Source organism: Taudactylus pleione, unplaced genomic scaffold (genome assembly GCF_031769625.1).
Source record: "Taudactylus pleione unplaced genomic scaffold, aTauple2 ptg000092l, whole genome shotgun sequence".
Taxonomy (NCBI): Eukaryota; Metazoa; Chordata; class Amphibia; order Anura; family Myobatrachidae; genus Taudactylus; species Taudactylus pleione.
Window position 1 is genome coordinate 1,872,105 of NW_028284494.1, and position 72,089 is coordinate 1,944,193.

Consider the following 72,089-nt stretch of genomic DNA (forward strand, 5'->3'; position numbering starts at 1 on the left):
TTTAGAAAACCTTAATATGTTTTAATAATAATTTGCAGGACACCGGTTTCCCAGCCTCAAGAACACTGAGACTGATGTGGAGATATACTCAAATTTTGACCACATTCAGAAATTTTAGCCAAGCAAAATAAGTTACACTGGCCAGGATGTTGCAAATGGTGCACATCATGAGGCAATAGATTGCAAGCATGAATACACATCCTGGCCAGCTGTTTTATAATTCTTTGCATTTATTAGTAGGGCTAGGCCGCCCCTGTACCATCACAGCTCCTATTCAGGTTGTGTATTTTACATTTTCCTCCTTGCAGCACAAATATTGTTTACCCAGATGCACATTTTGTACCCTTACTGTAAATGAATCTCAGTGCATGTACAAAACATTTCCTTTTTCCACATACTGTTTCATAGATACATTTTACCATGCCCGTAACTAGAGATGTGAGAGTGGTGCTGCTGGGCAGAATGCAGTGGTGTAACTACCATAGGTACAGGGGGGGGGGGGCGCTGCTATGGGGCCCGGACCGATCCGGGGCCTGGCCGCTACAATGCCATGCCTCGGTCCACACCCCTCCTCCTCCGCACTCCCCCCTGCACCCTCCTCACTCCCCTCTCCTCGACTTACTTGCTCTGTGATCACAGCCACCCCTTCCGTGGTCGTGTCCTCCCTCTCCGTGGTCGCGTCCTTCCAGTTGGCTTCGGCTCTCCTCATTGAGTGATACTGGGAGGAGGTGGGGCCACCTCCTCCCAGCATCAGTCATTGAGGAGAGATGGAGCCGAACGGTCTAGTTACGCCCCTGGCACTGTGGATGACACTGCTGCTCACCGGCGGTTCCTGCATCTGTTTAGCAGAGTGCCTGGAATGGCATCCGGCAGCCAGAATCTCTGCAGCATTGGTGTCCAGTGTCCTTAGGCATTGCTGTAATTCTTGGCGTTTGCAGCCTCGCCGACTCCACATGACATCATACAGAGGGGGCATGGCCTGCACCGGGCGCCGTGAGCCATAGTTACGTCTCTGCATTCTACATATATATTTCTTCAGCTCAGAAAATGTCTGTCTCTGTTGTGTATAGGCACAATGTAATAAAAGATAACCCACTAAAGCTCCCCCCCCCCACTCTACTCTTTTCTGAGCAAGTCCCTTCTGTGGGCAGAGTGGTGTTCTGTGACTTAGGGGCTTCGCTGGGCAACTCTACAGTGTTCGAAGAGTATTCATTAGCGCAATTCAATCTTTGCTGCAATATAGTGCTCTATTCTCATTCAGCATTCTCATGGGAATCCATTGTATTTTATCTATCTTTAATACGTCTAAATGCTGTAGGCAATTTTATTTTTTAATTAGCGGCTATTTATCTAGCTCCACCGTAATACTCAGGCACTGTAGAAACTAACATAATGTATACTCTTATCAAAAAGTGTGTGTGTGTGTGTCCATTTGTGAACATTCATTTTTGGTCTGTCAGCATAAAAGCAATTTTAATTGGCTTTAAGGATGCGTATTTAAATACTTAAAATGAATGCCTGTGTGTACAAGGCCTTAGTGATTATAGCGAAGAGGGGTGTTGTCCTTATGTAATATAAGCAATGTTGAAATCTACAAATCCACACACTGATAATCCATGCAATTCAGATTTCTTCAAACATCACATATGTCGTCCTTTTTGTAGAAGCGCAGCAGGTTTTGGGAAAGGGGTGGTGAGGGACACCAAAATATCGGTGTGCTTAATGTAAGCCTCTCAAACCCACACCCGTGAGAACATATCAGGTGTCCATGTGATTATATATTTAACAATGTAATATACACATCAAGAACATGATTTTTTTCATCATTAGAATTTTTTACATTATTTATACTCTGTTATCAGTCAGTTTTTCTGCCGCACTGCTTTGTTGTATCATTGAATGTACAGTACACTGTCTAACAATTATCTCTTTACACAATAAAAGGATACAGTATGTACAGTAACATTCTGGGTTTACGGACAGAGCCAGATCTGAACTGTAGCCTGTTCCCAGTTGATTATGAACGTTTCTAGAAATGTTTTGTTGACTGATGAAAATAAATTGGATATGAATTAATTATTAATTGAGACATAAAACCGGCTAATATGAGAGATTGAGGAAAACATCATTGCAAGGCTGTAAACGTGTACAGAATGTATAGCTGGGATAGAGGATTCATTTCTGAACTTGAAAATGAAGCATTTTTGATGGGATAATACTAATGTGTTAGTACGTTTATAATTCACCTCAACACATTATCATCACATACAGTGCAGTTCAAAAATAAAAAAGTGAAATAATTTTTGTATCTGTTTGACACGAAGCTGATATCCATTTGTATAATATGATGATCAAATTTACTTCATGTACGGGAGTTAACTTGAGCCTCTAAATAGTTTCAGTTAGGGGATTAGCTGCAGGGAGCTCTAAGGTTAATAATATATGTTGTCATGTGGCCAATTACAGTTTACTAGGGACGTGTTTATGGGATGGAAGGTGTTTTTTAGGGACTGTTAGGCAGGGCTCTGCCTCTTTTTCCTTTAATCTCCCTCCGTCTCTCCCTCCCTGCCTCTTTTCGACCTTTTTGCGGGAAAGTACGGCAGTCCAGTGGCTAGCTTGCTGCAATACGATCTTGGTGCGCTTGCCTTAAGTGCATGATTTAGGATACTTTTAACCTACTGGGGATAGCTGCAACGGCCTTCTGGCCAGGCCAGTTTGTTGTTGTACTGAAAGAGGGGTTATACTTAGCACTTGCCATTGAGAAGTGCAATTGGCCCTGCAGGTTTTTCAATGACACCTTGTTGGCATAAGACGGGTTTGTCTCTGATCAGCTGCAGTACTTTCTTCCCACCACTAGTTTTTTATTTTGGAATTTTAAGTAAAAGGCTGAACTATTTTGAATCCCATATGGTTGTCAATGTGCTTATTTTTAATTAAGTAATATTAGTTGTTTAAGTTAACTGCATTCCTGGTTCTCAAATCAAATGTGCCAATAGGGCGATTATGTCGACCTATAACTCAGTCTCACCTTTGCAAAATCTCAATGCAGCTATTTGTGTATACAGTGTGTGTGTGTGTGTATCTATGCACAAATATAGAAGTGTTAATATTTTATTTTTATCAATTAACAAAATGCAAAGCGCCATGCAGCGCACTGTGGGCATGATTCAGAGCCGGACGCTATTTGCGCTCACTCGGTCAGAAAAAGGGGCCGGCTATTTAAATTGAGCGCTCGCTCTTTGCGGTCTGTTGACGCCTCTATGTCTGAGCGAGCGAATGAAACATGCGCTCACTATTTTGTAAAGACGCCCCCTGGCCGCTCGCATCCTACGTCATCTCCGCTATTTATTAGATTAATCAAGTACATCGAAAGGCATCTGAACTGCTTGCAGTGCTTGTGGTAGGTTTATCCTACCGCAATCATGCGAACAGTTCAGGCTAAGAGACAACCAAGTGACGTGGTCGATGACGCCTCTTTGTTAATTATGCACATCCTTAAAACGCCCGTTTTGACCGTTTGGCACGCCTGCGTTCGGATCTCCACTCCCCGTTTTCAAGCACCTTCCACTGTTACCACCCACAAACGCCTCATCCTGTCACTCAAATTAGCAGGCACTCGCTATTTGGCGAGCGCTCGATTTCCGATCGCACTGACTGGTTGGCGCATGCGCATTACGACCCATACGCATGTGCAGTTGTGCGTCGGAGCGAACGAGCGGCCGCTTACGGGCGGCTCTGAATCAGGCCCTGTGTTCACACCATGCAATGTTATGGAGTCGCGGTTGTGCACACAGCACGCGTACCCATTTGCAGGTACGCATCTCGTGTCATGCAATAAGACACTCCTTTACCAAACAGGTGATAATGATCATACTTTTTATATGTAGGTTGAAAAACAGTCATTAACTGACAGAAACAGCTGTATAGGAGGCTTAAAACTGGGTGAGAAACAGCCAAAATCTGCTGCAAAGGTGAGGTTGTTGAAGACAGTTTCATGTCACAGGTCATATACCATGGCAAGACTGAGCACAGCAACTAGACACAAGGCAGTTATACTGCATCAGCAAGGTCTCTCCCAGGCAAAGATTTCAAAGCAGACTGGGGTTTCAAGATGTGCTGTTTTAGCTCTTTTGAAGAAACACAAAGAAACGGGCAATGCTGAGGACCATAGACACAATGGTCGGCCAAGGAAACTTAGTGCATTAGATAAAAGGCACATCATGCTTACTTCCCTTCGAAATCAGAAGATGTCCAGCAGTGCCATCAGCTCAGAAATGGCAGAAACCAGTGGGACCCAGGTACACCCATCTACTGTTTGGAGAAGTCGTCTTCATGGAAGAATTTGCAGCCAAAAAGCCATACCTTCAATGTGGAAACAAGACCAAGCGACTCAACTATTCATGAAAACATAGGAACTAGGGATCAGAAAAATGGCAGCAGGTGCTCTGGTCTTATGAGTCAAAATTTTAAATATTTGGTGGAGGTTCCTCGCAAGTTTGGGACTGCATTTCAGCAAATGGAGTTGGGGATTTGGTCAGGATTAATGGTGTCCTCAATGCTGAGAAATAAATGCAGGTACTTATCCATCATGCAATACCATCAGGGAGGCGTTTGATTGGCTCCAAATTTATTCAGCAGCAGGACAACGACCCCAAACATACAGCCAATGTCATTAAGAACTCCAGCGTAAAGAGGAACAAGGAGTCCTGGAAGAGATTATATGGCCCCACAGAGCCCTGATCTCAACACCATCGAATCTGTCTGGGATTACATGAAGAGGCAGAAGAATTTGAGCAAGCCTACATCCACAGAAGATCTGTGGTTAGTTCTCCAAGATTTTACTTTGCGGCATTTTTTCCACACCTACTACATTTTAGGAAGAACCACATTTTAAGTGTTTTGGTTCGGTTTCCAGTCAAATTTCACCACTATTTGGAAAAAGCTGCAGCGAGCTGACTGGCTAAACTAAATGACAGAGCAGTGGCACAACACATGGTAGTGTAAACAGGTCCAGCTACAGGGCTAATAGCGCCCTGTGCCGGCCGAGTGCTCTGCGCTCATTATCACGCGTGGCTTGGTGGCGTGACCTAATTACCATAGGCCACGTCTCCCTATGTGACGCTATCTGAGGGGCGTGCCCGCATGGCACGCCTCCAAATCATGTCAGGCTGGGGGGAGCCTCACTAGCTGGGCTTCCCCCAGCCCTCTGACGGCACTGAATGGATGCCACTTCGGCCCACGGGTGGAATGGCGGGACTGTACTGTCCCGCTGAAATCGGGATGCTGGGGAAGGGTGCGCCCTCTATGGGTGGCGCCCCTGTTCGCCCGCTCAGGTCGAACACCCCTAGACCCGGCCCCAAGTGTAAATAATATAGCACAACTAGGAAAAACAATTCTAAGTAAGTGCCACTCACTTCAAGTTCACTTCTAACAAACATATACAAAAGCCTTTTTTCTCTGGGTTGCAGGTGCTAGTTAGTGTCTGACAAACAAACATACACCGTGACATCCTGCAGTCTTTTACAAGCTTCCCACCCACTTCATCTACCTACAACTTTTTCTAATAGCGACTATTATGTAGTACTGCAGCACAGTGACGTGCAGTGAGGTCAATGGCTGACGAGGCACACATGGAGATGAGTCTGAGTGCTGGGAACCTGTCTCACCCCCTACTCACTGTAACTCTTCCCTCACTACACTAAGCTTCAGTGTCCATTGATTCTCCTACCTGCATGACTGTGTTTTCTCTTGCTGCTGCTGACAGCTCTGATCTCTAAACACTGTAGTACACTTCCTGGTCACATGACACATCCAAGGTGTCCATCAGTGCTCAAGGCATGTCCCCAACATTCAGACTCATGCCTCTATTAGCTCTCTTTCTGTGCAGCTTACTGCCCGTGGTGTAGCCCCGCTCCCAGCTTTGCAAGCAGTGTCTGACTATACAGAAGTGAGGCTGAGCTGTTGCTGCCTCATCTCTTGTCTCTCTGCAGTCCTGGGAGCTCCACAAAGCTGGTGAGTGTTATCTATAAAAATGATTACAATAAACAAAGAAGATGTTTATAGGTTACAAAGAAGATATTTATATTATTCTAATAATTTTTTTTTCAAATCTCAGAGTATGAATGGGGAGGCTCTGCCTCCCCTGCCTACCCTGACTGCACATTCTTGTTGCAGTATGAACTACAGCCCACACCCTCTCCATATAATCTCCCGTGTAAAATGGCACATGACATCCTGAGGGACTTACATCCAATCCAAAGCACGTGAGATCCGGTTTTAGATCTGTGGAGCAGATTCAGACCTGCTCGCTAGAAAGCGATCGCTTGTAGCTGGCCGATTTTAGCAATCTGCGCATGCGCGAACCACTGCGAAAGATTGGGAAGTGCTCGCTTACCCAGCATAGACAGCCCAGTTGAATGAGTAACAGGAGAAGCCGTTTGTGTGTGGTAACAGGGGCAGGCCACTAGAAACGGGGGAGTGGAGGTACGAACGCAGGAGTGCCTGAGTGTTTCAACGCCGTTTCAGAGGCATGCATAATTAACAGGCAGTGTCCTAGTACACGTCACCTGGTTGTATTTCACACTGAAGTGATCACAGTGCTTGCGGAAAGGTATAGTCAACCTCAAGCGATGCGAGCACATCCGATGGTGCTCGATGTACCAATGTTTTCATGCACTTCCAGGAGATGATGTGCGCAAGTGGGCATCTTCGGAATGGCTGGTGGGCGTCTACATACACAAAGTGATCGCACGCCAAGACATAGTGGGCGTACTAATGCCTTGCCGTACAATTGCCTGCGTTGCTGGGCGTGCGTTAGATTTGCATACGCTGGGAGCAAGCGAATGCATCTAACGAGCAGGTCTGAATCAGCTCCTGAGTTCCTAACTTGGCCAGAGTCGGGACTTTGTTCTACTTGGAACCCCAAAGAGGTCCGAGCTGGGACTCGGATTTAACTCTGAACCCCATAGTCCAGGTGTGTTCAGTTTTCAGCAAAACTTAATACTGGAAGGTTGTCCACTACAAAACTAAACATGGTTGCAGTAGAGTCAATAAACTGATAATATTCAAAGCATGAAGAACAGTACTCCAAAATAAAGATATACACAAGGTGAAACAATGCCTCTTTTTACATGCAAATGAAGTGCCATAAAATAGCTCAGAATGACATCAGAGTTACATCGCAATGCAAATAACTCACAATAGCAGACATAAATAAGTGAACAAAAATAAGCATAATTACAGTGCAAAGTGCATAACAGACAATGACTGCACATTCATACAAGATTGCAACATGTAATACCTCCAACAATTTATGTAAAATAAATGGGAAAAAAATATGCGTGGGCGTCATAGAAAAAAAAAAACGTGTATTCGGATCAAAAATCATTTATAGATTTGTTGAATGCATAGAGGAATAGTACAAAATAGTAAATAAAATTGCTAACAGCATTACCTGCATATATACACAAATTGCACAAACAGATCAGCTAAATAAAAGAGTATAGAAACCAGAATAACAAGAGAAAACAAGTCAATCCAGAGGATCAAACCAATGGTTGTATGCAAGTTCATTGGGTTGAGCTGAGTTCATTTTTGTCTGTACTGTAATTTTTTGTGATACATTCACTAAAACGACTTATTAAAAAATATAAGTCACCCCTTCTGCATTTCTCGCATTTTATATTCTTATATCATGGAATCAAAATAGATTTATTTAGTGTGTTTACTGATGATCAATTCAATGAGAAATTAACAAAACTTCTGGAGGTTTATTTGCCAATCGGGTGCCTTACAAAAAGTCTGGGTTTTTTGCCTTTTTATGGTTATTTTGTTGTAGTATTTATAACTGTGTATTACCTTCATGAAAAAAAATCTGCTACAAATAAAAAATATACAATAACTATGTATGTCGTAATTTCAATTAGACCATACTTACCTACTTTTTGTGTTTCCTCTCCAGGAGAAGTCCAGGGAGGAGAAGCAGGTGGGCGGTGATGGGAGGCCAGGGTTGGACTTTTTGATTCATTACGCCGCACACACTCATTGCAAATTGCCGCAAATAGCACATATTTAAATATGGAGGAGGACCAAATGACGCAATTCTCATAGAATCGCGTCACTAATCTCCGCTCTCTACTCGCGGACCGCCGATCCCCAGGTAAATTTTCCCCATCATGCCCACTTCACTAGGAAGTGGGCAGGATGCGGGAGAACTGCCTACTCTTCCAGGTGTGTGGGGGGATTCCCGAAAAATTGTGAGCCTCCCGCAGGTTCCGGGAGAGTAGGCGAGTATGAATTAGACTCCTCTTGTGAGTAGAGGTGGTTGTATGCTGCACTTACAGCATATCCGTACTTGCTGATCTTTGTTCATAGCCCCATAGGGGGTATCATTGTTAAGTGGAAGTACTATAGGGCAATTCAGGGACTCCTCCACATTTTCACCATTTCAATTCTTAAAATTTGCTTCTTCTTCATCCTCCTTTTCCAAATATTTGCCCTCCCTTTAAATTCAATTTTGTGGGAATTGTAAATAGCTTTTCTGTGGGAGTGTTTTGGTGACATTGTGCTGAATATCATTGTCCTTTACATTACCATGGACATTAGGTTGTTGTGCAGACTGGCACATTTCTCCTGACCTATTTCATGCTCGTGCTGTATGAACGCCTGAATATTTTATGTCTGTGTTCCCTGGTAATGCACAATTGACTCGCTTTTATATCTGGCTCAGTATTGTTTTGTTTACAGCTTTTTAACATAAGCTGGTGAGAATTACAATGATTTCTATGTGTATCCCTACACTTAGATATCTAATGAAGATAATGACGAGTGTATTAAAAAATTGTGTGTACACATTTTGTTTTAAACATGGAAACAATGAAATAAGAAATTACGGGAAAATAGAAATCAGGTAGGTAATGGTGCAGTAAAGCTATGTAGCAGCTATGTAGATATGTTCCACTAATAGAGTCACAGAGGGAGCACCGTGAGTGTCAGAGGGGCTGTAAACTCTTTTTATGAAGCTGTAAACATGTGACATTTCTTGATTATCTTCTTTACATTCCTCAACCTGTGATTGGTCTGATTATTTTGTGACTTATTTTGGGCATATCAGGACTTGTCACGTTTCTGTTTGTTTGTAAACCCGGACTGGAGTCTCTGGCTGGAGCAGGATCTAGGTCGAGTGACAAAGCTGGTTGGCTTAATGTATATTCTGCGCATGGACTAGAGCATGGAATGGTGCAATGTATTGGGGAGAGCACTGTGTGTAACTGGTAGTCAAGATCTGGCTGCTGGGGAATGGAAGCACTGGTTGAACAGTTGGAGTCTTGGTTGGAACCAGAGTGGAGATACTTACTGATGCTCTCCATCTTTTCTACTGGTACAGGTAGACAAGATGAAGGGGAGCTTTGGTAACTTTAACCAGGCTAGAACCAGATCGGAGCTGGATCAATGGGCCCTGGCCTCTGTAGGGGCCCTCAAGTACAGGGGAGATGTAACCATGCCCCTCCCCATGTGACCACACCTGCACCAGTAGTAACATAGATATGTAGATAACAAGGGGGCGTGGCCATGACCTATCCAGTGGCTACGTCTCCCTCCAGCGACTAGGTCTGGCTGACATCTCAGTTCTGAGATACAGGCTCATTGACCAAAAAAGCCACAAATGTATTACTGTCACAACACACTGGACCAAAGCATCTGCTTACCGGGTCTGGTGGTGGGGCAGCGGGCAGGGGATTCTCTGTCTGCTCCCTGGTACTGCGCTTGGTGTTCCGGTTTGACCCTTGGCTATCCTCCATGACCTGCATACCATCTTGTCTGTTTGGTTCTGACCTGGCTTGTCGACTACCCTGTATAGTTTCATCATACTCTACTCCTGTCCAGAGAACACCAGCACCTGTATTAGGGAACCTAGTCTGAGGGCCGTGTCCTGCGTGTGAGACGCAGCTAAGTCCAAACCTCCTTGAGGGAGTCCCTGGTGAATACCGCCAGCATGTTAGACTCTGCACCTCAGTACTAGGTCTCGTCAATCCCAAAATACAGGTTAGCATCAATTTACATATCCGTGGTTGTGAACTTGTGACAATTAAATAGTGGCCAACTGTTACTGTGATTTGAAGTTACCCGTACATGAAGACCAATAGCATTCATATTCTGGTGGCATTTATCAACTTGTTCGTATCGGGCCACACGTGTTGCAATATAAAAGATAGGCAATTGATTACAATTTCTGATACTGGCAAAAACATTCTTGACTACAAACCTTCGCGAGAAATAAAGTGGAGAAGTTGCCCATAGCAACCAATCAGCTTCTGTCATTTTATAGACTGTAAACAAAAAAATGGCAGCTGCTCAGTCAATCTGGTAGTACTTTTTCAGGTGCATGAAAGGGAGGGGTCATACCAAGTAGAAAAAGAGAGGGGGGTTTAACCCCCTATTATTCCTCAGCACACTGAACCATACCAGCAACAATATATGAACACTATATGGTAATAGAATTTCAGAGATATTAGTTGCATGCATTTGCAAATACATGGGATGCTGCTAGGCCTCGTCAAGGCTTCTCTGTCACTAGCAGTCCCTACACTAGACGGTTCACGTCCGGGGCGCAGAGCACCCCAAATTAAGTCCAGCCCAGGACCCCCCCAGGGCATCACACGAAATATGGAAAAAGAGTGACAGTGCAGTGTAAAGTATAAAAGTGTGCAAGTAATTACTAAGTGTTAAGGGGTTAAAATATATGTGACAAATTACATGAATATTAAACAAACATAAAAAGGTGATGTGAAAAGTAATTATGTGTATTAAGTGGTGATGCCCTCAGGAGGCCCAGCCAGAGCAGCCTCGGGGGCCCTATGCCCAAACGCTCACCCCAAATGTAATGTATGCCAATGAAAGCCTCATAATAAAGGCACATATATATTTTTTGGCAAATGTAAGGCCTCATGATAAAGGCACATACATAAATGCATCCGAATTGAGAGCCAGCTTACCTGGGAGTCACCCCATGGAACTCCAACTAGCACTACTAGAACCAGCATGCCCTGCTAATGCTGGCTCATTCATGCATCTCATAACCACAAACCAAAAATGGCAGCTGCTCAACCAATCTGGTAGTACTTTTTCAGGTGCGTAAAGGGAGGGGTCATACCAAGTAGAAAAAGAGAGGGGGGTTTAACCCCCTATTATTCCTCAGCACACTGAACCATACCAGCAACAATATATGAACACTATATGGTAATAGAATTTCAGAGATATTAGTTGCATGCATTTGCAAATACATGGGATGCTGCTAGGCCTCGTCAAGGCTTCTCTGTCACTAGCAGTCCCTACACTAAACGGTTCACGTCCGGGGCGCAGAGCAACCCAAATTAAAAACATTCTTGACTACAAACCTTCGCGAGAAATAAAGTGGAGAAGTTGTCCATAGCAACCAATCAGCTTCTGTCATTTTATAGACTGTGCCAGAGAAATTATTTGGTACATCTCCCTTCAGTCCTGTCATAAAATGCTCCCGGGTCCCCCGCCGCAGGACTAGTTACCTGCCAGTCTGCTCTGGTCCTTGGGGCTTCAGCAGACTCTCGGCTCTCCCATGTGCCCTCCATTCATGCTGCAGCCTCTGCTCTGCTTTCCCGCAGCAGTCCCCATGCACCTGACGTTCACACGTTGCAATTCCCGACAGCGAAATCCCATGGTCGCCGCCATGACAGTCCGTGTCAGGTGACTTCCTCATTGCCAATGGGAGACCAGTATTCCACCAACTGATGCCTGCAGCCAATGCCTGTAGGACCAGGGGTATAAAAGGACTTACCTTTGAGATAACCAGGGACAGTGCAATGTTGTTCACAGCCCGGCTGTGACCTGCTTCCTGAGCTCCTGCAGACACAACCCTGTCTATTGGCCTAGAAATCCATACCGGTTTACCCCTTCCTCCTTTCGGTGCACTGAGAGCAAGCATCATGATCTACCCTTATGTGCAGTAATTTAATAGCTGCATGCACCTTCTTCGGTCACTGCATATTTAGGGGCTAATACAGATATTGCACGCAGGTCAATTTTACGGACGTATATTCGGTGTATTCACACGGTGCATATTTCTGCCACAAAAGTGCGTTCAAGTCTGCAGCAGCCCCATATTGTATCAAATGGTGACCATCAGCAGCGGCTCCTACCCTCTTACCTGAGGGGGGCTGCTGCTGCTGATAGACTGTCCATGGCCGGTCGGGTCCCAGCGCCTGCGCAATGAATCTGGCAGGCACCGTGCATGCGCATAACACAGGCTTCTGGGGACTGCATTGTTTGCAGCCCCGAGACGCCCTGTTAGCGGATTGGTCCAGATGTATGTTTATTGTGTCGTTGACTGGTTTATTGTATTTCCATCTCTATTGTGATAAATGTGGTCATATCAACATGGTGCAGATACATAGTGAAATTAAATGCAAGGAAATTGCAGTTTTGCTGCAGATAACGAATAAATACCCAGGCTGATCTTTCCAAATAATCTTAGTTTTCTTAATTGAATGCTAACATTATTCACCTACAACCCTTTCAGTAAAGAGTCCCTTTAGTTTAGGGAAAAACATAAAAACATAAAACGAAGTAGTTGTCAGTAACATCTGATCTTTATAATTAATTTTATTACAAAAATGTATCCTTTCCATTATTTAATGGTGATGTAACAATTTGATGTACTATACAGTAGTGTATATGAAATGTAAATGTACTCACTACTTTGGAATTTGTTTTTACATTTTATTATCATATACTGTACAGAATGGATTACGGCAGGAAATATTTCCACTGATCCACAGAAAATACTATGTAATGTCTAAAAAAAAAGAAAAAGGAAAAACTCTTAAGTGCCCCAATTTGACAATGAGACATTAGCACTCGATAAAGGGGTTATGTCCTCCTTTCTGTATTCAACAAATAGCAGTAAACTAAGATTACCGCTGTTTATGACTGTATCGCTTTCTCCATCTGTAGATGGCGAGAGCGATACAGTCCCTATAGCCAACAATGGGGACCCAGCAACAGCCTTTCTGGCACAGCAAAGCCTTCCAGGCACTGCCGATTCCCTGCCGGGTGAAAGTGTCATACTGGCTATCACGTCTGCGCATGACACAGGAACATGTTGCTGGCAGCGGTAGGTTGCCAGGAACAGCAAGGAAGATGCCATCGAGGAGGGGGGTGTCGCTGGATCTCACCGGAGTGGTAAATAATGTTAAATAACAGTGGCATATTCATTACTATGACTGCGATATGCTGCTGGCAATTAGGTTCACTGTTAAATGGAGCCCTAAAGCTTGTACAATAATTGACTATATACATTATTTATTTATCCCTTTCAGCGAGCTACACCTACAGTAAATAAACCCTTGTAGTCTACAGTATCTGCATTTTACTTACCAGAGCATGATCCTGACATTACTCCCCTTATCATACGTGGTCCCCTTTAGGTCCTGGTTTAATTAAGGTAGAGAAACCCTTTGGAGTATACCATCTCTGTTGCTCTCTCTCTCTGTGGGGAAGGTGTATCAAACCTTAGGGTAATATTTAATAAAGTGCAGGTTTTTAGAAGTGGAGAAGTTGCCCATAGCAGCCAATCAGATTCTACTTAACATTTATCTAGCACCTTCTAGAAGATAATAGCTAGAATCTGATGGGTTGCTATGGGCAACATCTCCACTTCTAAAAACCCGCACTTTAGTAAATATACCCCTTAGAGAGAGAGAAAGTGGAGAAGTTGTTCTTAACAACCAATCAGCTTCTAACTGTCATTTTATAGCCTGTGCTAGACAAATGACAGAAGCTGATTGGTTAGTATGGCCAACTTCTCCACTTTATCTCTCTCTAAGGTTTGATACATCTCCCCCTCTGTCAGCTGACGCTGTGCGACTGCTATCGGAATAGATGCGATGAAGGACACATACACACTAGATGATGTGGACAATATGTCGTTCCAATTCGTCTAAAATAGTCATATCGTCCAATTTATCATCTAGTGTGTGCCCAGCTTTACTCTCTGCTTTGTCAGCCATAGATCGATAGTCAAGCACCTCTATAAATTCGTAGCAATAGGGTCAGTATGGGCCAACTCATTTATACCTCGATAATCCTGAAGAAGGTACAGCCTCATTCTTTCTGTAAACTGTTGCACAAGTTAACTTATAAGAGGACACAAGTATAAATAACAGACTGACCTGCAAGTACCATTCCAAAGCACCATTGCCATGTTGACAGATAAAGCTCCAATGGACATTAGCAGACACTGTATAAGGTTGGCATTCAGGAGCTAAACAAGTTACAACAGAAACGATCCACCAAACTAGTAGCATTCAGGTTGTAGTACCTCAGAATAGCCAGTAACACAGAACCAGAAAACTGGGGAAAATATACAGTCATACGTGTCCACTTTAAGACTGTTGGCAAATAAATGTAACCTTGGAGCCATAACTGATGAGCTGATCAACGTATGTGGCACCCATAGTGACGCAGAACGTGCACACTTACTATGAGAAAGGGATATGACCTTAGACTCCGCCATTCGCATCTGCATCCTGCATGTCACGACCAGGGGTGACAGGCTGCTGAGATCGCGGTGCTTACCGCTCCGGGCGCTGTGGCATGGTGTTTCCAGCAGAGGTGCAGGTTCCTGGAGAATAGCGCTGGGTGCTGTGAGTCTCCGCAGACCAAGGGCTTCCATCTGGAGGCAGGTGAGAGGGGCTGAGAATGGCAGAGCTTCCATGCTGTGACCACTGGGCGCGGCCATCTTGGATTTGGGTCACATGTCGTTTCTGGCCAATCAGGTTCAGTCTGGGCTGGGGAGGCTAGCAACCAATCCTGCACTACCTGAGGGTACTAAAGGGCTGTCCAGAGGCTCTTTAGTTGCCAGTGCAACGTCTATCACAGCGTATGCTGTGAGCTAGTTCTCTGTGCTCCTTTGCTCATTTAAAGTGTCAGTACCAGTGTGTTTCTGCAGACTCCCCTCTCAGCCTTGGTGCAGTTTGCTCCTGTTACTACCTGTCTCCTGATCCCGTCTACCTGCTATACCCAGCCTACCCCGGGTCTCTAAGTTCCGCCAGTGTCTCGCAGCCTGGTTCTGATCCCGTCGCGTGCCACTGCTTCATGAGTCATACTCCCCTAAGGCCGGCTGCCTTCAAGTACCAGCAAACAAGTCCTCATTCCTCATCCGACTCCACTCCGGGTCAAAGCGCACGCCAAGCCGTGACAGTTTGCACTGGCCAGATGGATTCGGCCAGTGGACAGGATCTGAGGGCCGACTTGCTCCAGGGTATCGCCAGTCGCCTAGAGGGACTAGAGGCGTCTCAGCGCCAAATGGCTCAGTTCCTGCAGGAAATGTCTCTTCGTCAGGATATGCTGCAAGCTTCCCTGGTTACTGTTAATTTGCCTGCCGCCACCAACCAGCCAGCAGCTCCAGCTGTCCCTGTTCCACCTGCACCATCTCATTTGCACCTTCCGACTCCCAATAAGTTTGACGGGAACCCCAAGTTGTGCCGAGGGTTTCTCAACCAGTGTGACATCCACTTCATACTACAGCCTGCGAACTTTCCATCTCCAAAATCCAAAGTGGCATATATAGTGTCTCTACTGACCGGTTCTGCCCTGGACTGGGTTTCGCCTCTCTGGGAGAGGTCCGACCCGTTACTAGACAACTACTCTGGATTCCTCACGTCCTTCCGGAGGATTTTCGACGAGCCCGGCAGAACCTCCGCGGCGACGGAAATCCTGCGACTTCGCCAAGGGAACCGACCAGTCAATCAGTATATCATTCAATTTCAAACGCTGGCTTCGGAACTAAAATGGAATGAAGAAGCCCTGACTTCCACCTTTTGGAATGGATTGACAGATCGCATAAAAGATGACCTCGCCACTCGTGATCCGCCGGCTACCCTCAATGATCTTATCTCCCTTTGCAATAAAGTGGATTTGCGGTACAGAGAACGCCAGAGTGAAAAAACTAGGGGAGATCGCTTTAGGTTCCGGCCGACCACTACTCCAACCCTTCCTCCGTCTGAACCTGCGGGTGACGAACCCATGCAGATTAACCGGGCCCGCCTCACGGTAGAAGAACGGCAAAGATGCCGACGAGAAAATCTATGCATGTACTGCGGGGAGACCAGTCATATGGTTGCAGCCTGCCCACGTCGTCCGGGAAACTCCCGATCCTAATCTGTGCTGGAGACACCAGGTTAGGAGTGATGTCTCCGTCTCCGTCAAAAAATGAATCTACCCTCTCCATTACTTTTGAGATCTCCGCTGGTTCTAAAACTGTTCTTTCTCTCCTCGATTCAGGGGCCGCTGAAAATTTTATCACCGCTGAACTTGTCCAGAGGCTCCGGCTTCCTGTCTCCTCTCTCGACCACACCATCACTCTATCTGCTGTAGATGGCACTCAGATTACCAACGGAATCATCTCTCAACGTACCCTTCCTGTGCCAGTTCGTATCGGAGCTCTCCACACTGAAACTATCTAATTCCTAGTAATTCCCAAAGCCTCCCATGAGGTCATCCTTGGATACCCCTGGTTACGCAAGCACTCCCCCAATATTGATTGGGGCACCATGCAGATCTTGTCCTGGGGAGAAACTTGTCAAGTATCCTGCCTTCCTCAAATCAAACCCGTCAAAGGTAGTTACATTGCAACCACTACTCCAATTCCCTACCAGTATCGCTCCTTCTCCGATGTCTTCTGTAAGACCGGAGCCGATATTCTGCCTCCTCATCGGGAGTAGGACTGTCCTATTGAGTTGATTCCTGGCAAAACTCCTCCGCGAAGTCGTACTTACCCACTCTCCCTACCCGAGACTGAAGCCATGTCAGCATACATCCAGGAGAACCTGCAAAAGGGGTTCATTCGACCATCCTCCTCACCTGCAGGGGCAGGATTCTTTTTTGTGTCTAAGAAGGATGGAGGCCTGCGTCCTTGCATCGATTACAGGGGCTTAAACGATATAACCATCAAAAATCGCTACCCGATACCCCTCATTACCGAACTTTTCGATCGAGTAAAAGGTGCTACTATTTTTACCAAGCTGGATTTAAGAGGGGCCTACAATCTCATTAGGATACGAGCCGGGGACGAATGGAAAACAGCATTCAATACTCGAGACGGGCATTTTGAATACCTGGTAATGCCTTTTGGTCTCTGTAACGCTCCTGCTGTGTTCCAAAACTTTGTGAATGAGATCTTTCGGGACTTACTATATATCTCTGTGGTAGTATACCTCGACGATATTCTGATATTCTCCTCCAACATTGTCAGACATCGATCCCAAGTCAAGGAGGTGTTAACTCGCCTACGAAAGAACCACCTGTACCGCAAAGCTGAAAAATGCGTATTTGAAGTTCCCTTAGTTCCCTTTTTAGGTTACATCGTTTCAGGTGCCGGCCTTGAAATGGATCCCCAGAAAGTTCAGGCAATATTGGACTGGTCTCGTCCGAATTCTTTGAAGGCAGTACAAAGATTTTTGGGCTTCGCAAATTATTATCGAAGGTTTATCAAAGGATTTTCCACTCTCATGGCACCCATTTCCGCCCTAACTTGCAAGGGGGCAAATCCATCCCGATGGCCTCCAGAGGCTGAAACTGCCTTTCAACTCTTAAAGCAAGCCTTCATTTCCGCCCCCGTGCTGAGACAACCCAACATTAACTACCCATTCTTTCTTGAGGTAGACGCCTCTTCTGAAGCGGTAGGGGCAGTACTATCCCAGAAACTCGAGGATAGCAAGTTTCATCCCTGTGGCTTCTTCTCAAAGAAATTTTCTCAAGCAGAAAAGAATTATCCCATTGGAGAGCAGGAATTATTGGCTGTGAAACTAGCTTTTGAAGAGTGGCGTTATCTTCTTGAGGGCACGATGTATCCCATCACCGTTTATACAGATCATCGGAATCTCCTATACCTAAAAAATATTCAGTGTCTGAGTTCCCGCCTGGCTCGATGGTCAATATTCTTTTCTCGTTTCAATTTTACTTTAACTTTTCGCCCAGGCTCACTAAATCAAAAAGCAGATGCCCTCTCTCGATCACTCTCCTCCGACACATCTTCCGAAAGTCATAAGGAAACTCCAGTTCTAGACTCCAGAGTATTCGCTACCACTTGCATTCAACCTCCTCCCGGGAAGACATTTGTGGCCTCAGATATGCGCAAGCAGCTTTTGAAGTGGGCTCATACTTCTCGTTTTGCCGGACACCCGGGCATACGCAAGACCTTGGAATTCCTGCAACGATCATACTGGTGGCCTGCTATGAAGTCGGAAATTGAAGCTTTTATCGCCTCCTGTCCACAGTGTGCTCAACATAAAACATCCAGACAGGTTCCTGCCGGCACACTCCTACCTCTGTCAGTACCAACCCATCCTTGGACACACCTTTCCATGGACTTTGTAACGGATCTACCTGTTTCTAATGGGTTTACCACCATCTGGGTAGTAGTGGATCGTTTCTCCAAAATGGTTCATTTCGTTCCCCTCAAGAAGTTGCTGTCTGCTCCAGAGTTGGCTCAGTTATTCGTCGACAACATCTTCCGTCTCCATGGACTTCCAACTGAGATTGTTTCTGATAGAGGGGTACAGTTCGTAGCCAGATTTTGGAGAGCTCTATGTTCTATCTTTCAAATCAAACTGAATTTTTCAACAGCTTACCATCCTCAGTCTAATGGGTCTACAGAGAGGGTCAATCAAGACCTTGAGACTTTCTTAAGAATTCACATGTCTTCATCACAAGACAACTGGGCGGACACCTTACCCTGGGCCGAATTTGCCCATAACAGCTCCTATCATTCATCTACGGGGCAAACCCCATTCTTTATAGTTTTTGGACTGTATCCCAGAGTACCAGAGTTTCAAGAATTGCCAGTCTTCGATGTTCCAGCAGTGACCTCCACCCTACAGAAATTCTCTCAGATTTGGACTCAGGTCCATTCCTCCTTACAAAAAGCCTCTCTTCGATATAAATTAACAGCGGACAAAAAAAGGAGAGCGGTGCCCAACCTAAAAACAGGTGACTTAGTATGGCTATCCACTCGTAATCTTCGCCTTAAAGTGCCGACTATGAAATTTGCTCCTCGTTTCATCGGTCCTTTTCCCATCGTTCAAGTGATCAATCCAGTAGCCTATAAATTAAAACTTCCATCCTACCTCAAAATACCAAATTCCTTTCATATTTCCCTGCTGAAACCTCTCATCCTGAATCGCTTTCGCAAGACTCTGCCACACTCCCCCAAAGTCTTGACTGAGAGGGGTGTACAGTTCGAGATCAAACAGGTCCTGGACTCTCGTTTTCGTTATGGGCAACTCCAATATCTACTGGATTGGAAAGGTTACGGTCCCGAAGAACGTTGCTGGGTGAAAGCTGAGGATGTCTATGCTCCTCGCCTAGTGCTTAAGTTTCACTCTGAGAATCCTGGTAAACCGAAGAAGTGTCCAGAGGCCACTCCTAAAGGAGGGGGTACTGTCACGACCAGGGGTGACAGGCTGCTGAGATCGCGGCGCTTACCGCTCCGGGCGCTGTGGCATGGTGTTTCCAGCAGAGGTGCAGGTTCCTGGAGAATAGCGCTGGGTGCTGTGAGTCTCCGCAGACCAAGGGCTTCCATCTGGAGGCAGGTGAGAGGGGCTGAGACTGGCAGAGCTTCCATGCTGTGACCACTGGGCGCGGCCATCTTGGATTTGGGTCACATGTCGTTTCTGGCCAATCAGGTTCAGTCTGGGCTGGGGAGGCTAGCAACCAATCCTGCACTACCTGAGGGTACTAAAGGGCTGTCCAGAGGCTCTTTAGTTGCCAGTGCAACGTCTATCACAGCGTATGCTGTGAGCTAGTTCTCTGTGCTCCTTTGCTCATTTAAAGTGTCAGTACCAGTGTGTTTCTGCAGACTCCCCTCTCAGCCTTGGTGCAGTTTGCTCCTGTTACTACCTGTCTCCTGATCCCGTCTACCTGCTATACCCAGCCTACCCCGGGTCTCTAAGTTCCGCCAGTGTCTCGCAGCCTGGTTCTGATCCCGTCGCGTGCCACTGCTTCATGAGTCATACTCCCCTAAGGCCGGCTGCCTTCAAGTACCAGCAAACAAGTTCTCATTCCTCATCCGACTCCACTCCGGGTCCAAGCGCACGCCAAGCCGTGACACTGCACAAGCAATCAGAACAGGGCACAAAGGAGTTACGGAGGGAGGCTGAAATATGCAGTGTACAGCGCACACAAATGCAATACAGGCCATGCTACAACTGTGGGGGACCCCATGCATTCGCACGGGAGACATGCCCTTCTTTTAGCAAACGCTGCAATCACTACAAAAAGCTTAATCACTTTGCAGAGTGTTACAGATCCAGACATACCCTGACACACAGTGAGCCACATGCGACACAGGGAGAAAGACAGATGCATAAAGTCAATCACGTGGGCATGGAGTCAACAGTACACACCGCTGAGACCATATATTGTGAAAGCGTAGATCTAATTGCAAACCAAGGAGAGATTTTCACCAACCTATGTGATACATTTGGGGCCTGAAGTACACATAATATAACAAGACACCCCAGAGTTCCGTGACTTTAAGGATCTATTCACTTGCGACACCATCGGCAGACTACCTGTCATCTACCACATGCACTTGGATAAATCCATCATCCTTTACAGTATGTGCACCCCGGAGGGTTCCAATCGCTATGAAGCATAAAGTCCTAGCTGAGTTGGAGCGCATGATCGCACTTGGTGTCATAACCCCTATTGAAGAAGCGACCCAATGGGTATGTGCAATGGTGGTTGCTGTAAAAAAAGATGGGAATGTTAGGACTTGCATAGACCCTGTACACCTCAATAAAGTGCTGCTAAGACCCCGTCACCCACTGAGAACAGTAGAACAAGTCATTGCTGATATGCCAGAAGCCAAGGTCTTCAGCACATTAGATGCCAAATGTGGGTTTTGGCAAATCCCATTAGACAAAGATTCGTCACTCCTCACTGCTTGTATGACACCAGCTGGGAGATATGCCTTCTTACGCATGCCATACGGATTGACTACTGACAGTGAGGTATTTCAATGGTGTATGGAACAACTATTTGCTGGGTACCCCTGGGAGATTATAGTCGACGACATACTTGTCTTGGGCCGTACCTCTGCCAGGTATTGGAAAGAATACGGGCTATCAACTTAAAGCTAAAGCTGGAAGTGCAGATTCAGAGTGGCTGAAGTTCCGTATGTGGCTCACCTCCTCACGGACCAGGGTGCTAATCCCGACCCTGACAAAACGGCAGCCATCCAGCATATGCCCCTGCTGGTGGACAAACTTAGGGCAGTGCGCAGATTCCCGATAATTAGGAATCTGCGCAGGCGCCAGACCCGTTTTGCGCATTTGCAGAATGGGTCTGCGAGCCAGCGTGTAAACTGGCAGCAGACTGTCAGTGATTGACAGTCTGCTGCTGTTTGGGGGCATGGGGGGGGCGGTGATGCCCTCTGTTTCCCGAAACGGAGGCGTGTCGCCACCATTGCGAGGGAGGGAAGAAGCCAGGATCTCCATCGGCTGATGGAGAATTCCTGGCCTCTTCCTCTAAACTGCAGCAGCCGGCTGCGGGACCCCATGGGTCACTGCAGCCGGCCGATGGTACACAGATTATCCGATGCTAAGTTGGACAACGCAGCTCGGATAAGTAGTGCACAGGAGGCGTGATGCCATATCTGCAAGGACTGCAGATAACATATCTGCAAGTATTGCAATTGCAACGCTGCCAGCGTGCAGCTTTGCAATTACGATCCTTGCAGAATCAGGCCCTTAGGCTTCAACGCTTCTTAGGGATGACTAATTACCTGTCAAAATTAATTCCCAATTATAGTGAGATCACTGCACCCCTGTGGCATCTTTTGCATCAAAATACAGTGGTGTTGGTTGGAGCCACACCATGCTGCGGTATCAAGAATTAAATGCATACTCACCAGCCCTCCTGTTCTGCAATACTTCAATGTACACCTACCGGTAGTGATTTCAGCTGACGCATCACAGCACGGGCTGGGTGAAGTTTGCCTCCAGAAGAATAGACGAATTGCTATTCATTCCAGAGCCCTCACGGAAACAGAATCACGTTAGGTGCAGATCGAAAAAGAGCTGTTGGTGTTTGCTTGCCACAAATTCCATGATTTCATCTATGGACGGCCAGTCACCATTGAAACTGACCACCAACCGCTTATCACCATCAAGAGAAAGCCCCTGCACAATGCATCTGCCCATATTCGAAGGATGATGCTCAAATTACAAAGGTACCACCTAGACGTTGTCTACAAGCATGGCAAAGAAAATGTTGTGGCAGATGCCCTCTCCAGAGCATTCCTCCCTCATTCTGCTCCTCACCAGGTTGACAATGACTATGATTCGATTGTCAGGGTTCGGCCTAGGATCAGCCGTTACTCACCCCAGCACTGGCTTCCCCTGACTACTCGTGCGGTCAACCGTCAGGCGCGGGGGGGTGAGACATGCTGAGGATTCTGCCTTAGGCGCTCTGGGATTTCCATGTGCGGCTCTGTGTCTTGGCTACCGGGGTTACTGTCATGGGCACCGCCATGATAGTCCTTCTCACCTGACTGTTTCTTCATCCAATGGTAGCAAGGTCTCGGTCAGCTGACGCTGTCCTCCTATGAACTGCTACCATAGGGTATATATACTGGACTCTGGACACCAGGAAGTTTGCCTGTACAACATCAATACTACTGGTGTATGCTTGCCGTCACTTCATTCCAGGTTCCTGTTCCTTGCTATAGAGGTTTCTCCAACTTCTATCACCCTCTGGTGCGTCTCCATTCGCACTCCGTGTACTCAGTACGCTTCAGCTAGAACCACTATATCTTCCTCCAGAGCATCTGGCATCGCACCCCATGTACTCAGTCCACATCTCCCGAGTACAACCACTGTGCCATCCTCCGGTGTGTCTCAATTCGCATCTCGTGTACTCAGACCACATCTGTCATGGTCAACCATGTTTCATGATCTTGAGAGGGAGGTCTCTGTTTGTGGCCCATGCACGGGCCTTCACGTACACCAACCTAAAGAGCCTCTGTATCCATATGACATCCCAGATATTCCGTGGTCTGTCACTGTTTTTGTATGGAAGGTTAAGGAGTACCTGGCTCTCGTAGATTTTTACTCAGGATGATTTCAGATTGATCATTTACCCACTCTTACTAGCACCACTGTCATTACCAAGCTCAAAAGACACTTTGCCACACATGGAATACCTCAGAAACTCCTCACAGACAATGCCATTTTGTGAGCAGTGAGTTCAAGATGTTTGCTAGTACTTAAGATTTCACACACATAACCAGCAGTCCACTATATCCACAATCCAATGGGCTTGCAGAAAGAGCTGTTCGCTCCGTCAAGCATTTATTAGAGAAATGCGCACGAGACCAGACTGATGTCTATTTGGCACACTTAAATGTACATAACATACCACGGGATGGATTACCATCCCCTGCACAACGGTTATTATCACGTTGCACCAGAACCTACATCCCATTTACTAAACAGCAATTATAGCCTCAATTACAAACACAAGTCCAGGCAGCGCTGGCTTCTAAGCACATGTCTAATAAAAGGAATTATGACTGTACAGGGCACGCCCTACCTCAGTTGGTCCCAGGACAAGCTGTTTGAATACAGACCACTCGAGGATATGACAAGCTTTCTACTGTTGTAAAGGAAGCCGACCGGCCCAACAGTTATGTTGTTCAGGCAGATGGAACTGTGTATGAGCGTAATCATTGCCATCTGTTGAGTCGGGATGTAGTCAGGAAGCTGACGGTCTAAATGCTGTCTGCCGGCTTCCCGACTGTCTAATCCCGGCAAAGTACTAATGACAGGCATCGAAATCCTGACGCCTGTCACTAGACCAACGCCCGGCATATCGAATGAAGGTAAGCCGGGCACAGACAGCCACGGGGGGGGGAGGCTTAAGTATTATGGCTCCCGGGGGGACTTAGGGTTAGGCACCCCCACGGGAGAGTTAGGTTTAGGCTAGGGGAAGGGGGGTTAGGGTTAGGCACCCCCGGGGGGAGGTTAGGGTTAGACACACCCCTGGGAGACTTAGGTTTAGGCTGCGGGGATGGGGGGTTAGGTTTAGGCACTTAGAGGGGAGTTTAGGGTTAGGCACTTGGGGGGAGGTTAGGGTTAGGCATCCCTAAGGGAGGGTTAGAGGGCAAAATAGGGTTAGTATACTTACCTTATTAGCGATCGGGATCTTCATCTCTGCCGGGCTTCCGCTGTCAGGATTTGAACCGCCGGCCATGCGGCCAGTGGTATTACCTACTACACCCGTTGAGTCTACCTGAGGAGACTATTACTGCGCCCAGTGTGACAGTGGACGACACACCAAGCCCCAGGTTGTCAGAACCTATGTCTTCCTCAGTCGATAGTGAATTACCATCTGACTCAATGGCACCTCCAGCTATCACTCATAATGACCAGACGCCCTTGCCGCATCTGTATACCACCAAGTCGGGACGTGTATGCAAGCCTAATACCCGATTTTCAGGACTATGTCACATAACTACCCTCACCCATTTTCTGTCTCTTCGTTATTCTCTTTTAATTGTGTTACCCCTTTTCCGCTATCTTCCTGAAGGGAGGGATGTACAGTAGATGTGTATCCTGCTAGGACCCTGCAGGATGAGACTTCTCTATCCATGAGTCTTGCCTGATTTGCAGCACATCTACAATATGATTCATCAGTGCAGCAATAATTACCAGTAGCAGATCTGTCATGCACAGTGGTAGCAGAATACTGGGCAGTGGATGAGCACGATTGACATTAAATGCTGAATTCAGTACACAAAGGTCAGACCAGGCAGCATACAAGGGTCAGTCTGGGTCAAAAACACAAGTCGGTCCAGGTGGCAATGCAGGTCAGATTCGAGGTCAAAGGCACAATGTTGCCAGAGGGAGCAGACAATAAAGTGTCTTGTACAGTGACAGGAGCTGATTGGTTGGTACTCTGTGGTCTATGTCTTAAGTTTTGTAGAGAGATCAAGTGGATGGAGACAAAGGGCCTGATTCAGACCCGCTCGCAAGCGGGTCGATGGCTGGTCAGTGCGCACATGCAGGCCAAGGAGCGAAAAATCACTTTGTCCGGGGCTCGCAACAAAATGGGGCGGCTGTCGATGTTGATCGACAGCTAGCCCCGTTTTGTCGGCGGGGAGGGGGGGTGGCTGGCTAAACGGAGACGTTCCCGAAAGGAACACCTGCCGTTTGTGGGCGGCCCTACTGACATCACTCGTGATGTCAATAGTGAGCTTCCTGCTCTATTAGAGCAGGAAGTTCACTGGGGCTTGCGGGAACGAGACCCTACCACAAGGGTCTCATCGCAAGCCCGATGGTCACGACCATCGCGACCATCACCTGGCCGCTCGCAAAAGCTGTGGGTGGTCACCCACAACTTAGCGAGCGGCCAGGGGGCCGGCTCAAAAAAGACAAAAAAAAAACGCCCTGATTCAGAGCGAGTGCTCTGAAAGAGCGTCCGGCTCTGAATCAGTGCCAAAGTACCAACCAATCATCTCCTAACTGTCAATTTACAGTGTTTGAAAAATGTCAGGAGCTGATTGGTTGGTACTTTATCTCCATCCACTTTACCTTTTGTCCAGCCCCAAAATATGCAAAGCATTCAGGAAAGCTGAACTAGAGTTCAAGAGATCAGACAACTAGTGCTGTTGGTTTAGAGTTAGAGAGTCTCTAGAGATTGCAGGATATTGATTGCAGCAGGGTCGTAACTAGGGTGGTGCGACACGTGCCACCGCAGGGCAGGGGGCGCTGTCAAATTTCTGTTTATAATCATCCTCACTTTTCATTGATCCCCGGCATCTCCTGGCTGCCGCTATTACCTCTCTGGCACCTCTCACATGGCAGTCAGACACCTTACACATGGAGTTATCTGCCCCACGATTTCTGATGGCAGCCCTGAACACAGCCGCCGATTCCAGACTCAGGTGTTACCAGCACACCTCGAGTACCTCTCCCAGAGTTGGTTAGTTATACTGCATAATTATTGTATCATCACTGCAGCCATTGGATCCACAATGTGTTTAACAGTGACACCTGGATAACAGTGGTACAGTGGATCAGTACCCCTTCATCATCGTACAAGACAAATCAGATTTGTCATGCTCCTTCCCCATGAGGCCACACACTTTTTTTGGAGCGTGCATCTTATGTCCCTATTTGAAAAATGCGAGGTGGGCGCCCATGCTCTTTCTGGCCCAGGGCACCAAAAAGTCTAGTTACTGCTCTGGATTGCAGACAGGATCTGGGTGGAGGGCATATCCATGCTAGTAAATGATGTTCAATTCTGCTGCAAACAGCTCCTGCAGTTGCTTGCCTCACTCGGTAGAACCACTACTCCCAAGTCCCACATAGTCCATTGGCATTTCACTTAAAATTATGTGATTGTATCAATATGATACGACTTGTGGATAAACAGGTTAAGGCCTCGGGGAACTGTATTAGTAAGATTCCCTGAGTTCTTGATTTGAAACAAAGGGGTATATTAACTAAAGTGCAGGTTTTTAGAAGTGGAGATGTTGCCTATAGCAACCAAAAAGATTCTACTTAACATATATCTAGCACATTCTACAAGGAAATAGCTAAAATCATATTGGAAGCTATGGTCAACATGCACTTTAGTAAATATACCCCATAATGAGAGTTAAATAAAACATATTTGCCAACATTATATTTTCTCCCTCAATGAACAGTCCTGGAGGGGAGATGTATGTGCTCACTGTGGGGCATATACAATTGAGTGTGTGACTTTTGCTGTAAAAATTACCATGGTCATCACAACCAATTTTTAATTACCGCGGCTAAAGGCTCCCAGTACCCGAGGTATTCAACTGAAAAAAATTGGTTGCAGAATTTTTAATGCAAATACTCGCGGGGGACAAAACATTTTTTTTGGGCAGTAATCAAATAAATACCTCTGTGATACCCAGGTTCTGCCCCAGAGCAAGCCACCATGGTCCTGCTGCCCAGAAAGACCTCATTCTGTTGGGGAACGCTTTTCGGTAGCATGAAAAGAAGTTGGTGATCTGGTGATTGCCTGGAGCAGGAACAGACCCGCTCGCTAGGATGCGTTTGCACGCAGCCTGCCGATGTTTGCATTCTGCGCATGCATACGCATTGCAGTGCGCGATCCAGTCCATGCGATCGTGAAACGCTCGCTCGCTGCACATAGCCACCTTGCCAAAATGAGTGACAGGAGAAGCTGTTTGTGGGTGGTGACGGGTTGGTTGAAGGAAATGGGGGAGTGGTGGTGTGAACGCAGGCGTGCCTGAGCGTCTTAACGCCATTTCAGAGATGTGCGTAATTAAGACGCATCGTACACGTCACATGGTTGTTTTACACACTAAAGCACTCGCAGTGATTGCGGTAGGGTATGGTCAACCACAAGGGCAGCTTTCGCTTCCGATGGTACTTGATGTTACCGATGGTTGCATACACATCCTGGGGATGATGTGCATAAGTGGGCGTTTTAAGACAGGCTGGTGGGTGTCTGCATACACAGCGTGATCACATGCCAAGACAGTGGGCGTTCTAATGCCTTGCCGTGTGATCGCAGATTTGCATACTTTTGCTACGTGCGAACACATCTAGTGAGCGGGTCTGAAACGAGCCTCATATCCCCCGGATGGACTCATACTGGCTGCTGCTCTGCATCTGTGATTCTGCACATTCAGTTCCACCCCCTGTGAGCTGAGTAGTGTCTGTGGCTGCAGCCCCCCTGGTAGCTGGTCTTTAAAATGAGCGACTCCCCACATCCGCCCGCAGCAAGAAGCCAGCGGCACAGGCCAGGGCTCATGTACTCGAAAAGGTGGAAGGGCAGAGAGCTGGGCTTAACAGCCTGGATGGGGCAGTGCGTGTGTGTGTGTGTTGGAGGAGGGGGGGGGCGGTGCTCGGCGATTTGCATCATTAGACCCTCCCACGTCATAATGACATGAATAATAGGCTCAAGATGTGAAAATCAGTCATCGCACCTACTGTCCCACCATTTTCACTAGGATGTGGATGGGATGTGGAAGGGTGACCCATGGGACCCCCAAAATTTGCATGTCTCCAAAACATTTTGGGAGAGTAGGAAAGCATGACTAAAAGTCCACATACAGAGAATTCCATTCTCCAGGCAGATTTACTTTTGTTGCCCTTCCAAGGTAAGGCCACGCTACATGTCACCACTAAGCATACACCTCATTAGGCATGTACCTATCTAGGACAACTGATAAAGCCAACTTGTATTTTCTCTTTTTGATGTGATAGAGCATTGTTGGCTAACCTTGACACGCCAGCTGTTATGGAACTACATAACCCAGCATGCACTGCTACAGTTTTGCTATTAGGGCATGCTAAAACTGTGGCAGGGCATGCTGGGATATATAGTTCCACAACAGCTGGAGTGTCAAGGTTAGCCAACACTGTGATAGAGGTAAACAATTTTTATTTCCCAAATCTGTGACTAATTTTCTATGTTAACATTATTTTCATATATTTTATAAAAGTTATAATAAGATCACTTTAGATTGTGATGTCAAATCTGGAACGGACTGATAATGAACTGGTCCATGTCAAACAATTACCCTGAGGTTACTCAGATTTCCCCTGGCAGCTGGTGCGCTGATAGTGACCAGGCTCCGAGCCTGTACTGCTGGACTAATCAGCAAGGCGCAGGCATAGAGGGCCCGGGACCATCCGGCACAACAACTTTTTTTTCCTATATGCGCTCATAATATCACGTGCACTGAAGAACAGTGTGTGAGGAACCTGCCTACTTCCCAACCAGTGTCGGACTGGGGCACTAAGGCCCCACTGGGGGAAGGCAGTGGTATGGGTCCAAGCTTAGGGGTGTGGCCAGCCACCACAGACGCTTGGCTAACCAATAGGCAAATCTTGTTGTAGTTTCTATAGAAAAAAGCCAAGCACCCATGTTGATCAGTGATACTAACCCACCAGGTAGCTGACCATCTAATACAGTAATAATGTATGATTTGAGATCTGGAACCTGACACCTAGAAGAGGGGGTGGGCCCTCAGGCAGTGGGGCCCACCGGGGATTTCCCCTGTACACCTGTGGGCCAGTCCAACCCTGCTCCCAACTGTCCCACTTTTGGCACAACAGTGCCGCTATTCAGGTACTGTCCCACCTGTGGGCCACAGTGTGTGGGGGAAAGTTGGGGGAAATCACACCGCTGCTCAGGGAGAGCCTGGGGCAGTCCAGCATCTCTGGGAGTGCTACGTTTGCCCACAGAGTGATGAAAATGGGGACGTCACGCCAGGCAACGCACCATTCACCGCGAGGCTTTCGGCGAGCGGGAGTCCCGATACTGAATTTAAGAATGTTGGGAGGTACAGTATGCATCATGTGTTATTATTATACCTGTAGTCAATGCAGTGCACATTATTCATTAACTAGAATTAAGTATTCATTCAATCAAAACTAAAAATCCTTTGCTTTCAAAATAAGAAAATTTTCTCTCATATATGAAGGCTCCTACAAACGGTGCACTACCTATACATGCCTCAGCAGGTTTATCTGTCTGTCACCTGTAACTGTTAATATAAAGTATAATTCGTATGATGTTTAGATGTTCACGCTTGCATGAACATATTTGAATTTCTGTTTGCATTTGTTTTTATATATTGATCTAGGCTCAGGAGAAACAACATGTATCAAACTGTATTTCTGATGTGCAATCATGCGAAGCATTGTATATTTTTGCATCAATTAACCTTTCACCGGGACATAACAGAGCAGATACAAACAGCTATATAATGCGAGTATAAGGGAAACGCATCTTCTTAGCTGAGCTAGGATTATGGTAAGGATACTCACGCACTTAGGGGTCTATTCATTATATTAATTATCGGGTGAGAATCCGAACCGCTCCGAATAGTTGGAATCTGAGTACACCCAAGCTTAAGCTCGGATGTTCACGCCTGACTCGGATTCCACCTAGAGGCCGAACGTCATCCAGCCGACGTCTGATTCTTGCGAGACTCTGCGCCATTTCACGCTGCGCAGAGCTCTGCATGTTACTTAGTTAGGACGGAGGGAGGGAGTCGGGACTGGCAGGGGCTGATCGGAGGCACACAAAGCACACTGATGTATTAGTCTGGCCCTGTACTATCATCCAGTGGACATTTTTTTGTGCTGTACTCTAATGCAGTGGTTCTCAAACTCTGGCCCTGATTCAGAGCCGAACGCTCTGACAGAGCACTCGCTCTGAATCAGGGCCGTCCCTCCTCCTTTTTGGAGCGGCCTCCTGGCCGCTCGCATAGCTGTGGGTGACCGCCAAAATGATGGTCGCCATGGACTTGACCATCGCGACCATCGGGCTTGCGACGAGACCCTTGCGGTAGGGTCTCGCTGCCGCAAGCCCTGGAGTGCTTTTGTCTCTATCAGAGCCAAAAGCACTCCCACTGACATCACTAGTGATGTCAGTGGGGCCGGCCCCAGACGGTAGGCGTTCCCATGGGAACGCCTCCGTCTGGGCAGCCACGCCCCCGGCACGCCCACCAAAGGGGGCATGCTGTCATTCACCATCGACAGAATGCCCCCTTTGGTGCGAGACCAATAAAGACGGCTTGGCCGTCGTTATTCGGTTATCGCGCATGCGCACGACGGAGCCGCCTCCGTCGTGCGCATGCGCACTTGGGCAACATTGACCCGCTTGCGAGCACTCAGCGCTCACGAGCGGGTCTGAAGTAGGCCCTCTGTCCTCAAGACCCCACACAGTTCACGTTTTTGCAGGTCACCCAGCAACTACACAGGTGATTTCATTACTCACTGACATATTTTAAAAGATCCACAGGTGGAGACAATTATTTCACTTGCGATCCTGTAAGGAGACCTGGAAAACATGCACTGTTTGGGGTCCTGAGGACCGAGTTTGAGAACCTGTGCTCTAATGTGCTTACAAGCACAGTGACTTATTTGGTATAAGCCCTCTGTGTATAGAAACACTGTGACTAATTGGGCCTCATTGGGACTAATTGTTTACAAGCACTGTGACTTCTTGGGCATAAGCCCTCTGTGTATAAAAGCACTGTGACTCTTTGGGCAGTAGCCCTCTGTGTATACAAGCACCGTGACTCCATGGGCCTTAGGACCTCATTCAGAGCCGCACGCTATTTGCGGTCGTTCGTTTAAAAAAAAGGGGTGGCTATTCAAATGAACCGTTCGCACTTTGCGGTCTGTTCTCGCCTCTAAGTCTGAACGAGCGAGCAAAACTTGCGGTCGAAATTTTGAAAAATACGCCCCCTGGCCGCTCGCATCATACGTCATGTCCGCTATTTATTAGATTAATCGAGTACATCGAACAGCGTATGAACTGCTCGCTATTCTTGTGGTTGGTTTTTTCAACCGCTATTTTGCGAGTAGTTCTGACTAAAAAAAAAACAAGTGACGTGGTCGCTGACGCTGCTATATTAATTATGCACACCCATAAAACGGCCGTTTTGACCTTTAAGCACGCCTGCATTCTGAATTCCACTCCCCGTTTTCAAGCACCTTCCCCTGTTACCACCCACATACGCCTCCTCCTGTCACTCAAAATAGCAGACATTCGCTATTTTGCGATGAAACGATTTTCGTCCGCACTGACTGGTTCGCGCATGCGTATTACAATCCGTTCGCATGCGCAGTTGTGCGAACATCGCTCAGTGCGAACGAGCGACCGCTTACGAGCGGCTCTGAATCAGGCCCTTAGCCACTGTATAAACAAGTACTGTGACTCAAGGACAATTCCATCTTGCACTGCCTTTAGTTTCTGCCACTGCTGTGTGGCAACGTTTCATAGATGTTCTTTAAACTGCGGTGTCTGTGCCGCTGCTCTGTAGCTTAGTAACCAGCTAGCTCACTGCAGCCTTTGGGCACTAATGGTGATAACAATATTGTAAGCTGTGAGGTGGTTTAAATTGACTGAAAATTAATGTTATTGTGGTTAATAATACTCTAGGAACAAGAAAAAATCCCAAATGATGTGATTTAGGGGCCTATTCATCAACACTAAAATAACATTTTAAGGACATTTTCCTTAAATACCGATATTTTAGTATTCATGAAGTATCTTAACACAGGAGATATCACTGATATCACCTGGTTAAGTCCCCCTGCATTAATTTCCACGGAAATTATGGACATTATGGTATTCATCAATTTCCAAAAATTATGTCTTTTTTGGAATTTGATGGAGTTACTATCCACCACTGTCAGGTGGCGAATTGCAGGTGACACTTACCTGTGTCAGCTGGGCAGGTCCCCCGGTGTCTCCATCCGTCGCTCTGGTCCGTCCTCTGGCCCCTGTGGCTGCTCGGACACTGTTTTTTTTTTCTAAACTGTACTGTGGTCTGCTGGTAGAACACATGTCAGACCAGCCCCCGGAGGTGGCTGCAGCGGGCAGGTAAGTGCGGGACGGGGGAGAGGTTTTCGGAGGGGGGCACACAAAATTACCGCAGCTGTAGGTAGTGCTGCGCATGCGCTGGTTTGGTGTGCAATTGGTCCACTTGTCTTTATAATTAATACATCTGTAAAATATATTCACATAATCAATTTTGTTGGTGGGGGCCCCCCCTCAACCTAGTTGCCGCAGTGCCCTCACAAGCCTTATTCTGGTCCGGTCTATGCTTGCTGACACAAGCTATTAAATTGCTGTTACTACTTTTTATTATATGTTGGGGAGACACACTGACTGTATGTCAGCAAGGATAGGCATAGAGTGTTAACTAATTAGGGGTGAGCGGGTTCGGATTTCTGAAATCCGAACCCCCCCCAGGCCCCCCCCCCCCGATCCGAGGCCGATCCGAGTCAGGCTCGACTTTTCCCGCCTGACTCGGATCTGAAATCGAGGCAAAACGTCATCATCCCGCCTTCCGGGTCTCGCGGGTTTTGGATCCTATATAAGGAATCTGCGTCGGCGCCATTTTCTCACTCGGCTGTGGACAGTGATGAGGGAGGGTGGGAGTTAGGGCTGGCTGGGCTGTGTAGTGTAGTGTAGTGTAGTGCAGAGTAGTGTTGTGCTGTGCTGCTGTTGTCCATAGGGGCTGTGTCCACTACTTCAAAGTCCATAGGGGCTGGCTGTGTTGTGCTGCTGTTGTCAATAGGGGCTGTGTCCACTACTTCAAAGTCCATAGGGGCTGGCTGGACTGTGTTGTGCAGTCAGTTGTCCATAGGGGCTGTGTCCACTCCAAAGTCCTGTGCAGAGTCCCAGTCCTAAAGGGGTGCTGTAGTGTTGTCCAGGGGGTGCTCTGTCCGTCAGGGGTGCTCCCCCCCAAGTGCTAAAAAAAAATTATTTTTTCTGTGTTTGTGAATTGTGTGCGCAGTAGCCGCACGTGCATCAACAAAGTAGTGCCAAGCGTGCGCCTGTGTCATAAGTAAAGGGCCAGCTGGTTTGACTGTTAAAGGGTGCTGTAACACCCAAAGTACACTCCAAACCAAATAAAAAAATATTTTCTGTGTTTGTGAATTGTGTGCGCAGTAGCCGCACGTGCATCAACAAAGTAGTACCAAGCGTGCGCCTGTGTCATAAGTAAAGGGCCGGCTGGCTTGACCGTTAAAGGGTGCCGTAACCCCCAAAGTACACTCCAAACCAAATAACAAAATATTTTCTGTGTTTGTGAATTGTGTGCGCAGTAGCCGCACGTGCATCAACAAAGTAGTGCCAAGCGTGCGCCTGTATCATAAGTAAAGGGCCGGCTGGCTTGACCGTTAAAGGGTGCTGTAACCCCCAAAGTACACTCCAAACCAAATAAAAAAATATTTTCTGTGTTTGTGAATTGTGTGCGCAGTAGCCGCACGTGCATCAACAAAGTAGTGCCAAGCGTGCGCCTGTATCATAAATAAAGGGCCGGCTGGCTTGACCGTTAAAGGGTGCTGTAACCCCCAAAGTACACTCCAAACCAAATAAAAAAATATTTTCTGTGTTTGTGAATTGTGTGCGCAGTAGCCGCACATGCATCAACAAAGTAGTGCCAAGCGTGCGCCTGTATCATAAGTAAAGGGTCGGCTGGCTTGACCGTTAAAGGGTGCTTTAACCCCCAAAGTACACTCCAAACCAAATAAAAAAATATTTTCTGTGTTTGTGAATTGTGTGCGCAGTAGCCGCACGTGCATCAACAAAGTAGTGCCAAGCGTGCGCCTGTGTCATAAGTAAAGGGCCAGCTGGCTTGACCGTTAAAGGGTGCTGTAACCCCCAAAGTACACTCCAAATCAAATAAAAAAATATTTTCTGTGTTTGTGAATTGTGTGCGCAGTAGCCGCACGTGCATCAACAAAGTAGTGCCAAGCTTGCGCCTGGGTCATAAGTAAAGGGCCGGCTGGCCTGACCGTTAAAGGGTGCTGTAACCCCCAAAGTACACTCCAAACCAAATAAAAAAATATTTTCTGTGTTTGTGAATTGTGTGCGCAGTAGCCGCACGTGCATCAACAAAGTAGTGCCAAGCGTGCGCCTGTGTCATAAGTAAAGGGCCGGCTGGCTTGACCGTTAAAGGGTGCTGTAACCCCCAAAGTACACTCCAAACCAAATAAAAAAATATTTTCTGTGTTTGTGAATTGTGTGCGCAGTAGCCGCACGTGCATCAACAAAGTAGTGCCAAGTGTGCGCCTGTGTCGTAAGTAAAGGGCCGGCTGGCTTGACCGTTAAAGGGTGCTGTAACCCCCAAAGTACACTCCAAACAAAATAAATAAATATTTTCTGTGTTTGTGAATTGTGTGCGCAGTAGCCGCACGTGCATCAACAAAGTAGTGCCAAGCGTGCGCCTGTGTCCCATAAGTAAAGAGCCGGCTGGCTCATTTCTTAAAGGGTGGTGTAATCCACAAAGTGCACTACTCTCCAGCAAAATAAAAAAATGTTTTCTGTGTTTGTGTGCGCCTTAGCCGCACGTATATATCAAATCGATATAACATAAATGGAGGACCAAACTTTCTCCGATAAAAATAAAATAGAGAAAGATCAAGAACCACTTCCTCCTAGTGCTGAAGCTGCTGCCACTAGTCATGACATAGACGATAACATGCCATCAACGTCGTCTGCCAAGGCCGATGCCCAATGTCATAGTAGAGGCCACATACAATCCCAAATGACAAAATTCAGGAAAATGACCTTAAAAAAAACATTTAAATCATCTGAAGAGAAACGTAAACTTGCCAATATGCCATTTATGACACGGAGTGGCAAGGAACGGCTAAGGTCTTTCCCTATGACTAGTGTGTGTCATACTTGTATGACTAGTATGTTCATGAATAGTGGTTCAGCTTCACATGACGATGGAAGCCCTCCTCCGGCTAAAAAAATCAAACGAGTTAAGCTGGCAAAAGCACAGCAAAGAACTGTGCGTTCTAAGAAGATATCACAAATCCCCAAGGAGAGTCCAAGTGTGGTGGCGGTTGCGATGCCTGACCTTCCCAGCACTGGACGGGAAGAGGTGGCTCTTTCCACCATTTGCACGCCCCCTGCAAATGCTGAAAGGAGCACCCACAGTCCACTTGCTGATATGCAAATTGAAGATGTCACTGTTGAAGTACAACAGGATGAGGATACTGGTGTAGCTGGCACTGAGGAGGAAGTTGGCGAGGAGGATTCTGATGGTGATGTGGTTTGTTTAAATCATGCTCCGGGGGAGACAGTTGTTGTCCGTGGGATGAAAAAGCCCATCACGGTCATGCCTGGGCAGAAGACCAAACATTCCACCTCTTTGGTCTGGCAATATTTCTATCCAAATCCGGACAACAACTGTCTTGCCATATGTACCATATGTAAAGGTGAAATAAGTAGGGTTAGGGACGTTAACCACCTAGGAACATCCTCCCTTATACGGCACCTGCAGCGCGTTCATAAAAAGTGGCTAAGACCGTAAGCAGTCCAGGGACACCTAAATCCCGTTGTCCTGTTGTATCCAAGCGCCTGCAAACCACACCATCAACTCCCTCCTCGTCAATTTCCTCCTTAGTCAGGATCGGAAGTAGTCCTGCAGGCCATGTCACTGGCATGACTGATTCTCCTATCCGGGATTCCTCCGGAGGATCCTGCATTGCTACGCCTCCTGCTGCTGCTGTTGCTGCTGCTGGGAGTCGTTCATCATCCCAGAGAGGAAGTAGGAACACCACTACTTTTACTAAACAATTGACCCTCCAACAGTCCTTAGCGAGGAGGATGAAGTACGACAGCAGTCATCCTGAAGCAAAACGTATAACTGAGGCCTTGACTGCTATGTTGGTGTTAGACGTGCGTCCGGTATCCGCCATTAGTGCAGTGGGATTTAGACAATTGATGGAGGTAGTGTGTCCCCGGTTCCAAATCCCATCTAGGTTCTACTTCACTAGGCAGGCGATACCGAGACTGTACAGAAACGTCAGAAAAAGTGTCCTCAGTATCCTGAAAAATGCCGTTGTACCCAATGTCCACTTAACCACAGATATGTGGACAAGTGGAACAGGGCAGACTAAGGACTATATGACTGTGACAGCCCACTGGGTAGATGTATCACCTTACGCAGCAACAGCAGCAGCGTCACCAGTAGCAGCATCTCAGAAACGCCAGCTCGTTCCAAGGCAGGCTACACTGTGTATCACCGGTTTCGGTAAGAGGCACACCGCCGACAACCTCTTAGAGAAACTGAGGGAAATCATCGCCCAGTGGCTTACCCCACTTAGACTCTCCTGGGGATTTGTGATATCTGACAATGCCACCAATATTGTGCGGGCATTACATCTGGGCAAATTCCAGCATGTCCCATGTTTTGCTCACACAATAAACTTGGTGGTGCAGAATTTTCTGAAAAGCGACAGGGGCGTGCAGGAGACGCTTTGGGTGGCCCGAAAAATTTCTGGCCACTTTCGCCATTCAGCGACTGCGTGCCGAAGACTGGAGCGCCAGCAAACACTCTTGAACCTGCCACGCCATCACCTGAAGCAAGAGGTTGTGACGCGGTGGAACTCAACCCTCTATATGCTTCAGAGGATGGAGGAGCAGCAAAAGGCCATTCAAGCCTATACATCCACCTATGACATAGGCAAAGGAGGGGGTATGCACCTGACTCAAGCACAGTGGAGAATGATTTCCGTGTTGTGCAAGGTTCTCCAGCCCTTCGAACTTGCCACACGTGAAGTCAGTTCAGACACTGCCAGCTTGAGTCAGGTCATTCCCCTCATCAGGCTTTTGCAGAAGCAGCTGGAGAAAGTGAAGGAGGAGCTAAGACGGAGCGATTCCGCTTGGCATGTGGGACTTGTGGATGAAGCCCTTCATTCGCTTTGCCAGGATTCCAGGGTGGTCAATCTGTTGAAATCAGACCACTACATTTTGGCCACCGTGCTCGATCCTAGGTTTAAAGCCTATGTGGTGTCTCTCTTTCCGGCTGACACAAGCCTGCAGAGGTGCAAAGGCCTGCTGGTGAACACACTGTCAGCTGAAGCGGAACGTGACACGTCAACAGCTCCTTCTTCATTTTCTCCCGCAACTGGGGCTGCCAGGAAAAAACGTAGGTATCCTAAGCAACCCGCTGGCGGTGATGCAGGGCAAAAGGACCAATTTTGGACATCTGGTCCGGACTGAAGGACCTGGCAACAATTTCTGACATGTCTACTGTCACTACATATGATACTGTCACCATTGACAGAATGGTGGAGGATTACATCGGTGACAGCATCCAAGTAGGCATGTCAGACAGTCCATACCTGTACTGGCAGGAAAAAGAGGCAATTTGCAGGCCCCTGTACAAACTGGCTCTATTTTATCTGAGTTGCCCCCCCTCCAGTGTGTACTCCGAAAGAGTGTTTAGTGCAGCCGGGAACCTTGTCAGCGAAAGGCGTAGGAGGTTGCTTCCACAAAATGTGGAGAAGATGATGTTCATAAAAATGAATTATCAACTCTTCCAGGGAGACCAGCCTCCAGAACGTACAGAGGGACCTGTGGTGGTGGATTCCAGTGGGGACGAGTTAATACTCTGTGAGGATGAGGATGTACACAACACTGAAGAGGGTGAGGAATCGGTGGATGAGGAGGATGAGGACGACATCTTGCCTCTGTAGAGCCAGTTTGTGCAGGGACAGATTAATTGCCAGCTTGTTTTGTGGGGGCCCAAACGAACCAATCATTTCAGCCACAGTCGTGTGGCAGACCCTGGCGCTGAAATGATTGGTTTGTTAAAGTGTACATGTCCTGTTTATACAACATAAGGGTGGGAGGGCCCAAGGACAATTCCATCTTGCACCTCTTTTTTTTCTTTGCATTATGTTCTGTTTGGGGCATAGTTTTTCAAACTGCCATCCTGTCTGCCACTGTAGTGTCACTCCTAGATGGGCCACGTGTTTTTGCTGCCCACTCGTATCTCTTAGCATAGTCATCCAGCTACCTCTGTGCAACCTTTTGGACATAAAAACACTATTGTGAGGTGTTCAGAATAGACTGGAAATGAGTGGAAATTAAGGTTATTGAGGTTAATAATAGCATAGGAGCAGAAAAACCCACAAATTCTGTGATTTTAGCTGTTTTTATGCTTTTTAAAAAAAAAAAATACAGATCCAAAACACAAAACCCAGAACCCAAAACACGGAAGGGTGGTTTTGGCAAAACCAATCCAGATCCAAAACACAAAGAAAGATCCAGATCCAAAACCAAAACACGAAAAGTGGCCGGTGCACACCCCTATAACTAATGCATCTTTATGTGACACTGCCTGGTTTTTTTATAACCTGACAAGTAAAATCAGATATTTCCTACTGAGTCCACTTTTTATTCCAATAATTATAAACTTACTGTTTAGCAATTCAGTTAGCTGGCTCCGGATGTGGAGGCTCCATGGATCCGCCTCTGTTGTCTTTCAGGCTCCTCTGTGCCTGGGCTTCTCCCCCCGCTGACGTTACCCTGGAATCTGAGTGGTGCAGCTGCTGCTGTCAATTACAAGAGTTCAGCCTGCTTCTCCCTGCTGACATCACCGCTGGAAATTGTGTGGTGCAGCTGGTGCTGGGAACTATATTGGTGTTCAGCAGCCAGCTGCCAGCGCCCAATCGCCCCTGTCCACCCCAAGCCACCGACAGCCTGGACTGTGACTGAAGTGACCACCTGCAGTAGTCTAGTTCCTCCTGCGTGACGTCACCACTGATTCCGCAAGGAGGAATCAGTGGTGCTAGAAGAAACCTGTACTTTGCCGCACACCTCCCGCTACACACCACCCAGGGCCGGCTCTAGCGGTGTTCGACCAGTGCGGTCGCACAAGGGCGCCACCCCTAGAGGACGGCACCCTTCCCCAGCATCCCGATTCCCGCTGCTCCATCCGCGGGTCGAAGTGGCCCACGGGTGGTCTAATTGGGAGGTTGGGGACCCCCACCGCCGCAGCTGTGCGGCAGTGCCGGATCCCCGGAGTGTGAATGGATGCCGCGCGCATCCATTCACTAACGGAAGAGGGCTGGGGGAAGCCCAGCCTGTGACGGATTGCTGGGCTTTACCCCCAGCCTGACGTTATTTGGAGGCGTGCCATGCGGGCACGCCTCCAAATAACGTCACATAGGGGGTGTGACCATTGGTAATTAGGCCACACACCCAAAACCGGTCAGCTTCGCCGTGCGCGATGAGAGGGCGCCATATGATGGGCCGGCACTGGGATGCTCTGACCACTGGAGCCGGCCCTGACACCACCCGTCGCTCACCTCTCGCTGCACACCACTCGCATGTATAAAGTACAGTGCCGGTTACAGTGGCTAGACAACGCCCTCCTGCAATAGAGGAAGTGGCCATAAATCACCGGGGCTTTCCCCGAATCCCCGACAGCCCAGTCCGAGCCTGGTGGCAACTGGTTACAAGTTGTCCAGAAGGTCATATATCAAGGTAGCAGCAAAACTGCTTTTAGCAGTTTACTGTACATTTTGGGGATCTTTTACTGAATACTACCTGCAGGTTTATCAAATCAACACCCTTTATAGCATTCCCAATAAAAGTAATGACCAAACAGGCTATACCACCAATCTTCCAAACCACCCTTTTCTGAACAAATTACTTAGGCTCGCTAGCGGCCGTACGCTCGTTCCGAGCGATGTTCGCACATCTGCGCATGCGTACGGTTTTTAGTACGCATGCGCGAACCAGTCAGTGCGGCCGAAAATCGTTTGTACGCTATATAGCGAGTGCCTGCTATTTTGAGTGACAGAATGAGGCGTATGTGGGTGGTAACAGGGGAAGGTGCTTGTAAACGGGGAGTGGAGATCAGAACGCAGGCGTGCTTAAAGGTCAAAATGGGCGTTTTAAGGGTGTGCATAATTAATACAGCAGCGTCATTGACCACGTCACTTGGTTTTTTTAACTCAGAACTGCTCGCAAAATAGCGGTTGAAAAAACCAACCACAAGAATAGCGAGCAGTTCATACGCTGTACGATGTACTCGATTAATCTAATAAATAGTGGACATGACGTATGGTGCGAGCGGCCAGGGGGCGTTTTTAACAAATAAACGAGCGTATGTTTTGCTCGCTCGTTCAGACTTAGAGGTGTGAACAGACTGCAATTTGCGAACGGATCATTTGAATAGCCACCCCTTGTTTTAGAACGAACGACCGCAAATAGCGAGTGGCTCTGAATGAGGGCCTTAATTCCATCACAAAGCCCAACCAAATGTATGGCAGGTCACACCCCTCAATTGTGACTATTCACCTAAAATTAGCACATGGGAGGTGTGAAGTTCCAGTAACATACTCCCTCGCTGGAATTGATTCGGTGTAGAAGCTTGGCCACATGTGGCGGTTTCATCAGTAATTTTGGGCCTTTTAGAACACATCGATCAAAAAATTGCGGGCCGAAACAATACAGAATTTGCTTGTGTGTGGGTAGTTGCTAGGCGACACTTCAGTTTACCTCAACAGAGCAATCAGTGTGGCTGCTAACATTTACTTGTCACCATCAGAGAAATGGAGTCGGCCATTTTGTTGCATGAAGCAGTGTTTATTAGTACACACAGTGCGCCATTTTCCCGGAGACCATTGACATCACTGAGGGTCTATGCTTATCTGTTCATGTGGACATTGCATATTCCCGCTGTTGTCAGGCACATGGGTGACACATTTGCAACGGGAAGAGTGTTTATAAAATATTGGCACAGCCCTGTTAGATGCTTGCTGAATGTACCTCCTAGCCTACGTCTTCATTTGTTTTTTTGGTCATCTTTCAATAAATTGAACAGAGCAGGAACTGTACTATTAATCCCTCATAAATGACAAAACATGATGACTGAGCAAGGAACAGCGTAAAAATAGTTTTTTCAGTCATGACGATAAGTTATCTACATACTTGGTCCTTCAGCAAAGCCGCACTTAATATACAGTATGATGGGATATTTTTTTTTTTTACATGAGAACATCAATTTAAGGACCTGATTCAGACATGTACGCAAGATGCGGCCGCTCGATCCCAGCGTATGCAAATTCAGCTAAGTGACGTCAAGGCAGGCGATCGCACGGCAAGGCATAAGCATGCCCACTATGTCTTGGCGAGCGATCACTTTGTGTTTATAGATGCCCACCAGCCTGTCTTTAGCCGCCCACTAGCGCACGTCATCTCCAGTAAGTATATACAACCATCGGTACATCGGGTTCCATCGGATCTAACCGCATCGCTTACGGTTGCCTTTACCCTACGGCAAGCACTGCGAGCATTTTAGTGTGAAATCCAGCCAGGTGATGTGTACTCTGATGCTGCCTGTTAATTCTACACGCCTCTGAAACGGCGTTGAAAAACTCTGGCACGCCTGCGTTCGCAACTCCACTCCCCCGTTACTACTGCCCTGCCCCTGTTACCACCCACAAACGGCCTCTCCTGTCACTCATTCCACCGGGCTGTCTTTGCTGGACGAGCGAGCACTTCCCGATCGCTCGAACTAATTTGCGCACGTGTACTGTGATGCATGCGTAAATGCATAACATCGGCCACGATTTAATAGCAGTATGATTTTATAGATTCTTTCTTATACATAATAGTAATTGTAAATCCTACATCTCATACCCAATACTTATCTTTCCTCTTTAGACTAAATATAGGTCATATCTTTAAAAAACTGAGAAACCATTATACGGAAACACAGACTGAAGAGAGAGAGAGAACAACATTATAATACAAGAACAACATTATAATACAGAATATTTAAGGGAAGCTTACGATTTTTCAGATAGTCCCCCCACACCCCCAGAAGAATGGGTGGCTCTCCCGTATCCTGCCAACTTCCTAGTGAAGTGGATAGGATGGGAAGATAATACCAGGAATTGCCCAACCATGAAGAGGGGGCGGGCTAAAATGTCACAAATTGCATATGATGTAAAGAGTCTGGCTCTGCCCTCAAAGTGGTCAGCTGCATCTCCTCTCTGGGCTTCTCCCAAAGAGGAGAATTTAATAGTAGGCAAGTATGATTCAGCCAACAGAGCATTAGTGAGTTTGGGCAATGATGTTTTGTTGTACATAGCATTAGCACTTGTATATTAATGGCAATAACTAACGTTACAGAGTTGCACTCTATGGCCGAATTTAGAGTTAGTAATGAAGAGCCTAATTCTGAGTTGCACGTAATGCGAATGCAATTCCAGTAACCTGTTGCGAATAGATGGCAAACTGTATGCTAAGCCTGTATTCTGAGTTGCACGCATCTTTGAAATGCTCTGCTCCCCACTGCTCATTTGCAAGAGCATCCACCATCACTATCATCTGCACTTACACCTGTGCAAGAGATCCGTCTGACTGGTATCCACTGTCCATACGTGTGACTCAGAATAGAGTAGGCATCGCTGGCTACATGCCCATGACACACCAACACGTCCGGTCTCATTCTTACCTCCCAGTTTCCACTCCTGAAACACCCATGTAGTGGCCCCAGAGTAATGGCTGAGATGCGTGCTCCTCTGAATCCTGCACACCTTCGCACAGGTGCGTATGCAGCCCGGGACGTATGCGTAGTATGCAAAGAATCGCTAGATGTGGCCGCATGTGACGTTACGTGGGAATCAGTTGCAACTCAAGTGCTACAAATGTAACTTTTCTATTTACATTCAGGGAAAATTCTGCCTGCTTTGCATGTAGTAGGGGATGTCCAAGTGGCATGTACGGGTGGGCATCGCAATGCAATTTGTATAATTGCAGCACCTCCCCCCAATCCACGACATTGTACAGCCGTACGTGTCTGGGGGAAGGTGATAATGAGTTTGCCGGCAATTGCTTCATCAATCTCTCTCCTGCCCACGTCACTGATTCCCATTTTTGGAGATTAGGCAAGTGTTATTATTTCTGAGTTTGGCATACTATGTTAACGATGAGCATGTCGACAAGAGAATGTCGGCATGGTGATAATGTTGACGATCACCATATTGACATTCAACATGCCGACAATTCATGTCTAAGGTATCCCTAACAGTAACAGTAATTTATCCATGTTGACAATTTCCAGATGTTGACATAGTAGAGGTCAACATTTTCACCCTGTCGGCATCCTGGTGTCGACATGCTGCCGTAGTGAAGGTCGACATGCTGACTGCATACCTTTTATTTCTACACTGCAAATTAGATTTGATGTCGGCACATTTTAAATTTGCTCACTCTGCAGCGCAACATGGTTTTGCCAAGGTGCAAAATTGGGCTACCTAGGTGGATTTACTCTATATTATTCCCTTAAGGTGGTTGCATGTGTCTGTTCTGTATAAATAAACCAGCGGCAGACTGATAGAGATCATGTTTGCACAACCATGAGCCTAAAACACTTCTAACTGGCAAAAAAAATGACATTGTTAATGAAAACTAATTGCTGTTCTGCTTGTAAATAGCACCTGGGAGTGAACACCAACACAAATAGCAGCGCTATTGATAAATGCACATACAAATATATAATGAAATTCAATTGGTACCAGTAAAAAGAACAATATATTTATTAAAAATATACGATATTTATCATATCAATTGAAATGTAAAGTGAACATGTACAATAAAAACATACAATCTCACCCACAACTTTGGATTAGAATGTCCCGATGATGGCAGACTGTTAAATAGGTAGATGGGCCCTTATAGGGTTTGTGAAGAATGAAAAATGCAGATCTTTATAGCAGCCTATTCCTCTTGGTATCCGCTAGAGGGATGTCCCTTGATCCACTCACTGGGTCCTCAATATTGCGGTATCCATAGGTAACACGCTGTGATCCAATGTATTATGCCTCCTTTTTGGGCTGATATCTTCAACTGCAGGGAGCTCAATTGGAACAGAGTACTGCGCTTGTATAGGTATCCGCTAGAGGATAGGGTAGTGAATCAATATGGCATATTGTGGATCAAGGGACATCCCTCTAGCGGATACCAGGAGGAATAGGCTGCTATAAAGATCTGCATTTTTCACTCTTCACAAACCCTATAAGGGCCCATCTACCTATATAACAGTCTGCCATCATCGGGACATTCTAATCCAAAGTTGTGGGTGAGATTGTATGTTTTTATTGTACATGTTCACTTTACATTTCAATTGATATGATAAATATCGTATATTTTTAATAAATATATTGTTCTTTTTACTGGTACCAATTGAATTTCATTATATATTTGTATGTGCATTTATCAATAGCGCTGCTATTTGTGTTGGTGTTTTCTATTGTGTAGGGATTGACGATCCCATATTTCAGCAGCTGCTAGATCAACAGCTCATTCCAGCGCCTGTGTATACCCAATTGGGTATCTTTCTCTTCTTGTCTATATAGCACCTGGGAGTGGAATGAATGTGGAGGGGAGTTATACACCTCAGTGTACGGATGTTGTGCAAAATGTTTACTGCTGTAGTTTAAGATGTGCGCACTCATTAAAGTGTACTTATTCCTCCTGAAAAAGATTTAAATGCCTTCCTCTCTGCAGGGACAGCCCTAGGGTGAACACAGCGAGTTGAGCTGATGAGGCAGGTCTGCATATGTGTGTCTGCTGCAAATTGTGTTGTCGCTAGAGGTTTAAATGTGTTACTTAACTTCTGTGGGGCTGGGATAGAACAATAAGTGGCCCTCCAGCTATTGTTGAACTACACATCCCAGCATGCCTTACAACAGTTTTAGCAAAACTGTGGTAGGGCATACTGGGATGTGTTGTTCTACAGCAGCTGGGGGGCTGCTTATTGCCCACCGCTAGGATAGAAGCAATGTCCAGTGTAAGTCCATATTTATATAAAAATGAGATATTAGCACAATATTTATGCCAAAACATATGTTTATGAGTTAAAGCCAAGACCCTTTGTTTGTTTTAAATCTGAAAGTGTTGTAGTTACTGTCTAAGGAGGATCGTTCATTCTTAGCTCTTTCGAGATCTCTTCCAAACATTAACCTTTCACAAGACATGTTCTTATACTTCTGAAATAAAAAAAAGGACAATATTTTAGTGAAAGTCTCTGAATGCACAGTAATGTTGCGCATCATTGCAATTACAAGTATAGAGAATTTTTTTTATGTATATCTTTGGTTAATAGCAGACAAGTAAGTTATTCCAATACACTTTCATTATGGGATTTCCTAACTACCAATGGAGGATTGAATGCCCCCACTCATTGAAGTTCCGTATGTCACAGGTGTCAGACACCAGCTGTTACTTATCGGGTCCGGCAGTACTGGGGTTCCGGCCCGCGACCGGCAGCGGACTTGGGAGCCCCCGGCGGCCACTGCTGATGTTTCTGCTCCTGTTGCTGTCTCTGATGCGGCTGCAGCTCCCCTAGGGGTGCGTGCGCAGACCTGCAGGTGGATTTAAAGAGACAGGCACGCCAAACATGGTCAGGTTTGGTGCGAGAATTTAACTCATCCTTACAAGAGGGAGTCTCTGGGCACTAGATAGGTGACAGAGTATAAGCTTCCAAACCATACTCCAGCATTCTAGTGAGCCATACTTCCCAACTCTTCCTCATTGTCAGGGAGACTCCCTGAAATAGTAGCAATCTGCTAGCCTCTGCAGGGAGACAGGAAATCTCCATGATTGCACCTTACCCCCATTATGAAGCTGTTATATTAAAAACAAACAAACAAACAACACAGATATATACATTCAAATGGGATCATTAATATCATTTCCCTGCATTGGTTATAAGGCACAATGATCCTAATGGCAACATGCATTTTCTGAAAAGTATCAGTGTGTTTTCATCAACAAATAGATCTTACTGCCTGCTTTTGGGCTCATTTGGATGTAAAGCTGCACATCTACTAGGCGACTGTGAAATGAGAGCACAATTAAGACATAGGGCTCTATTTACTACAATCCGCATATTGAATACGGATTGTAGTGTGATATTACCGAGTGAATTCGCATTGCGAATTCAGGTAATATCACAGGGATTTACTATAAATCCCTTGCAGGGACAGAGCTTGCGATAAAGCTCTGTCCCTGCTGATCCCATCCGCACTCTAGTCGCGGTATTTTCGGAAAAAATACCGTGACTAAGAGCCCGCGCATGCGCCGACCGACCACCGCTACTACCCCCCACCGACGCTAAGCCCCACCACCCTTTTTCCCTTTATTTTAGTAAAAATAATGTTAATAAATAGAGCCCATTGTAATCATGCAGTCATTTCATAGTCTGTGCTTTGCCTACACTGAACCATCAGCCGTTCAGTGTAGGCACATCAATCATCCCCGAACATGGTCAACCTGATGATGTCATCAGGTTGACCAGCATGTTCGGGCGATGATGCTGGGATGCTATCTGTACATTATGGCAGTCACAGGGATGCTGTCTTTACATTATGACAGTCACTGGGATGCTGTCTATACATTATGGCAGTCACTGGGATGCTGTCTTTACATTATGGCAGTCACAGGGATGCTGTCGGCAGGGCCGGCTCCAGGGGTCTGAGCACCCTGTGCCGGCCCGGTACGTAGCGCCCTGCAATCGCGCGTAGTGAAATTGGGGGTGTGGCCTCATTACCATAGGCCACACCCCTAAGTGACGGTATTTGGAGGCGTGCCCACAAGTCACGCCTCCAAATAACGTCAGGCTGGGGGTAAAGCCCAGCCCTCTGTCACTGGCTGGGTTTCCCCTAGCCCTCTCCCGTCAGTGAATGGATGCATCCATTCACACTCCGGGGGCCCGGCAATGCCGCACAGCTGCGGCGGTGAGGGTCCCCAACCTCCCTATTTGACCACCCAGGACAGCGGGACAGTACTGAAATCGGGATTTTGGGGAGGGGTGCGCCCTCTATGGGTGGTGCCCCTGTGCGACCGCACTGGTCGAACACCCCTAGAGCCGGCCCTGGCTGTCAGTGCTCTATGGTGATCATGGGATACAGTCTTTGCTGTATGGTGGTAACTAGGATGCTTAATTTAATGTGTGTCAGTTCCTGGAATGATCTCTGGTGGTAACCAAGCTGGTCTCTATATTTGTGGCTGTGACTGAGATGCTCTCTGTACTGTATGATGAGCACTGGGATAAGGTGTGTAGCAAGACCTATGGGGGCCCATAGCAAAATTTCCAAAGCCCCCCCCGTGCAAATTATTTTGTAGTTTATCCATTTTGATTGTAAATTATCTAATATTTGCACTATTTGCCTACTTAGCTGACATGCAGGATTAAAGGAATGGTGATTAGCATATAGTAAGCATTATAAATGAAAAAAATCTATTTAAAATATTTATATAGTCTCCCTAATTCTAAATGTGTATGATATAACATGGTATATAAGAAGGCTATTGTTCATTAATAAATCAGTTAGTGAGGAGAGACTGAGGCAGAGACGGCTGGGCCAGTGCCAGCAGAATCCCTACAGCAGAGGTTCTCAAACTCAGGGGGTCATTCAGACCCGCTCGCGAGCGCAGGACGCTCGCAAGCAGGTCGATGGTGCCGAAGTGCGCATGCGCACGACGGAGGGAGCTCTGTCGTGTGCATGCGCAAGACCCGAATAACGACAGCCAAGCCGTCGTTATGGGTCTCGCACCAAAGGGGGCGTGCTGTTGATGTTGATTGACAGCACGCCCCCTGTGGTGGGCGTGCCGGGGGCGTAGCTGCCAGACGGAGGCATTCCCATGGGAACACCTACCGTCTGAGTCCGGCCCCACTGACATCAGTAGTGATGTCAGTGGGAGTGATTTTGGCTCTGATAGAGCCAAAATCACTCCAGGGCTTGCGGTCACTGAGACCCTACCGCAGGGTCTCGTCGCAAGCCCGATGGTCACGATGGTCTTGACCATCGCGACCATCATCATGGACGCTCGTTATAGCTGCGGGTGGTAACCCACAGCTATGCGAGCGTCCATGAGGCCGCTCCAAGTTGAGGGAGGAGGGCCCTGATTCAGAGCGAGCGCTCTGGTCAGAGCGTCCGGCTCTGAATCAGGCACTCAGTCCTCAGGACCCCACACAGGTCATGTTTTCTAGGTCACACAGCAGGTGCACAGGTGTATTCATTACTCACTGACACATTTAAAAAAAAACACAGATGGAGCCAATTATTTCACTTGTGATTTTGTGAGGAAACCTCGAAAACATGCACAGTTTGGGGACTGAGTTTGAGAACCTGTGCCTTACAGCATCACTTAGAGGTGGCCTGGGCCCCATATTAGCCCCATTCTCTGCACCCACTGTCTGAGATCTGTTGAAAAATTGGAAAGGTATATAGGCATATATTGGGTGTTAAATCTGCCTCCAGGTCTCCAGTAGGATTGTGTCAACAGTTTGGTCTGGAGTTGGATCCTCAGAAGATTGGACAATAAGTCATGCAATGTCATATCAGATGAATAATTTGCTTTATCCATTGTTTCTAAACTAAAAACTGCAGGTAAAATGGAGGGGGTTGTCTGAAGGGGTAAAGGCGACAGGCCAAAATTTGTTATAAAGTCCTTACCTGAAGATGTTATTCAAATTCTCTTTCTGAAGATGTTGCTGTTCAGGAACTTATTGGGAGATACAATCTAAAGTCCATATCAGTAGTCGTTATCCAAAATTGCCTAAATAAAGCAGGAACTACTCAGAGAGTATCAATGTAGGACAAGATGTTACCACAAAATGGCTGCCAGTAGCTGGGCATCCTTTATATAGGGCTGTGACCTGCATTGTGACATCACAATGCATGCAGGCAGCAGCTAGAGATGGCTGTAGCTTGGATCAGCTCTGGGCCCATATGCCATGCAGCAGCACTCTGGGGAGAATAGAAAAGGTGGGGCTCAGGAGAGGGTCGGGGCTCAGAGGCAGCCTGGGCCCCATAGCAGTCACCCTCTCTGCACCTAATATAGCTACACCCTTGACTGGGATGCTGTTTGTGCTGTATGGCAGGCACAAAGATGCTCTCTGTATTGTAGGGCTGTCAAGTTGGCTGTTTGCTAGCACCACTTACAATGTTTGTGTTGAATGAGGCCACTCTCAAAATTTTTTCCAGGGCCACTTTATGTTCCCAATCCGCCCCTCTTATATACATTAATATTGCAACAGTCATTTTACAGGATGTGTTTGAAAATATCTCCACTTTAGTACATCTCCCCCATAATCTCTAACCACTTTATCTCTCTCCAAGCTTTGATAAACATCCATGCTGAGCTACTACTAATATTTTATTGCTAACCAACCTGCCTGTTAACCTGTTGATCAACGTGCTGCTTTTACATCTGAATACACAACCTTTTTCTATAGAACTGATCTATGTGGATATATTGGATTTATGATACCAGTAATACGTTGGTTCCAATTTGTCCTATGCAGAAATTGAGAGCTTTTGAGATATAGTTATATGCTGCCATTTTATTGTTATTTTTATGTGTGTTTATTTCATTGGTTATATTTTTGTGAAACAAGAAGCCCCCGTTTGTTTTGGATGACCACAAGCAGACATCAGTATGATAATTATTTTCAGCACAGTGAACTTTATTTTTTATTTTCAGTTATTTAGCAGCATTTGCAAGTGTCTCACTTTATTTGCGGCAGGTGTAATTTACCCATAGAGTTCCAGGATTAATTTGTGGATTTTCTATTAGTCCGCTTTACTGATTATAATATACTTGCCTAATCTCTGGAACTCATGGAAGAGGAGCCTGCCCACTTCCCTTGTGCAATATATTGAGTCTGTTCAGGGCTGGCTCTACGGGTGTTCGACCAGTGCGGACGAACATTGGTGCCACCCATAGAGGGCGCAACCCTCCCCAACATACCGATTTCAGGCAGCGGGACAGTACTGTCCCGCTGTTCCACCCATGGGCCAAAGTGGCCCGCGGGTGGTCAAATCAGGAGGTTGGGGACCCCCAATGCCGCAGCTGTGCGGCGGTGCTGGACCCCGGAGTCTGAAAGGATGCTGCGCGCATGCGCGAGGCATCCATTCAGTGACTGGAGAGGGCTGGGGGAAGCCCAGCTAGTGAGGCTCCCCACCCCAGGCTGACGTTGTTTGGAGGCGTGCCATGTGGGCACATCTCCAAATAATATCACGTAGGAGCCGTATCCTGTGGTATTTAGGCCATGCCCCCATTTTTGGTCATAGGGGAGCACCAGAGAGAGCCGGCACAGGGTGCTCCGATCCCTGAAGCTGGCCCTGAGTCTGTGAATTACCTTATCTTGGCTACGTTCCGATGCTGCAAGATGCTACTTCAATGAAGCAATTCATGGCACCACTACCCTCCCATCAGGACCACCCCCAATGGTCTGCCGAGACATCGGGTTGCATCAGGTACTGGGTGGCATGGCCACTGGATGGGGTGTGCTTACTCACCATCCTGGTGTACATTCCTATTGAGTAGGGGTGTGCACCGGCCACTTTTCGTGTTTTGTGTTTTGGTTTTGGATCTGGATCTTTCTTTGTGTTTTGGATCTGGATTGGTTTTGCCAAAACCACCCTTCCGTGTTTTGGGTTCTGGGTTTTGTGTTTTGGATCTGTATTTTTTTGAAAAAAAGCATAAAAACAGCTAAAATCACAGAATTTGTAGGTTTTTCTGCTCCTATGCTATTATTAACCTCAATAACCTTAATTTCCACTCATTTCCAGTCTATTCTGAATACCTCACACCTCACAATAGTGTTTTTATGTCCAAAAGGTTGCACCGAGGTAGCTGGATGACTATGCTAAGCGACACGAGTGGGCGGCACAAACACGTGACCCATCTAGGCGTGAAACTGCAGTGGCAGACAGGATGGCATTGAAAAACTAGGCCCCAAACTGTACATAATGCAAAGAAAAAAAAGAGGTGCAAGATGGAATTGTCCTTGGGCCCTCCCACCCACCCTTATGTTGTATAAACAGGACATGCACACTTTAACAAACCAATCATTTCAGCGCCAGGGTCTGCCACACAACTGTGGCTGAAATGATTGGTTCGTTTGGGCCCCCACAAAACAAGCTGGCAATTAATCTGTCCCTGCACAAACTGGCTCTACGGAGGCAAGATGTCATCCTCATCCTCCTCATCCACCGATTCCTCACCCTCTTCAGTGTGTACATCCTCATCCTCACAGAGTATTAATTCGTCCCTGCTGGAACCACAGGTCCCTCTGTACGTTCTGGAGGCTGGTCTCCCTGGAAGAGTTGATAATTCATTTTATGAACATCATCTTCTCCACATTTTGTGGAAGCAACCTCCTACGCCTTTCGCTGACAAGGTTCCCGGCTGCACTAAACACTCTTTCGGAGTACACACTGGAGGGGGGGCAACTCAGGTAAAATAGAGCCAGTTTGTACAGGGACCTCCAAATTGCTTCTTTTTCCTGCCAGTACAGGTACGGACTGTCTGACATGCCTACTTGGATGCTGTCACCGATGTAATCCTTTAACAGACAGACGCACGCTTGTCGCTGCTGCTTTGAGGATTCAAGTGCGGCTACAGCCCACACAATTCACAAAGACAGAAAAAAAAAAAGAATATTTTTATTGTTTGTGGAGCACACTTTGAGGGTTACACCACCCTTTAACAGACAGACGCACGCTTGTCGCTGCTGCTTTGAGGATGCAAGTGCGGCTACAGCCCACACAATTCACAAAGACAGAAAAAAAAAGAACAATATTTTAATTGTTTGTGTAGCACACTTTGAGGGTGTCACCACCCTTTAACAGACAGACGCACGCTTGTCGCTGCTGCTTTAAGGATGCAGGTGCGGCTACAGCCCACACATTTCACAAAGACAGAAAAAAAAAGAACAATATTTTAATTGTTTGTGTAGCACACTTTGAGGGTGTCACCACCCTTTAACAGACAGACGCACGCTTGTCGCTGCTGCTTTGAGGATGCAGGTGGAATCTAGACAGGATTTGGAACCGAGGACACACTACCTCCATCAATTGTCTAAATCCCACTGCACTAATGTCGGATACCGGACGCACGTCTAACACCAACATAGCAGTCAAGGCCTCAGTTATACGTTTTGCTTCAGGATGACTGCTGTCGTACTTCATCCTCATCGCTAGGGACTGTTGGAGGGTCAATTGTTTAGTAAAAGTAGTGATGTTCCTACTTCCTCTCTGGGATGATGAACAACTCCCAGCAGCAGCAACAGCACTAGGAGGAAGTGGTTCTTGATCTTTCCCTATTTTATTTTTATCGGAGAAAGTTTGGTCCTCCATTTATGTTATATTGATATATATATACGTGCGGCTAAAGCGCACACAAACACAGAAAATATTTTTTTATTTTTGCTGGAGAGTAGTGCACTTTGTGGGTTACACCACCCTTTAAGAAATGAGCCAGCCGGCTCTTTACTTATGGGACACAGGCGCACGCTTGGCGCTGCTCCTTTGTTGATGCACGTGCAGCCACAGTGCACACAAGTCACAAACACAGAAAATATATATTTTTTTGGTTTGGAGTGTACTTTGGGGGTTACAGAACCCTTTAACGGTCAAGCCAGCCGGCCCTTTACTTATGACACAGGCGCACGCTTGGCACTACTTTGTTGATGCACGTGCGGCTACTGCGCACACAATTCACAAACACAGAAAATAATTTTTTTTTTGGTTTGGACTGGAGTGTACTTTCGGGGGTTACAGCACCCTTTAACGGTCAAGCCAGCCGGCCCTTTACTTATGACACAGGCGCACGCTTGGCACTACTTTGTTGATGCACGTGCGGCTACTGCGCACACAATTCACAAACACAGAAAATAATTTTTTTTTTGGTTTGGACTGGAGTGTACTTTGGGGGTTACAGCACCCTTTAACGGTCAAGCCAGCCGGCCCTTTACTTATGACACAGGCGCACGCTTGGCACTATTTTGTTGATGCACGTGCGGCTACTGCGCACACAATTCACAAACACAGAAAATATTTTTTTTTTTGGTTTGGACTGGACTGTACTTTCGGGGGTTACAGCACCCTTTAACGGTCAAGCCAGCCGGCCCTTTACTTATGACACAGGCGCACGCTTGGCACTACTTTGTTGATGCACGTGCGGCTACTGCGCACACAATTCACAAACACAGAAAATATTTTTTTTTTTGGTTTGGACTGGAGTGTACTTTGGGGGTTACAGCACCCTTTAACGGTCAAGCCAGCCGGCCCTTTACTTATGACACAGGCGCACGCTTGGCACTACTTTGTTGATGCACGTGCGGCTACTGCGCACACAATTCACAAACACAGAAAATAATTTTTTTTTTGGTTTGGACTGGAGTGTACTTTCGGGGGTTACAGCACCCTTTAACGGTCAAGCCAGCCGGCCCTTTACTTATGACACAGGCGCACGCTTGGCACTACTTTGTTGATGCACGTGCGGCTACTGCGCACACAATTCACAAACACAGAAAATAATTTTTTTTTTGGTTTGGACTGGAGTGTACTTTGGGGGTTACAGCACCCTTTAACGGTCAAGCCTACCGGCCCTTTACTTATGACACAGGCGCACGCTTGGCACTACTTTGTTGATGCACGTGCGGCTACTGCGCACACAATTCACAAACACAGAAAATAATTTTTTTTTTGGTTTGGACTGGAGTGTACTTTCGGGGGTTACAGCACCCTTTAACGGTCAAGCCAGCCGTCCCTTTACTTATGACACAGGCGCACGCTTGGCACTACTTTGTTGATGCACGTGCGGCTACTGCGCACACAATTCACAAACACAGAAAATAATTTTTTTTTTGGTTTGGACTGGAGTGTACTTTGGGGGTTACAGCACCCTTTAACGGTCAAGCCAGCCGGCCCTTTACTTATGACACAGGCGCACGCTTGGCACTACTTTGTTGATGCACGTGCGGCTACTGCGCACACAATTCACAAACACAGAAAATAATTTTTTTTTTGGTTTGGACTGGAGTGTACTTTCGAGGGTTACAGCACCCTTAACGGTCAAGCCAGCCGGCCCTTTACTTATGACACAGGCGCACGCTTGGCACTAATTTGTTGATGCACGTGCGGCTACTGCGCACACAATTCACAAACACAGAAAATTATTTTTTTTTTGGTTTGGACTGGAGTGTACTTTGGGGGTTACAGCACCCTTTAACGGTCAAGCCAGCCGGCCCTTTACTTATGACACAGGCGCACGCTTGGCACTACTTTGTTGATGCACGTGCGGCTACTGCGCACACAATTCACAAACACAGAAAATAATTTTTTTTTTGGTTTGGACTGGAGTGTACTTTCGGGGGTTACAGCACCCTTTAACGGTCAAGCCAGCCGGCCCTTTACTTATGACACAGGCGCACGCTTGGCACTACTTTGTTGATGCACGTGCGGCTACTGCGCTCACAATTCACAAACACAGAAAATAATTTTTTTTTTGGTTTGGACTGGAGTGTACTTTCGGGGGTTACAGCACCCTTTAACGGTCAAGCCAGCCGGCCCTTTACTTATGACACAGGCGCACGCTTGGCACTACTTTGTTGATGCACGTGCGGCTACTGCGCACACAATTCACAAACACAGAAAATAATTTTTTTTTTGGTTTGGACTGGAGTGTACTTTCGAGGGTTACAGCACCCTTAACGGTCAAGCCAGCCGGCCCTTTACTTATGACACAGGCGCACGCTTGGCACTACTTTGTTGATGCACGTGCGGCTACTGCGCACACAATTCACAAACACAGAAAATTATATTTTTTTTGGTTTGGACTGGAGTGTACTTTGGGGGTTACAGCACCCTTTAACGGTCAAGCCAGCCGGCCCTTTACTTATGACACAGGCGCACGCTTGGCACTACTTTGTTGATGCACGTGCGGCTACTGCGCACACAATTCACAAACACAGAAAATAATTTTTTTTTTGGTTTGGACTGGAGTGTACTTTCGGGGGTTACAGCACCCTTTAACGGTCAAGCCAGCCGGCCCTTTACTTATGACACAGGCGCACGCTTGGCACTACTTTGTTGATGCACGTGCGGCTACTGCGCACACAATTCACAAACACAGAAAATAATTTTTTTTTTGGTTTGGACTGGAGTGTACTTTGGGGGTTACAGCACCCTTTAACGGTCAAGCCAGCCGGCCCTTTACTTATGACACAGGCGCACGCTTGGCACTACTTTGTTGATGCACGTGCGGCTACTGCGCACACAATTCACAAACACAGAAAATAATTTTTTTTTTGGTTTGGACTGGACTGTACTTTCGGGGGTTACAGCACCCTTTAACGGTCAAGCCAGCCGGCCCTTTACTTATGACACAGGCGCACACTTGGCACTACTTTGTTGATGCACGTGCGGCTACTGCGCACACAATTCACAAACACAGAAAATATTTTTTTTTTTGGTTTGGACTGGAGTGTACTTTGGGGGTTACAGCACCCTTTAACGGTCAAGCCAGCCGGCCCTTTACTTATGACACAGGCGCACGCTTGGCACTACTTTGTTGATGCACGTGCGGCTACTGCGCACACAATTCACAAACACAGAAAATAATTTTTTTTTTGGTTTGGACTGGAGTGTACTTTGGGGGTTACAGCACCCTTTAACGGTCAAGCCAGCCGGCCCTTTTCTTATGACACAGGCGCACGCTTGGCACTACTTTGTTGATGCACGTGCGGCTACTGCGCACACAATTCACAAACACAGAAAATAATTTTTTTTTTGGTTTGGACTGGAGTGTACTTTCGAGGGTTACAGCACCCTTAACGGTCAAGCCAGCCGGCCCTTTACTTATGACACAGGCGCACGCTTGGCACTACTTTGTTGATGCACGTGCGGCTACTGCGCACACAATTCACAAACACAGAAAATAATTTTTTTTTTGGTTTGGACTGGAGTGTACTTTGGGGGTTACAGCACCCTTTAACGGTCAAGCCAGCCGGCCCTTTACTTATGACACAGGCGCACGCTTGGCACTACTTTGTTGATGCACGTGCGGCTACTGCGCACACAATTCACAAACACAGAAAATAATTTTTTTTTTGGTTTGGACTGGACTGTACTTTCGGGGGTTACAGCACCCTTTAACGGTCAAGCCAGCCGTCCCTTTACTTATGACACAGGCGCACGCTTGGCACTACTTTGTTGATGCACGTGCGGCTACTGCGCACACAATTCACAAACACAGAAAATAATTTTTTTTTTGGTTTGGACTTTAGTGTACTTTGGGGGTTACAGCACCCTTAACGGTCAAGCCAGCCGGCCCTTTACTTATGACACAGGCGCACGCTTGGCACTACTTTGTTGATGCACGTGCGGCTACTGCGCACACAATTCACAAACACAGAAAATATATTATTTTTTTAGCACTTGGGGGGAGCACCCCTGATGGACAGAGCACCCCCTGGACAACACTACAGCACCCCTTTAGGACTGGGACACTGCACAGGACTTTGGAGTGGACACAGCCCCTATGGAGAACTGACGGCACAACACAGTCCAGCCAGCCCCTATGGACTTTGAAGTAGTGGACACAGCCCCTATTAACAACAGCAGCACAGCACAACACAGCCAGCCCCTATGGACTTTGAAGTAGTGGACAACAGCAGCACTACACTACACTACACTACACTACACAGCCCTAACTCCCACCCTCCCTCTTCACTGTCCACAGCCGAGTGAGAAAATGGCGCCGACGCGGGTACCTTATATAGGATCCAAAACCCGCGAGACTCGGAAGGCGGGATGATGACGTTTTGCCTCGATTTCAGATCCGAGTCAGGCGGGAAAAGTCGAGCCTGATTCGGATCAGACTCGGATCGGGGGGGCTCGGGGGGGTTCGGATTTCAGAAATCCGAACCCGCTCACCCCTACTATTGAGTCTTTACAGTCACCCCGCAAGGTGAAAAAAGGTGGCAGTCTGCCTCTCCTGTGTGTCATTGGGGCAGCGACCATACCACCCCCTCTGGCTTGCACCCTGGGCGGTAGCACGGGTTACACACTCCTCGTTACAACCCTGAATGTTATCAAAGTGCCTCTGGTGTCACTGTTTCTAAATTCCAAGGGAGCTGATCACACCCTGAATTTTCGGAAGCCCTTATTTGTCAAGTTGTAGGGTCAGGGTTTTGATTATGTGAATGATGAGCTTTGATAACGCAAAGCCCCAACACCTGCCCCTTGGCCTGGAGTTGTAGTCCAAAATGAAGGCATGTAGTGCTGATTGCAATGTCATGAACATTGGTTCGGGCTATCGAATAGCTACTATCTATGGTAGTAGGTGACTTGTGCAATTTATTATAGTATGTCACTGTGCAACATAGTAAATCACTGCATTTACAAAGTGTAAAATAGTAGAATTTAAACAGCATTATTATTTATGAAGACCATGTTAAATATTTTAGTTTTTAATATTTCATTTTAACATTCTAATAACAATGTAATATTTATAACAATTTCTGGGGGGAAAAAATGAAGCATTGCAAATGAACATGACTTGGTACAAAGCCTCAAAGGAATGAATAAGGTATACAAGATTAATAATAATCACATAACATTTATATAGCTAGTACACTGAACATATACATATATAGGGCATGTTCCCCCCCTTCCTCCCTTCTGTGATATTTTCTTCCTTTCTTTTAGGCTTTGCATGGAATTCTATATTGTAAGCTGTTGGCCAGCATTGTAGTGATACATTGCGCTGTCAAACATCCAAGGACTTTATCAGTAAGCTTATAAATATTATGCAGAGAAGTGATAGGATCTTATGCTTGGCAGTATGCTAGAGAGAATTTATGACAGCATTTTCTCTACCAAATGTGTGTTTCTCCCCCCTCTCTTTGTAGCTGCATCAAGGAAAGACCCCGAAGGCTAAACTGCAGCAAACACAGCACCATCTTGTACATCATTCTCAATTCATTTGCCCGGGCAAGCTGCCAGTATGGAAGGCCATTCCTGGAATGCCTAATAACTAAGCAGAATAGCAAAACCACCAGTGGCCTCCTCTATGCACTACAGAGGGCTCCAGCTGTCTATTGACCAAAGATGGTTATGGCTTAATCCCAAAATTGTACATTGTGATTAAAAGATGCGAGGCAATGAAACTAGAGGTTAGAAGTCAAAAATAAAGTTTATGAAAATAGCAGCTTCTTTTTTAGTGAAGATAGAATGCAATAAAATGTTTTAGGTTGGGGCAGAATTGTGTTACATTTCCTTCACCTCTTAGATATTTGGCACTTGTGCAGATTGATTAAGCAGATTTACAGAGATGGAGGCAAATGCCGTCGCGACTGCGATTCCATACACAGCAGACTTCCGAAAATATGCAAATGATTCAGACACCATCTTGGGCACTGAGACGCCCACCTCCCGTGTTTGACATCCACTGCTCCCGTACAAAATATATATATATTAATATATCTATCCCCAGAAAATCCTAAATTTGCCCCTGGCCGCCGGGGATGGAGCAGTAGGAGGAGGAGGGTAGACTTCGTGTAGATTGTGAGGGCCCCCACAACTTAGTTGCTCTGGGACCCTTCAAGCCTTAATCCGTCCCTGACCCTACTGCTGCATCTAGTGGATTACTGTGATCACTGGCCTTGTATATATTTGATGTATTGCATTCACTGCTCTTTGTATTAGGCAGACAATAGCTGTTAATTAGGCCCTCTTCATGGGCTGGCTACACTCGCCCTAAAATCAAACATTTGGAAACCCCCCTTTCAGATATTCTGTGTTTGCTCCTTGTCACAGCTATGATGAGAAGAATGATAAGTTTCCTACAATGTGGTAATAGGATACTATATTATTCACATGTATCTGTGTATAAGGAATGATTAAGTTTCTATATTAAACGGAATCAGTATGTAATACCGGCGGTTCAAATCCCGGCACGAGAAGACCGACAGCAGCAGATCCCGACACCGGCTGGTAAGTACCTTAAGCCTCCCCTCTCCCCCCCAACCCTAACCCTCCCTTAGGGGTTCCTAACCCTAAAACACCCCCGGGGTGGTGCCTAGCCATAAGTACCCCCTAGGGTGCCTAAATCTAACCCCCCCTTCCCGCACTCTAAATCTAACCCTCCAGGGGGGCGTGCCTAACCCTATCCTACCACCAGGCGTGCCTAACCCTAACCTTCTGCCCCAAAACCTAACCCTAACCCCGCTACACTCCCTAAATCGAACCCTCCCCACTCCGCAGGACGCCCCGGACTTACCTCATTCGGGCTGTCGTCCTTTGGCATTCTGGCATTGGGATTCAGATGGTGTCGGTATTTTGATGCCTATCAGAAGTCCCCCGTCGGGTTTCTCGTGTCGGGGTATAGACCGGGATATAGACCGGCGGCATTTAGTCCACTGGTCTATAAACGGCATCCCTATTAGACTGAAGATTTATATGGCTATACACATACATCATATACATCTAGATACCGTTTTGAAGCCCATTCGGATTTCCTGCAGGGAATGCACTGGTCGGGGAACTGGGGTAAATTACCCCAAATGGGGTAAAAATGAAATTCCTGGGGGTAATGGACGGACAGCCGGGGATGCGTATTAATCATTGCATGCCCGGCTGTCCGTCCATTACCCCCAGGAATGGATGTCACTGGCGCCGGGTGCGGCGCCTGTGAACTCCAGCCCGGCGCCGCAGGGAGGCTCTAAGCTGGGCGCCCGCTGAGATGTTATTACCAGCAGGTGCCCGGCTCCTTCCCTGCAGCGCCGCGTTAGCCAGAGGCTGGAGTTCTCTTCTGAACTCCAGCTTCCGGCTCTCCCCATGCGCACTATGGGAGAGACGCCATGACATCTCTCCCATAGTTCCGAGGAGCAGCCGGGCGGACAGGATGGCGGTGGATGCAGGAGCGGGGATTAAGGTTTTTTTTTTTTCTTTGTATAAGTGGCACTGTATGGGGGCACTACTAAAGTGTCATTTTATGGGGCACTGCTACAGGGGCATTATATGGGGGCTCTACTACAGGGGCACTACTACAAGGGCATTATATGGGGGCACTGCTACAGGGGCATTATATGGGGGCACTACTACAGGGGCATTATATGGGGGCTCTACTACAGGGGCACTATATGGGGGCACTACTACAGGGGCACTATATGGGGGCACTACTACAGGGGCATAACTATGGGGGCACTACTATATGATTTCCTTCCTTTCAAATCAAGGGGGTAACATCGGCGTATCTAAATATATTTTGGTGTAAAAGGTAAAAAAGTTCTCTGACCCCTGAGCTAATGGGAACCTTACATAGTTCTACATGGACACTACATTTGAAACTGCAATGGATGATATATGACCAGAGGCATAACTAGGGTTTTCAGAGCCAGGAAGTGTAAGATTGCCTGCCCCCCCCCCCACTATATAGCAAAATATATTTTGTCATGCTGCAAAAAAATAGGCATGGTCACATACCGTAAGGGGCGTGTCCACTGAAAATGGGGCGTGTCAACATTCCACCCATTTCTTGTCACTCTGGGAACATTCCTTTCTATTCCATATGCACCTTACCAATACGGTGCTTTCTCACAATGTGGAACCTCTGAAGAAATACAACCTCCCTGGGACAACGGCGTCTTCAGTCGGTATTCACTATTCATGTAGGTCACATTGTCCGGAAGATGCCTGTTTGTGTACGAATATTAACAAAGTCATCATCATACAATAGCGGTTCAACCAGACTTGTGCCGCCTGTGCAATTTCCTCCCCCATGCGTCTCTCAGCCACACCATCATCTCCCCACCGCGTCGTGTTGCAGAACACCATCATCTCCCCCCTTGCATCGTCTCTCCGCTACACCATCACCTCCCCATTGCATCGTCTCTCAGTCTCACCATCACCACCACCCCGCATTGTCTCTCAGCACACAGACACACACTGACACAGATACACGCACTGACACAGATACACGCACATACTGACATATACACACACACACTGACACATATACACACACATGCTGACACACCTATATACACACACTGAGAAAGCTTCATTGAAATTAACTTGTGTTTTAAGGTTTAAAGCGTTTCACAACACGTGCTTTTTAATTGAAATGCATTTGTGTTTCAAGGTTAAACGTGTTTCACAACACGTGTTTTTTCATAGAAATTAACTTGTGTTTTGTTGAATTGTAAATAAACCTTTAGTACATTCCTGCCTATAAACATCTAAGATTCACCTGCCTAGAACCTCTAAGACAAAACCAGCCTATACCTTCTAAAACCACAAGATGTCGCTAATCAGCGCTGTGTTTAATTATACCATTAATAAAACTCTAAGACAGTTGAATAGCTGTCCAACGCGCTAAAGATTATTATTCAGGTAAAAGTACAGATGTTACCACGCTATGATCTAACAATGAGCGCAAAATAAATTGTACAAACATTAGGTCATAAGGTACAGTCAATACATACGCGTGCGCTCTGGGACCAGATACCGGCATCAATAATGAGACCTCCGTCGAACAGCATAACAGGAACACCGCAAACTGGCATCTTGTTTCTGAGCACTCACATAATAAATCTAATCTAACTATGGCATACAACATTTCAAGAAGTTATTCTCTCTAACATTCATATTTCATAGCCGCATGTTCTGATCTTCTCACCGATGCCACCGGAATGCTGTGGGAACAAAGTAGATCAGTACGGCACCAAACACGGTCCAATTGTCATTTACTAAGCCATAGTTACAGAAAACATTCATTTCTTTATATGCTAGCATTGCGACTAAACCAAGTAATTATTATCCTTTTTGCTTTACGGGACCATTGCTTTTAAATGTATGTATGCGGGGAGAAACAGCACTGAATTGCATTGTGCGTCTGAGGGTCGGTGGGGCACTCAGCGAGCAGCACTAAGCTGGAAGGGCATCTATGTGTGTGTGTGTGGCCATGTCAGTATGATTTTGGGAAGGATCACTAAAAAGCTGACTGTGTTCTGTTTAACATTGTGCGTATGAGTTGCAGGGAATTTTGCTACTTTTCAAATTAGGGGTGTGCACCAGCCACTTTTCGTGTTTTGTGTTTTGGTTTTGGATCTGGATCTTTCTTCGTGTTTTGGATCTGGATTGGTTTTGCCAAAACCACCCTTCCGTGTTTTGGGTTCTAGGTTTTGTGTTTTGGGTCTGTATTTTTTTGAAAAAAAGCATAAAAACAGCTAAAATCACAGAATTTGTAGGTTTTTCTGCTCCTATGCTATTATTAACCTCAATAACCTTAATTTCCACTCATTTCCAGTCTATTCTGAACACCTCACAATAGTGTTTTTATGTCCAAAAGGTTGCACCGAGGAAGCTGGATGACTATGCTAAGCGACACGAGTGGGCGGCACAAACACGTGACCCATCTAGGCGTGATACTGCAGTGGCAGACAGGATGGCAGTTTGAAAAACTAGGCCCCAAACTGTACATAATGCAAAGAAAAAAAAGAGGTGCAAGATGGAATTGTCCTTGGGCCCTCCCACCCACCCTTATGTTGTATAAACAGGACATGCACACTTTAACAAACCAATCATTTCAGCGCCAGGGTCTGCCACACAACTGTGGCTGAAATGATTGGTTCATTTGGGCCCCCACAAAACAAGCTGGCAATTAATGTGTCCCTGCACAAACTGGCTCTACGGAGGCAAGATGTCATCCTCATCCTCCTCATCCACCGATTCCTCACCCTCTTCAGTGTGTACATCCTCATCCTCACAAAGTATTAACTTGTCCCCACTTGAATCCACCACCACAGGTCCCTCTGTACGTTCTGGAGGCTGGTCTCCCTGGAAGAGATGATAATTCATTTTGATGAACATCATCTTCTCCACATTCTGTGGAAGCAACCTCCTACGCCTTTCGCTGACAACGTTCCCGGCTGCACTAAACACTCTTTCAGAGTACACACTGGAGGGGGGGCAACTCAGGTAAAATAGAGCCAGTTTGTACAGGGGCCTCCAAATTGCCTTTTTCCTGCCAGTACAGGTATGGACTGTCTGACATGCCTACTTGGATGCTGTCACCGATGTAATCCTCCACCATTCTGTCAATGGTGACAGTATCATATGCAGTGACAGTAGACATGTCAGAAATTGTTGCCAGGTCCTTCAGTCCGGACCAGAAGTCCAAACTTGGTCCTGCCTGCCCTGCATCACTGCCAGCGGGTTGCTTAGGATACCTAAGTTTTTTCCTGGCAGCCCCAGTTGCGGGAGAAAATGAAGAAGGAGCTGTTGACGTATCACGTTCCGCTTCAGCTGACAGTGTGTTCACCAGCAGGTCTTTGCACCTCTGCAGGCTTGTGTCGGCCGGAAAGAGAGACACCACATAGGCTTTAAACCTAGGATCGAGCACGGTGGCCAAAATGTAGTGGTCTGATTTCAACAGATTGACCTCCCTGGAATCCTGGCAAAGCGAATGAAGGGCTTCATCCACAAGTCCCACTTGCCGAGCGGAATCGCTCCGTCTTAGCTCCTCCTTCACTTTCTCCAGCTGCTTCTGCAAAAGCCTGATGAGGGGAATGACCTGACTCAAGCTGGCAGTGTCTGAACTGACTTCACGTGTGGCAAGTTCGAAGGGCTGGAGAACCTTGCACAACACGGAAATCATTCTCCACTGCGCTTGAGTCAGGTGCATACCCCCTCCTTTGCCTATGTCATAGGTGAATGTATAGGCTTGAATGGCCTTTTGCTGCTCCTCCATCCTCTGAAGCATATAGAGGGTTGAGTTCCACCGCGTCACAACCTCTTGCTTCAGGTGATGGCGGGGCAGGTTCAAGAGTGTTTGCTGGCGCTCCAGTCTTCGGCACGCAGTCGCTGAATGGCGAAAGTGGCCTGAAATTTTTCGAGCCACCCAAAGCGTCTCCTGCACGCCCCTGTCGCTTTTCAGAAAATTCTGCACCACCAAGTTTATTGTGTGAGCAAAACATGGGACGTGCTGGAATTTGCCCAGCTGTAATGCCCGCACAATATTGGTGGCGTTGTCAGATATCACAAATCCCCAGGAGAGTCTAAGTGGGGTAAACCACTGGGCGATGATTTCCCTCAGTTTCTCTAAGAGGTTGTCGGCGGTGTGCCTCTTACTGAAACCGGTGATACACAGCGTAGCCTGCCTTGGAACGAGCTGGCGTTTCTGAGATGCTGCGACTGGTGACGCTGCTGCTGTTGCTGCGTAAGGTGATACATCTACCCAGTGGGCTGTCACAGTCATATAGTCCTTAGTCTGCCCTGTTCCACTTGTCCACATGTCCGTGGTTAAGTGGACATTGGGTACAATGGCATTTTTCAGGACACTGAGGACACTTTTTCTGATGTTTCTGTACAGTCTCGGTATCGCCTGCCTAGTGAAGTGGAATCTAGACGGGATTTGGAACCGGGGACACACTACCTCCAGCAATTGTCTAAATCCCACTGCACTAATGGCGGATACCGGACGCACGTCTAACACCAACATAGCAGTCAAGGCCTCAGTTATACGTTTTGCTTCAGGATGACTGCTGTCGTACTTCATCCTCCTCGCTAAGGACTGTTGGAGGGTCAATTGTTTAGTAAAAGTAGTGGTGTTCCTACTTCCTCTCTGGGATGATGAACGACTCCCAGCAGCAGCAACAGCAGCAGTGGCAGCAGGAGGCGTAGCAATGCAGGATCCTCCGGAGGAATCCCGGATAGGAGAGTCAGTCATGCCAGTGACATGGCCTGCAGGACTACTTCCAATCCTGACTAAGGAGGAAATTGACGAGGAGGGAGTTGACGGTGTGGTTTGCAGGCGCTTGGATACAACAGGACAACGGGATTTAGGTGTCCCTGGACTGCTTACGGTCTTAGCCAAAGTTTCTGAACTTGACAGTAACTTATTATGAACGCGCTGCAGGTGCCGTATAAGGGAGGATGTTCCTAGGTGGTTAACGTCCCTACCCCTACTTATTCCACCTTTACATAAGGTACATATGGCAAGACAGTTGTTGTCCGGATTTGGATAGAAATATTGCCAGACCAAAGAGGTGGAATGTTTGGTCTTCTGCCCAGGCATGACCGTGATGGGCTTTTTCATCCCACGGACAACAACTGTCTCCCCCGGAGCCTGATTTAAACAAACCACATCACCATCAGAATCCTCCTTGCCAACTTCCTCCTCAGCGCCAGCTACACCAGTATCCCCATCCTGTTGTACTTCAACAGTGACATCTTCAATTTGCATATCAGCAAGTGGACTGTGGGTGCTCCTTTCAGCACTTGCAGGGGGCGTGCAAATGGTGGAAAGAGCCACCTCTTCCCGTCCAGTGCTGGGAAGGTCAGGCATCGCAACCACCACCACACTTGGACTCTCCTTGGGGATTTGTGATATCTTCTTAGAAAGCACAGTTCTTCGCTGTGCTTTTGCCAGCTTAACTCTTTTGGTTTTTTTAGTGGGAGGAGGGCTTCCATCGTCATGTGAAGCTGAACCACTAGTCATGAACATACTAGGGATCGACCTTAGCCGTTCCTTGCCACTCCGTGTCGTAAATGGCATATTGGCAAGTTTACGTTTCTCTTCAGCTGATTTAAATGTTTTTTTCAAGGTAATTTTCCTAAACTTTGTCATTTGGGATTGTATGTGCCCTCTATTATGACATTGGGCATCGGCCTTGGCAGACGACGTTGATGACATGTTATCGTCTATGTCATGACAAGTGGCAGCAGCTTCAGCACTAGGAGGAAGTGGTTCTTGATCTTTCTCTATTTTATTTTTATCGGAGAAAGTTTGGTCCTCCATTTATGTTATATCGATTTGATATATACGTACGGCTAAACACAGAAAATATTTTTTTATTTTTGCTGGAGAGTAGTGCACTTTGTGGGTTACACCAGCCTTTAAGAAATGAGCCAGCCGGCTCTTTACTTATGGGACACAGGCGCACGCTTGGCGCTGCTCCTTTGTTGATGCACGTGCGGCTACTGCTAACACAATTCACAAACACAGAAAATAATTTTTTTTTTGGTTTGGACTGGAGTGTACTTTGGGGGTTACAGCACCCTTTAACGGTCAAGCCAGCCGGCCCTTTACTTATGACACAGGTGCACGCTTGGCACTACTTTGTTGATGCACGTACGGCTACTGCGCACACAATTCACAAACACAGAAAATAATTTTTTTTTTGGTTTGGACTGGAGTGTACTTTGGGGGTTACAGCACCCTTTAACAGTCAAGCCAGCCGGCCCTTTACTTATGACACAGGCGCACGCTTGGCACTACTTTGTTGATGCACGTGCGGCTACTGCGCACACAATTCACAAACACAGAAAATATATATTTTTTTGGTTTGGACTGGAGTGTACTTAGGGGGTTACAGCACCCTTTAACGGTCAAGCCAGCCGGCCCTTTACTTATGACACAGGCGGACGCTTGGCACTACTTTGTTGATGCACGTGCGGCTACTGCGCACACAATTCACAAACACAGAAAATAATTTTTTTTTTGGTTTGGACTGGCGTGTACTTTGGGGGTTACAGCACCCTTTAACGGTCAAGGCAGCCGGCCCTTTACTTATGACACAGGCGCACGCTTGGCACTACTTTGTTGATGCACGTGCGGCTACTGCGCACACAATTCACAAACACAGAAAATATATATTTTTTTGGTTTGGACTGGAGTGTACTTTTGGGGTTACAGCACCCTTTAACGGTCAAGCCTGCCGGCCCTTTACTTATGACACAGGCGCACGCTTGGCACTACTTTGTTGATGCACGTGCGGCTACTGCTAACACAATTCACAAACACAGAAAATAATTTTTTTTTTGGTTTGGACTGGAGTGTACTTTGGGGGTTACAGCACCCTTTAACGGTCAAGCCAGCCGGCCCTTTACTTATGACACAGGCGCACGCTTGGCACTACTTTGTTGATGCACGTGCGGCTACTGCGCACACAATTCACAAACACAGAAAATCATTTTTTTTTTGGTTTGGACTGGAGTGTACTTTGGGGGTTACAGCACCCTTTAACAGTCAAGCCAGCCGGCCCTTTACTTATGACACAGGCGCACGCTTGGCACTACTTTGTTGATGCACGTGCGGCTACTGCGCACACAATTCACAAACACAGAAAATATAATTTTTTTTGGTTTGGACTGGAGTGTACTTTGGGGGTTACAGCACCCTTTAACGGTCAAGCCAGCCGGCCCTTTACTTATGACACAGGCGCACGCTTGGCACTACTTTGTTGATGCACGTGCGGCTACTGCGCACACAATTCACAAACACAGAAAATATATTATTTTTTTAGCACTTGGGGGGAGCACCCCTGATGGACAGAGCACCCCCTGGACAACACTACAGCACCCCTTTAGGACTGGGACACTGCACAGGACTTTGGAATGGACACAGCCCCTATGGAGAACTGACTGCACAACACATTCCAGCCAGCCCCTATGGACTTTGAAGTAGTGGACACAGCCCCTATTAACAACAGCAGCACAGCACAACACAGGCAGCCCCTATGGACTTTGAAGTAGTGGACAACAGCAGCACTACACTACACTACACTACACAGCCCAGCCAGCGCTAACTCCCACCCTCCCTCTTCACTGTCCACAGCCGAGTGAGAAAATGGCGCCGACGCGGGTACCTTATATAGGTTCCAAAACCCGCGAGACTCGGAAGGCGGGATGATGACGTTTACCCTCGATTTCAGATCCGAGTCAGGCGGGAAAAGTCGAGCCTGACTCGGATCGGACTCGGATCGGGGGGGCTCGGGGGGGTTCGGATTTCAGAAATCCGAACCTGCTCACCCCTATTTCAAATATAAGTCTGTGTGTGATATTATACACGTAAGTCCATGCATGATGGGCCACATGCACACACATACATACATATATATACATATATTACACACATTTTTCTGATGTTTTTAAACTGCAATTGCAAAATGTGTTTATACAGTGAATTTAGGGGGTCATTCAGACCCACTCGCAAGCGGCAGTACGCTCGCAAGTGGGTCGATGTTCCCCACTGCGCATGCACACGACGGAGGGAGCTCCGTCGTGCGCATGCGCGAGACCCGGACTGCGACAGCCAAGCTGTCGCTCCGGGTCTCGCACCAAAGGGGGCGTGCTGTCGATGGTGACTGACAGCACGCCCCCTTTGGTGGGCGTGCCAGGGGCGTGCCTGCCAGACGGGGCGTGCCTGCCGTCTGAAGCCGGCCCCACTGACATCACTAGTGATGTCAGTGGGAGTGATTTTGGCTCTGATAGAGCCAAAATCACTCCAGGACTTGTGGCTGGGAAACCCTACCGCAGGATTTCCATCGTAAGTCCAATGGTCGCGATGGTCAAGACCATCGCGACCATCTTTTTGGATGCTCACATATGCTGTGGGTGGTCACCCACAGCTATACGAGCGTCCAGGAGGACGCTCCATTTTAATGGAGGAGGGCCCTGATTCAGAGCGAGCGCTCTGGTCAGAGCGTCCGGCTCTGAATAAGGCCCTTAGTTCTCATACAGGGTGGAGGCTCCCAGCAGTGCAGTCGGAGCCTCACTCTTTATTCTGCTTGTTTTGGTTGTGGGGATGGACTCAATTGTGTAGCTCGATAGCTAGGCTACATTACAATTGCCACAGCTTATATATTCTTATGTAAAAATGCTCATAGCACCACGGTATATTGTGTCGTGTTATGGTATAGGGATTTTCTCCAAGATGGGCTTTGTATAGGATTCTAAATGCTAATAAGTTAGTGTTTATGTGTTAAACACTGTCTGCATGCGTTTGAGGGAAGGCTGACTATCTATTTTTTTTACAAAATAGTGCTGTGAGATTTTATCATGTTGGGAAGTCATTTTTATGTGTGCTGAAAACTGTCGGTATGTGTTGGGGAAGATTATTAAAAAGCTGTTCGTGTTACTTTTTAGCAACTTTGCGTTGTGAGTAGCAAAATTGCTACTTTTATCAATTTTGCACTGTGGATTGTGTACTATGTATTTTTGACAAAATGGCGCTTGTGTAAGCTTTCTTTTCTAAAATGGAGTCTTGCTGCCATTCACAAGATGGCGTCGTGCAGGTTTTCCTGATTGCCAAACAGATTCTGTCTTACCCTATTATTCGGTTTCGACAGTTTCAAGGTTAAACGCGTTTTGCAACAGGTTCTTTTTAATTGAAATAGCACCTGTTGACAAACATTTGAATTAAGCATTTTGGCATCTTGCGTGCTGGATTAAAAAAATTGCCTGCATAACATGCACTGTTTGGGGTCCTGAGGATCGAGTTTGAGAACCACTGCATTAGACCATGATCAGGAAAGCAGGCATGTAGAACTTTATTACAGTAATATGTTAGTTGAAGGGGAGGTGAGATTCATTTGTTAAAAACATTTTTATGAGAAAAGGGAAGTTAAAGCATACTAAACCATTTATCATAAAACAAAAACAACTCTTGTACTAATGCTTCTGATAGTTTCATTCATTGTTCAGACAATGACAATTTTATTACTGTTGTCTGACAGATGCAGTTTAGTGAGCTCATGCTGTGAATATTCATACATATTCCGCAGATAACCTTCAGGGCTTTCCCATGTAACACGGATCAGACGTGTAGCATCATTGTAAAAATATTTGGTACATTACCTGGTTGTCAAGGAAGTGCTAGGAATTACAATAATAGGAACTGGGTGGGTGCAGACAGATATACTGACATATTTGGCCATTTGTATGATAAAGACGAGATTTAAAGTTGCCCCACCCTGAGAGTGGCTATATATATGTCATATGTTTATATTTCTATTGTCTTTTCTCCATCATCGTCCTTACTATAAGTGAGCTAATTACTGGGAAAGCTTAAACGATGTTCGTAGAAGCATAGCAAGCATCCAAAATATTTTTTCATAATATAAACATTTATATATATCAACAATATATATATAAAAAAAAAAATCTAAGCACTAAAGTTTTCACAGTGGATTTTCTATTTTCTACGTATACATTCAGGGGTATTCAATATGAAATGTAAACTTCGCCGTCTATGCGTGTCGAAGTTTTCGCCGCACATCGGAGCTTTTGCCGGCGAAAAAGTATCGCGCGCGCCCGTGCTTATACCCGTATTTAATATGAAATCGTCGAAAACGGCACCCGGCGAAAGTGAAATCAGCGAAAACTTTGCTGATTTTTGGGGAAATCACCCTAACACCCCCAAAAAGATGCTCTGACATGGGGGATCACTCTGGATACCCCCCGATTAGCCCTGCTGAAGGTTTATGGGGTCTTTAAACGGGCTCGATAGCTACTATTTTGGGGATTTGGGAAGGTGGTGAAGAATAGTATTTAGAAGTTTTTTTTGCAGAAAATAAGTAGTCCCAGCAAATTTTGGGTACTTGAAAATGGGGGTGAGTATATTTAAAAGTTGCTAAAGTGAAGTTTTAAAAAACGTGAAAAATCCACCTGCCGCAAACACCTGCAATGAAAAAACACCTGGGGGACCCCCCTAGATTGTAGATCGCTAGTTTTTACTTTGTACCCCCCAATTTTTTTTATCACCCCCAAAATGAAAGTGCTTTTTTTGGGGTCCCCTGAGGTATTTTTTAAAAAGTTTTTGACACAGGTTACCTTTTGGGGGACTGCCTGAAGGTTGCAGGGTGGTTTCCAAAATGTTGCACCCCAAAACCCCAAATCTGCACTTTTTTTCGCCACCCATTCCTTGGTGATACTTTTTCGCAGGGTCTAAAGCAATATACTTTTCGCACCGGCAAAAAGTTTTCAAATTGAATACGGTGTAAAAGTAAAAGCGGTGAAAATGACGCCATCCGAGCGAAGACATCGCAGAAACTGAGTTATCACTCCATATTGAATACCCATGATTGTTGTAAATGGATTTTTTGTTGTCACAAAAGTTGCCTATGAGGTGGGTAGTTGTTGCAAGTAAACATTGTGTATCCTATTAATTTATGGCACTACAATTCATACTGCAGTATAGCTAAACTAGTGAAGATTATTTTGTGGAGATTAAATCAGGTGACTCACTGAGAATAGAAACTAGGGGGTATTTTTACTAAAGTGCAGGTTTTTAGAAGTGGAGATGTTACCCATACCAACCAAATAGATTCTACTTAATTAACTAGCACCTTCTAGAAGATAATAGCTAGAATCTGATTGGTTGCTATGGGCAACATCTCTACTTCTAAAAACCTGCGCATTAGTAAATATAGCCCTAGGACTGTAACCTCACAAGATGGATCGGTCACCTATGCACACCTGAGACAGTCATTTAGTGGACTGAACCAGTCAGTAGTCAACCTACTGTATCACTTCACTGGTAAAATCATTGTGACATGAGAGGAATGGATATTGGTGCAGCTCACAAAATGGCTTCCTCTCCACTGTTTAAGTAACAGAATACCTCTAAACATTTAAGGGGTCTATTCACTAAACAGTGTTAGGAGACAGAGTGAAAAGTGATAAGAAAGTGATATGGTGCCAGCCAATCAGCTCCCAACTGTCATCTCCCAGGCTGTGTTTGAAAAATGACAGTCGGGAGCTGATTGGCTGGTACCTTATCACTTTCTTATCACTTTTCACTCTGTTTATCCTAAATCGTAGTGGTCTTATCACGCTAGGGGCATGTCCGCATTACAATTAGTGTTCTGTACCCCTGCGCTGGCGTGTCTAGCACTGCTGATCAGATAGACCACCCACCGCCTTCCACCATCTTCTGGAAAACATCATTAAATGTCCATGGTGTGTGGGGACATACCTTCCATTTTCCTGTGAACCGAAATACAAAATAGGGAGAAATGGTAACAAGTGCTGAGAGGAAGGGAGATGCTAGATACCTGGGCCTGTTGGAGAGGCCCAGCAAGGGTCATGGGCCAGCTACCGAGGGGGACATATGTCCCT